The 72,089-nt window shown below is 41.5% G+C and overlaps 1 protein-coding gene across 1 annotated transcript; it reads right to left on the bottom strand.

Moving 5' to 3' along the window:
- Window positions 1–17,180: 17,180 nt before the first annotated feature.
- SLC30A8 (solute carrier family 30 member 8) lies at window positions 17,181–39,097 on the bottom strand. Its single transcript, XM_013956870.2, has 8 exons — window positions 39,018–39,097; window positions 29,796–30,019; window positions 26,350–26,496; window positions 21,988–22,141; window positions 21,238–21,427; window positions 20,725–20,830; window positions 18,352–18,486; window positions 17,181–17,326 (listed from the first exon to the last, which is right to left on the bottom strand). The coding sequence occupies exons 1-8, from the start codon at window positions 39,095–39,097 to the stop codon at window positions 17,181–17,183; spliced, it is 1,182 nt and encodes a 393-aa protein (XP_013812324.1).
- Between the last annotated feature and the right edge of the window lie 32,992 nt (window positions 39,098–72,089).

Genomic DNA, 72,089 nt, shown 5'->3' on the forward strand with positions numbered 1-72,089 from the left:
CAATGAGGAGAGGTTCCCTGCTAGACCTCATACTTACAAACAAGGAAGGGCTGGTTGGAGATGTTAAGGTTGGGGGCAATGTTGGCTGCAGTGACCTTGAGATGGTGGAGTTTGGGATCTTGAGAGGAGGGACCAGAGGGAAGGGTGGGATCACAACCCTGGACTTCAGTAGAGGAGACTTTGGCCTCTTCAGAGACCTGCTTGGAAGAATCCCATGGGATAGAGTCCTAGAAGGAACAAGGGTCCAAGATAGCTGGCTGATATTCAAGGATCACCTCCTCCAAGCTCAAGAATGGTCCATCCCAATGAGCAAGAAGTCAGGGCAGGAGGGCAAAGAGGGCAGGAGACCTGCATGGATTAACAAGGAGCTGCTGGCAAAACTCAAATACAAGAAGGAAGTATACAGAAGGTGGAAGCAGGGACAGGTAACCTGGGAGGAATATAGGGATGTTGTCTGAGTATGCAGGATGGGACTAGGTGGCCAAGGCCCATCTGGAGTTTAATCTGGTGAAGGATGTAAACAACAACAAGAGGGCTTCTATAAACACATCAGTAACAAAAGAAAGGCTGGGGAAAATGTGGGCCCGCTGCTGATTGCAGCAGGGGCCCTGGTGACAAAGGATACAGAAAAGGCTGAGGTACTGAATGCCTTCTTTGCCTCACTCTTCACTGCTAAGACTAGCCCTCAGGAATCGCAGGCCCTGGAGATCAGGGAGAAAGTCTGCAGAAAGGAGAACTTTCCCTTGGTAGAGGAGGATCGGGTTAGGGATAACTTAAGCAAACTGGACATACACAAGTCCATTGGCCCTGATGGAATATACCCACGAGTGCTGAGGGAGCCTGCAGATGTCATTGCTGGGCCACTCTCAATCATCTTTGAAAGGTCATGGCGAACAGGAGAGGTACCTGAGCAAATGTTACTCCAGCCTTCAAAAAGGGCAAGAAGGAGGACCCAGGGAACTACAGGCCAGTCAGCCTCACCTCGACCCCGGAGAAGTGATGGAACAGCTCATCCTGGATATCATTTCAAAGCATAAGAAGGGCAAGAAGGTGATCAGGAGTAGTCAACCTGTGGATTCACAAAGCGGAAATCATGCTTAACCAACCTTGATAACCTTCTATAATGGAATGATTTGCCTGGCAGGTGAGGACAGAGCAGTGGATGCTGTCTACCTTGACTTCAGTAAGGCTTTCAGCACCATCTTCCATGACATCCTCATAGGCAAGCTGATGAAGTACAAGCTAGAGAAGCAGACAGTGAGGCAGATTGAAAACTGGCTGAATGGCAGAGCTCAGAGGGGTGTGATCAGTGGGGAAAACTCTACTTGGAGACCTGTAGCTAGCGGTGTCCCCCAGGACTCAATATTGGGACCAATCCTGTTCAACTTCTTCATCAATGACCTGGATGAAGGGACAGAGTGCACCCTCAGCAAGTTTGCTGATGATACAAAACTGGGAGGAGTGGCCGATACACCAGAGGGCTGTGCTGCCATTCAGAGAGACCTGGACAGGCTGGAGAGGTGGGCGGAGAGGAACCTCATGAAGTTCAACAAAGGGAAGTGCAGGGTCCTGCACCTGGGGAGGAATAACCCCATGCACCAGCACAGGTTGGGGGCTGACCTGCTGGAAAGCAGCTCTGCGGAGAAGGACCTGGGAGTGCTGGTGGACACCAAGTTAAGCATGAGGCAGCAATGTGCCCTTGTGGCCAAGGCGGCCAATGGTATCCTGGGGTGCATCAGGAAGAGTGTTGCCAGCAGGTCGAGGGAGGTGATTCTCCCCCTCTACTCAGCCCTGCTGAGGCCACATCTGGAGTACTGCGTCCAGTTCTGGGCTCCCCAGTACAAGAGGGATGTGGCACTACTGGAGCAAGTCCAGCGCAGGGCTACAAAGATGATTAGGGGACTGGAACATCTCTCTTATGAGGAAAGGCTGAGAGAGCTGGGCCTGTTCAGCCAGGAGAAGAGAAGACTGAGGGGAGATCTTATCAATGTGTACAAGTATCTGAAGGGAGGGTGTAGAGAGGATGGGACCAGACTCTTCTCAGTGGTGCCCAGGAGTAGGACGAGAGATAACGGGCACAAACTGAAACACAGGCAGTTCCGTCTGAACGTGAGGAATAATTTTTTTACTGTGAGGGTGACTGAACACTGGAACAGGTTGCCCAGAGAGGTTGTAGAGCCTCCATCGTTGGAGATATTCAAAAGCTGCCTGGACACTATCCTGTGCAACATGCTCTAGGTGATCCTGCTTGAGCAGGGGGATTGGTGATCTCTAGGGGGTGTTGAGCAGGTGATCTCTAAAGGTCCCTTCCAGCCTCAACCATTCTGTGATTCTGTAAACACCTTTTCTCTCACTTTTGGTTGAGAGTTTCTTCTCCTCTCACAAACATAAAAAACAGATTCTACCTTGACTCAACTCATTTCAGAAGCTGAAAACTTCCTGGGTACCCAGCATTGCCACATAGCTAGTAGCAGAATGTCATTTAATCAGTGCCATACATCAGTCCCTTTCTTCCTCCATAGCTGGAAAACAGCTCATACACATTGCTTCTATTTACTTTCTGGATGAACATTTTCCAAGAGTCATTTGGACAGAATCAGCAAGATTTCTCCACGGTGCCAGGGTCCTAAACCCTCGCCATATGATAGGTCCACTGTACAAACCACAGCAAAGCCCTAGATTTGCTGTATGCCATTGCCTATCAGTGATGCCTAGATGCAGTGATAAAGCAAACAATATTATGCTAGCGTTCTGCATTTAAAGTTCCAGAAAGCACACAACACAGCAGTAAACATGCTGCTCTGATCCTAGGAACAAAGTAATTGCCATCTCCTCCTGATCACAAATGTCAAAACCACTCTGGTTACCCATTGGGTCATCTCTCACACTACCTGAGGTGCTAGCAATTAAAATCACCACCCTCTGAACTGAAGTAAAGTTGCCCTTCTCTTAATGCCAGGAAAAAAAAAGAAAAAAAAAGCAGAAGTCATGCTGAATCCTCAATCCAGCCTTTGAACGCAAGTACACTGAAAATTCCCAAGAGGCATGGGATCAGATCAGCGCACAGAGCAGCACTGGAATCACTGAATATAGCTGGCAAACTATAAAACAGGAAAATAGGAACCAGCCCTGTCTTTGTTATCTCAGATGAAACATCTTTTCTATTGGAGAAACAAGTCAGTTTAAAGTAGAAACAAAGATAAAAAAAGATATATTGGGGAAGAAATGTGCATCATTCTTTTAATTTCTGTCAAGCATACTTCATCCTGAAATAGGAACCATGATGGATAATTGTTTGTTACCTGCAGCTTTTAAATTAGAGTCAAAATCCTATTTTGTTGGATTCATAAAAGGAAGCAGAGTGCTTAGAGCTGTCCTGAGGCACTGCTCTATTCTACAGTGCCTCAGGGGAAGTCCTGAAAAAGCCCTTAAAATTAAAGAGAAAAATATTTCCACAGAGAGTTTTTCTCACGTAGAAGGGGACAAAGGGCATGTTGCAACTGTTCAAATTTACAGATTGCAGCGTAAGAGAAAAGGTCATGAAAACCAAATATTAACTAACAGGCACAGTTGATCAGTGATGAACAAGATGTTCCATCAGCTCTTGTGACAGGACTCTCAGAAAGGTAATCCCTACATCCTTTGAGTTTCTGAAGCTGGAACATATAAAAATGACTTTGTTACTTGCACATAAGCTGTGCATTGGTGAAATTACCAATAGTATTAATGAGAAAAGTAAGAACAGGTACCCTTCATAATTTGTCTTTGCCTTATAAAAGCAGAGACAGTATTGACTTAAATAGTGCAAGCATGCACGCTGCATCAGGCCCCTTCTAGTCCCTTCAGTAAATTTTTGGCTGGAAAAGGCTATGCCCTCATCTGTGCATAGGTTGTCTCAGTTAAGCTTGTAAGAGTAGAGATAATGAAGCTCTGAGTACATGCTGAGTCGCCTGAGGGAGGATGGCTGGTTCACATAAGAGGTTTAGAGTAACAATTGCAGTGAATTGATGTGGGTTACTATTCATCTGTATATTAAACTTTATACTAAGGACCTCACTTCAGCTCTCAGTGGGAATTCATGAGGAAGACTGGTGTTTTTTGGAAGTCTCTACTCCAGTGACATTCATCTTAACCTGTCAAGATCTAAGTGCTAAGATTGGTATTTCCTGATATAAGACTAAAGAAAATTGTGGTAAGGGCCCCAAAAGCCCCTGGGGAAATGACATTATTCTTTACTGATTGATTCCTTTAGTGAAGGATTTGTGATTGTGATTTTGGTCTCTGCAGTATAAGAAAGATATTGACTAACTGGAGTGAGTCCCACTGAAGCCACCAAGATGGTCGGGGACTGGAGTGCATGGCATAGGAGGACATGCTGAGGGAACTGGGTTTGGAGACAGCTCAGGGGATCTTATTGCTCTCTACAGCAGTCTGAGGGAAGGGTGCAGAGAAGACAGAGCCAGGCTCTTCTCAGAGGTGTGCAGGGACAGGACAAGAGGCAACAGACATGATATGAGAAATTCCTGTTCAATATAAGGAAAACTTTTCTTACCATGAGTGCAGTCAAATATCGAAATAATTTGCCTAGAGTTTGTGGAACTTCCATCCTTGAAGATATCTAAAAGTCAGCCAGACAAGAAACTGAGCAACCTGCTCTAGTTGGACCTGCTTTGAGCAGAAGTTTGGACTAGACTCCAGAAGTCCTGTCCAACCTAAATTATTCTGTGAGTCTATGAGTCTACATTGACAAGATACATTTTGATTGATTGATTCAAAGGCTTGTGGCTTCTACACTCTGAGATATTCTTCCCCCCAGTGGGGGAAGAAACAAAAATTGCTCCTAACTTCTACAGCTGGCATCAGCATGAGCTGTTTGGGACTTCATAGTCCTGAACAATACCTGAACCACACTGAGGTAGAAGGAAGGGACTGAATGACAGCACCATCTCCACCGGTGATGGCTAAATCCTCATAAGCTCTTTGGAGAGATATCGTGTCTTATTGTGTGTTACAGTGGCAGCTATTGGTTCAGGGGCTTAGAAGGAGCAGAGAACCTGACTAAGGCCATTTGGTGCTACCATAATAACATAAAAATTTATAACAAACTATGCTGCGATCAAGCCTACTTATGCTGAAGTCTGGGGGAAGTATATTAATGAGGTGAATGGAAGCAAATAAGGTTTGAGAACATTACACCTGGATTTTCCTTTAAGAACTAAGCACTAGTCTGTTTTCCAGGTTAATCTCAGCTCTTCATCTCATTCCACACTGACATACCTCACAGCTGAAGGAAATATTTATACAGAGGAATAATTCACAGAACTTTTTTTCCTCCTATATGAACCTACTTCTTATTTTATTCTTTTTCCCCACGCTCCCTATACAGATTCAACAGCATAAACTGTGTTTGTTACATAAGCTGTCAAGTTATCAGTATAATGTGGTGTTAGGGATTTAGCTAGAGAACCAAATTCCCTTGCTGTGTGAGTAAGATTAGAACAGCATGTATATGTGATGGATTTGTGGACTGAAAACTCATTCAATCGTATTTTGATTAGGAAGGCAAGGTTAAATGTGAACAATATTAGCAGAAGGATAGGCCCGACTCTTCAAGAACTGATGAACTTTAAAATCTCCACAAAACTGTGTTTGGTGCAGCAACATCCCTTTAAAATTGGCATGTCCTTCCTCTTTAGTTTCTGTTTCATCCATTAAACAATTAAAATCGCTAAATACTTCAGTAATCAGCTTTCATAGCCCCACTTATTTCTGTCAAAGCCAGCTCTTCTGGATTCACTGACAAGAACCGTGCTCCCAGGGCCATGTGTGCTTTTTGAATGACTTGAGAGAGCAAGACAAAACTGTCACTGATGATATGACTCAGTGTCAAGGGTCCCATTGTCACAGCCTCAGAGACGCAGTGAAATATCACCCAGAGCGCACTGTGCTATGCTGTCTAGTTGGGGCACAGTGAAAATGGAAGCTGGTGCAAGAGACTATATAGTAGCAGCGAGGAAGGTGAGGGGTAAGCATGGCAAAGAAACTTTGAAGACGAATGTTTAATTACATGAAACAAATCTGCGTAGAAGAGTTTAAGATGGATTCTGGCAGTTTTCCAAGGAATAGTCTTATGGAATCTCCAGATTATGTAAGTCTCTGCAAACTTTTAAAAACTGGTTGGATAGCCTGTTTCTATATTAAATTTTACCAGAGCCTAGAATAGCTCCCCAATTTGGAAAGAGCTCCCCAGTCAGTGCTTATCAGGTTCAGTCATAGACAGACACATCAGCATTTACATAAGATGTAAACTTCTACACCACTCACAGTGAAACCAGACTTCAGGATGAGCATTATTTCAAGAAGTTCAATATCACATAGTCCACAGGGGGACAGTGTAAGAAAAATTAAATCTTCTGAGTCTGAGGCTGTATGAAAATGCCCTTGAGCCACAGGCTCCTCCCTCTGCTATTGGAGTAGTCAGGAAACATAAGCCAGAGAGGACAGGCTTGATGTCACATTTCAGCCATAAGATTTTTTTACCCACAGAGGTCCCTAGGCTGAATACAACCTGAACATTGAGAGGCCACCAGGATCAGCTGTGAATAAGGCATGTAAGACTGGGTGAAACACACTTCTGATGCAAATGCCATATCTACTAAGAAAGGTGTCAGTGTAATCATTGAGGCTGCCACATTACATTTCACAGTGTTTTCAGAATCAGAAATAACTCAGCTAGGGTGGTCTCCTAAGCCCAACTTCCCCATGAGTCTGTTGGTGAACCTACTACAACTGGAGGAAGGTCTGAATTTGATTTCACTGTAAAAAAGAACTAGATATGGATAGGTCATTTTAAAGAGTCATTTCATATAGCCAGCAGCAAGGAATCCAGTCTGGTGACTGTTGCTACTTAAGTCACTCTGCTGGTTATTCATCTCCTTATAGCAGTATGCATTTCTCTTCAACAGAGAACAACACTACAATTTCAATGGACTTCAAACACCTTTCACATACTCCACTACAATAAAAGCAAACAAATTGGTGCTTATGACTTGTCTGTGGTCCATTTATCATCTTTTCTGTGTCCACTCTTGCTAATGATCAATAGAATGCTGAAAAAAAAAAAATTAGCAAGCAAACTAAATCTTGAAGACCTCCATCTGCAGACCTTCTCCCCTAGGTGTCTGTGGGAATTAGGCACATGAAGATTGCATTGAACTCTTTGACCATTGGAGTAAAAGTCTACATTGTTTGCCATTGTGCATCCAGCCATGCCAGTCAGAGGAGTCATTGAAGATGATAAGACTACAGTGAAAGATGAGATCTCTTGCAACTCTTTTTACCTCCTGCTCTTGTGGTGCAAGGAATTGTTTATAAGCTTGAATTGAACACCGGCAGCAGAAAAATTTCTGCCCAGCACGCTAACCGCTTTGCTTCATTATCTGTGTCCTGTGATGGCAGAGTTTTCAATTATTTGTCAGAAATTCAGTCTTCTGCGGAAAGATGGGTAAAGTGTAAGGTATACTTCAATGTGGCACACTGCTATTTCATGTCACGAAGCACTGTTTTGAAATACCACCTATTGTTCCTGGAAGATGGCATATTCAGACAGCTTCACATTATGGATTGAGTCTAGGTAAAGCAGGTTTGTTAAAGACACTAGTTTAGCAGAGCACATACGGTTTGTGACTACTACAGCTGTTCTACCAAGCGCGGTAAGCGCTAAGCATTAGAGTAGCAAAATTCAATGTGAGTTGCACTGAAACAACAACCTTTCACATAGCACCAGAGGGTGCAAGAGATTCAAGTTCCCTGAAATTCTGTTGCATGCCTGGCTGATGCTAAAAGGAAGAGAAAGCTCTGCCTGACTTCACAGGCACTGGCAAGTGCAAGAGAGGCAAAGCAGATTTTCCAGCTCCTTACATTGTAAGGTAGCTGCTTGTCACTCCAAGCTCGAAGCTCCAGCATCCTCAAAAGCAGAATCTACTGAAGCATCACTTTGAGCAGCCAAAGTTGCAAAAGCCACCCTTTCTCATCAGTATGATTAGCTATTGCTAGTCTCATCTTTAAGTGAGATACTTTTAGTGCTCCTGATTTTTCCTTGTTACTAGTAAGAAACAGAGCTGGTTCTTACTATCAACAGGTCAAAGTTTAAAAAATTTTTTAAATCTTAACAACCGTTTGAGATTTTTAGCATATAAACAACAGCAAAAAAATCACAACAAATTGACTATGACATTTTCACTCTCTTTAGATCAGCCTTACATTCCAGTAATAATATGAGATTTCAGGGACTCGTCATGAGTGCCTTTTAACAACACAGCATGATTTTTTAATGCTTGTATTTTTAAGCAGTATGACAGCATTCAAAGACAACAGCTTTTTTTTTTTTGTTTAAGAAATATGAGTGACATCACATTATGCTTTCTTGGTTTGTTAGAGATTCTGTAAAGCCACACCAAATTAAAGGCAGAAGTGTTCTTCCTGAAATGCGGAGGACTTTTCTTCTAATTGTTGTCTTCAACAAGAAGAAAACAAAACTACAATTTAAGCTAAAGCTGCAGGCAAAAAATATCTCCCCCTTAGTCAAACACTGGTGCCTCTACTGGTACTAACAATGTCATAATTCTGTTTATTCTCCAGTGAGTTTTTTCTATAGGTTCTTTCAGAAAAAAAATTAAAACTGAAGACTTAAATTTCTAATGTAAAAATAAAAATCAGAGGGGAAAATCCACCTTTTTATGCCATAAAGATACAAAACATAATGTTCCCCTTTTGCAAATCCTCTTTAGAATAACCCAGTGAATTCAGATGGTTTGGCAGTTCAAACTGAGAAAAAACATATACCCAGTTACCCTTTTGAATGAACACATGAAATATAAAGTTATAGCAATGAGGTAAGGTTGCTGAGACCCTTTTTACTCACCAGAGCTTTAGCCTCTATTCCTTCATGGACTCCTAACCAGCTTTGACTTTTTATTGACTTTCCCCACCTTTAATTTAAGACTGCATTGACTTTTCCTGTCACCTTAATCCATTTCTAGGATTAAATTGTTGCACAGCTAGCTATAATGTTACTCAATATTGATTATATTCTTTCCTCTCAATAATGTTTTGTTACATAAATTGGGGGGAAAAAAACAAAGAAACTTCCTAGTGCTTTGCTGCTCTTTAGTAGTTAATAATTCCACTGATTTTTTTAATTATGCTTTCTTTAGTGTTTTATTACTCACTTACACCAAGTCAATGTTTTGGAGAAGGGAAAGCTGTAAATTAGATTCTGCACAGTGGCCGTGCAGAGCGTATTTGATCCCTGGTGTTCACCGTGAGCAGCAAATGTGTGAGTGAAAATCCTTATCAAGCCCTGAAGATGGCTTTCCAAGGAGCCAAAATCTCATTCCACATCTAATGCCAAAGTTGTTTCCAAGCAGGCTTCACCATGAAAGGAAGGGGATGACAAGGAGAAATGAAAGCTATGGCTGCCTCTGTCTCAAGACTTCCCAACTGTACAACAGGGAGACACAATGCCCCTGAACATTTTGGGTTCAGGATCAAGATCTTTAGCAAACCTGATAGAAGAGGTTGACTGTCCGAGCCACATCAGCTAGCCAAGCAGTGATGGAGAAACTCCTCAGGGACCCACAGACTCCAGGGAGGCCTGTGCTATGTGCAAGGGTTTGTGCAGAGAGTGGTTGGAAAGCCAGGGCTACCCTCCTCTGTGCCCTTGCCCTAAAATGATGACAAAATTTCCTTTTGATACTGCTCTTCCTTGAAGAGAACGTAGGTTTTCATGCTGTGGTGTCCAATAGGGCATCACCTCAATTACAATAACCCAGGCCTGATTAAAAGGCATTTCTGTATTACAGAAGAGTTGAAATTACAGAAGTGAAAAGATGAAACAAAATCTGGTATTCTACAGGCAAATACTGGATGAAATAGACTCTGTTAGCTGAGGCTTAAAATACACTGGGGAAATTTAGAAGTTGCTTGAAAAATTACATGAGGAAGGATAAAATCTTTTCCCCAGCCTCAGGATTTAAGTTTGAATTTATTGTTCCATGACAGGGTGTCTCCTCTCACCATTTAGTGGATCATAAAATGAAAACTTCGTTTTTCTTTTTTCTACTCAAAAAGGTGACTCTAACTTGCAGACCAGGCTCGGAGTATGTGCATGGTTGGGTAGGTCTGCAATACCTTTTTTTGGCAGAGAAGGGAAAGGACATATCCGTGATAAATTTAAAATGTTTTTTATATTGTTTGGAGGGAAGACAGATACTATGTTTATTCCTGTTTGTCTCCTTGACTAACCATGTTGTCACTATACAGGCTCTCTCCTTGAACATTATATGAGAGATCTAATGCAGGACTCGTGGAAAGCAAATCTCTTCTCCTTTATATAAGTCTTTCCTCTCTCCCAAGCCAATAAGACACAGCTTTTATTGTCTTCAAAATCAGTCTGTTCAAGAGGCTATTCCACTAAAATATAAACTGTAGAGCTTAAAGATAGCTAAAGTGACATTGTCCAGTGCACACTCCCAGTAGCAGCTTTAAAAGAAGCTTTTGGTTCGGTTTTGTTATTCTTGTGTATTTTGGTTTGGTGTCCTTTTTATTAAGGATGGTTCCTCTCTGATCAGATGTGAACAACTGAGGCAGCTTTTCCTTCCATCCCTCCTGTGATATTAAAGTAGCTTTTTAATGCAATGCAGTTCATACAGACAAGGGCTAACTGGTGTGTTCCTGGGCAGGGCATCAGAGCACACACACAGAAGGCTGGTTTGTGGTCTAGCCTTTGCCACCAACTTCAGATATCACCTCAGAAACATCACTTTGATTTTGCAGATCTTGGTTGCTCTCCCATCCTTGATCTGCCTGCTCTAGTTAGATCACAGCATTCTGGGGGCTGAGACCATCTTTTTCCATATGAACTTAAGCTGTGCCTAGTACAAATTCTATGTGCCATGAGAATATGAATTAATAGCATTAAACTGCTACTGAAAGACCCTATTGACTCACATCTTTTATAGAATATTGAAGCCTATATAGCTCTTAAACCTCTCTGTCACAGTTAATATCAGCAATTGCAACTCAGCAGGACACTAATGGATGACCAACTATTTTCTGCTAATACTCAGTAGAAATGAGTGTGACTGATCAATTCTAAAAAAAAACACAGTGAAGAAAGTACTCTGGGAAAGTCCAGACACTATTCTTTTTAAAAGATCATTTTTTATGATCTCTGATTCTGCATTTAATTCTGTAAGTGTAGTTTAAACGGCACAGGGAGCTGTTAAATTTAATTTCACATTCACACTCTTCTCCTGTTGGCACTCCTGTGGAATTGTTACTGATGTTCATGCATACTGAGGGGGAATGCACCCCCTTTGCAGGCAGAGCACAGCTCTTCAGCTCATCCCAGGCATTTCCCACATGCTTAGCACTGGGATAGCACTGAAAACTACAGGATTTCCCATTTATCATTTTTTCTTGTTTCCTGCAAAGGATCTGCTTTTGCAAAAACAGTCTCTGTGGCAGAAAAGGGCTGGATGCGATGTCCTCATAAGCTCATCAGCAGTCTCTGCTGCTCCTTCAAAGCAAGCCACATCCTTCAAAGCACACTACATCCTTCAAAGCACTTCTATCACTTGCCTGTCAGCAGATGAGAAATCAGAATAGGAGCCAAAAGTTAAAGGTTCCAGATTGCACGGTGCTGCTGGGAAGCACATCAGTTCCAAGCTTTTTGACATCAGAATTACTGCATAGTCCAGGAACCAGCCCAGAGTGCCTTGTGTCCCTCTTTGCAGATGAGCAGGTTGTGCCATGATTAATGAATTCCTGCTCTTTCTCATTTAGGCAGAAGCTACATGGTCTGTTCCAGCCAGCTTCAGTCTCCAGGAAGAAAATCAGTACAGAATACAGACACGTGGCCAAAAAAAAAGTTGGTGCTCCACCAAAGTCAGAATGACCATTAGGCCAATGCAATTTAAGAGGAGGCTTTATAGCTGAGAAACTTGTGGCTGTAGTGTACAAGAAATAACACTGCATCTCTCACAGCTGGACACTTTTCACTTGCATGTGGTGGCAGTCATAGCTCAGGTGTTCTGTCCCCAAATCTCTAGTATAGTTAGGTTCTCATTTTCTGTGCTGTATGGTAAGAAGAGATGGCACACCATGGCAGAGCGTGCGGCAATGCAGTTTTGGAGATGAAGCTAGAGAACCCTGCCATTAGAGAAGCAGGCAAGCCACAGGGTAAAATGTCTCTGATGCCACCAAGGATATTTCAGAATCAAACCGTTTTAGCTTCTGTTCATTCATATCCTTTCATCTTTTCTTTAAATCAAAAGTCAAAAGGGGAAAGCTTAGTGAAAAACTGAAACATCCTTTTTTCCAGTCAGTATAACACCTAGGGTGGAAAATTCTGAATATTCATCAGTAACCATGTAAAAAAAAAATCTCTGTTGTGTTTTCCACACATTCCAGACACATTCTTGCTGGGCTGGTCTCCAAAACTTCCTCTTCCTGCAGCGCATACTTGCTAGACGCTGCCTGTCTGACACAAAGTCCAAGTAGTGAGAAGAGAAGTAGTACTGCATAACCTTTTCCTCCTCAAAAAAAGGTGATGATTCAGGAAGCAGTAAGGCAATGAATGTCTCTAATTTCTTTCTTGCTTAAACTGTTTACTCAGGTGGGAAAGGATTTTATTTTTCTTAGCAGAAAGAGATTATCATCAGGCTTGAGAACATGAAAGAGTAGCTACAGTCAGCTCATATGATTTATTGGTTGTAAAAGTTGGCATGGGCCAAGCACATATTATGTCTAGAATAGCTGTTGCTTTTTGTTTTTAGTAAGCCCGTGTTATTATCGTGCTTAATAGAGAATCAAATGTAAAAAAGATTGTTCATTATGTCATATTTTCAGCAAACATGGAGCAAAGGGCAGTTTCTTTCTGAGGGGCTTTTAATCTAATGGCATAGTGTGATGAAGTATGGCAAGGGCCATAAGCAGAGAAGCTATGTGATAAATATTATGTTGGTGTTGAAATTTGAATAGGCAGCCAGGTGAGGCATTGCTGGAAAAGGGCCAATGGAAAAAAAAAGAAAGGAGAGGGGACTAGAAAGGAACAATAGCCCAAGGGGATGAGAAGGGAAGGAAGGAAGAAAGCACACGTGGTAAGGCTGAGGTGGAGGCACTGAGAAGGGTGTTTAGGAGCATGCTAGCTTTTATGACAGAGGAATTCTCAGAGCCAAAATTGCTTGGCATAACCTCTTGACATCAGTAAGATTGATATCCCAGCCCTACACGATGCTTGTTGTTTAGACTACCATTTGCTGCCATTGGAGCAGTAGACATCTTGTTTGGCCTTCCTCTGGAGATGAGGAATTACTGTTGCGACGTCTCACACTATGTGGGCAATATAATCCAGCATTTCATATCCAATTCTGATATGCACTAGATATTTCAGACAGGAGGACACAGGACTATGACTATGGATAGTCACAGTATGGGACTATTCCAGTGATGCTAATGACAGATTTGTGCCTTAAATCTTTCCGGTTGAAATGGTTGTAAATATTTTTGTCATTGCTTGAAGGTCACCCTCGCGCAATAGTGGCACCTAGGCCCTTTGTCAGTGGTGAATGAGGAAAGTCTAACTTTGCATTTTTCAGTTTCATGGGTTCTACCCCCAAAAGTCTTGCACTTCTTATCCTCTGGCTCTGCTCAAAGTGTTAGATTTTGTTTGTAGTAAGTGAAGGACAGAGAGTGCTGTTTGAGGAATAGAGAACTATATAATTTACAAGCTGTAAAATGACTACACTAAAATTTAGTGGGAGATGAATATACTTATATACATAAAATTTCAGTGCTAGCCAGCAAAACCATGTTCTTGTCCATGTTAGCTGAACTCCGCCACAAATTGGTTAGTTAGATGTGGAATAGAGCACTTTCATGATAAATACTTTTGTGTTTCACGGTAGTTTCAGGAATGGATTTAGAGACATCAATATTCTAGCAATTTTCTTATAGTCATTCTGCAGAGGATCAATGGATTGTAAAGATAATAAAAGTAGAGAAGGCTAGAAATTGGCAGTGGATTTCTCAGCCCTGGCCTCTCTATATTGCAGTAGCATTTCTGCAGAAACTCTCACCAGCCACTCAGAAACTATTCTGAAAACAATCTTGTACCAAGATATTATTCAAGTGGATCAAGCTAGAATAGGATGAGGAATAAATCTATATTTTACAGTTCATAAACACAGTGGGGAGCACTAAATTGTCAGCTTCTCATAGCAATACTCATAACTACAGGTAAACACTTGCTGTAAATCGATCTTCAGTCTGCCATACTTAGGTAAAATTTCCTTAAGTTTTCATACTACTACTGTAGTGTACTAGAGTAAATCCAACAACACTAGATAGAGACATTTGTACTGTCTCTAGCACTTGTTGAAGATGCATGCTTAAATTCTTCTACCTGAAATACAAGGTCTACTGCTGCCAACGAACCAAAACTTCTCCTCTTCCTCGCTATACCTACCCTGACTTTTACTACTTACATACCCAGGCTACCATTCTGAGTCTCAGCCGGATTGCCAGGATTACTGTGGTCAACAGCAGGTACTTCATTTTCTTCTTAAACCTTCTTTTCTACAACTTTTCCCTACTTGCTTTTATTACGGATCAGCATTTTGGCTTAACCTCTTCTTTCCTCATGTCTGTATATTTCACTGCTTCTTTTCTTAAAACACAGTGAAAGTCTTCCCCATCTTTTCAGTTCATTTGGATCATAGCCTCACCAGTCCTTCTCCCAGCTGCTGAATGCTGTTTTTTCCAGGCTCTCCACATTGCTTCCATCCAGCTTTTCCACAGTACTGCTGCCCAGTGTAGCCTTCCTGGTGGATCATGTCACTTTTATATTTAAACCTTTTCCCAAGATGAACACTTGTTCTAAATTAGTCTTTATCTCCACCTCAGCCTAACTCTCAGAACCAAATTTACCTGTGTCCTATATAGATGCTTCTTTCTTCCACTAATTATCTTTTATACTGTCCTTGACCATAAGATTGCCCCTCCAATGTCCCATTATATCCATGTCTGTGCCCTATTCTCATTCAAAGACATTTTTTCCCTAAAAGCCACACAATTAAATTGCCTTCTCCAACTAATGAAAAGGATATTCAGGTTGCTTTACAAGCATGGGTGTTTTGCCATTGGTAGGAGGCAACTATGCTAAATTATACCAGCAAAGACACTGGCCAAAATACAAGTTAATTTCTTCAATTAGGGTTTCTTACTGTGCTTTGATTTATCTGTCTCTTATCTTCTGGAGTTTCAGCTGCTAAGGGCAAGAATTGTCTTTATCACTGTATTGAATACCACTGCTATGCTCTCAGCACTTACAAGCCAGTAAATAATGAGATACTCATGAAATTCTTAGCTGGTGTTGTGTTTGAAAATCTTATCTGATTTCTGTGGGAGATTTATCTGACTAAGATCTTCTGGGATGCCTCCACAAAGCCAAATAATTTCTTGTTCCCCCTACCAGGTAACAAATGGCAGCTTAACACATCAATCTATCATCACATGCTTATGTATTATCCACAGCCAAAAGCCCCTAATAATAAATTCTAATCTCTTTAGGATCATCAAGTGGAAAATTAATGTGAATCTATTGCATAAAACCTGAATTCCCTAAAAAGCAAGGCCTCATTATACCCTAATAACACAATACTCTTTTGAGCTGTCAGCCTAGAAACTCAATACCACTCGGTATCACATAGTTTATTCTCTTCTAACAAACCTGTTAATAAAATAAGCCCTGCAGCTGAGGGAGCAAGAGCTGTGGAGTGGGAAAACATTAAGTTTAGTTCTGCATGGAAGGTGAAGCTGCCCAGTTATGGCCAAGGGCAGAATTGGAGTTGTTTTATGGAGAAGCACTTGAGTATGCATTTTCAAATAGATCCCATGTTTTTGCTAAGGGGTGAGAGTTTAATTCAGTAGGTCGGAAAAATAGAGGCACTGCAGCAAGTCCTGACTCTCTGTTTTTCTGGTTTAATGCCCAGTTCTGGTAGTAACCATTGCCAGATATGTAGAAGAGGAAGATTTAAAACACCCTGTTGTCAGAAAATCTGGGAATTTGCTGCCCAAAGGAGAGGCATGCCCCGTTCCTGTTCAGCTAATGGCTGGGGGATAAGTTAAAAGGTTTTTTAATTATCTGATATAACATCAGGGGTGCAGTGTTACTGGGTAACACTCCACAGGCCATACTATGAAGGACATTAGACTAGATGTTCATGATGGCCCCTACTCATTCCCTGTCCTAGTTATTCCTTCTTTTTTAGGAGCACCCAGTCTTTTTCTTTGTCACAACCCAGTGGTACCTTGCGACAAGGAGTTCCAAAAGTCCATTACAAATGTCCCATCACAGCTTGTCTTAAAGCAGTGCAATATGAGTTATGGGTTGTCTCAGCGGTGGAGATATTGCCCATGTCTTGTAGAAAATGGTTTGGTTGAGCGCCAGCTGAAAAATAAAGAGGGCTATCTAAGAAATAAAAAATATATGTATTTGCCAAATGTGAATGGAATGAATCCTCTTGTGATCCATGTTACTGAGTATGGTGCATATCTAATACTTCCCTTAATTTGCAAGAGGAAGAGTATCCAACAGAAGGCAGGGAAAATGCATGTCATCATCTCTTTCTTTCCCAGGTCTCTTCTTACTCTTTCATCTCTCCTGCTAGCTTATTTTTTTCCCTTTATCTTGAGTAATGGAGTTGAGTTTTGCTAATATCAAACTTACATTTCAGCCACTCATTTTGTGGTAATTAGTCTGATGGCAATTTGAAGGTTGATATTTTTTTGTTATCTGTGATTACAAACGGGCACTCTTAACTGTTGCTTTAGTGCCAATCTGCCATAGCTAGTCAAGAATAATTTAGATGTCTTCTCTTGTAATTGAAGGCAACCATTGATAGACAGGTAATCTAGCAGATGAATGGACCTAATACTTGTTTTCCTATGGTAGATGGTACCAACAAACAAAAGTGCACAGACTGCTCTCAGTGTCAGGGCTTTTTAAGTTCAGTTAATTACTCTTTGTTTTTAATCAATTACATGCAACTAGCACATATAGATTCCATTGACCTGAAAGAAGGATGATCAATATTTTACATAGCATACTGCTTCCTTTAATCCCTGGGCTCTTGACAGAAGACACAGTCTGGTTTCTGATCCTCTCCTGATTCAATCTGAATGGTGATGGAGTGGAAGCTGTAATGCTCATGCAGGGTTTGGGTAATATCTTTCAAAATCTTCTGTCTGTCCGCTATGTCTGCTGTAGATAGCAAGCAGAAAATAATCAAGTTGCATAACACATAATACTTCAAAGAAGGGTAAGTGAATATTGAGAGAAATTATTTGCAAACAGCCTGGCAACTTCTAAACAGAAGCTTGTTTGGAGAAGTGTTCCTGTCCCTTTTATCCTCGTTTCAGGAACTTGCATGTCAGCAAAGGTTTATTCATTTAAATGTGGTGAGAATATTCAATTTTGGCAAGAACTGAGCTAAATTTAATCACCAAAGAAATTCAGTTTGGCAGAAAATATTTTCCGGAGGAAAGCAGAAATACTTAATAGAGATTAATTCATACAGTCAGAGAGTAGCAACAGTGCCAAGTGATTTGGGTGACCAATAGACCAACTCTGTTTGGAAAACTAGGACTACATGGAGGACTTTGCCCATGAAACCCTTCTTGGCCGAACACATGTGGAGTTTTTTTCTCACATAAACCATAACATGTTTGAGTTTCAAAAAGTAAACAGATAAACAAGAAGATTGCTCTAGTAGTGGATCATTTGTTAACAGGGATAAGGACAAGATTTAAAAAAAAATTTTAAGATGAACTGTTCCCTTGGAGTTACTTCTGTGGTCCAAGCTATGTTTTAAAGATTGTTTTACAGCTGGCAAGGCATCAGGAATACAGATTTGCCGTGTCAGTTATTATTATAGTGATCAACAGTTTTCACAATTGACAAATCCACTCCAAAATCTATTTGCTATTGTTTGCATAAGAAAAATCCAGCCTGGGTCTAATTCTTCTAGTTTATTTAAAATATCCTGCAGTTTAGCTCCTTGTTCCACAGCCTCTGCAGTTTTCCAGTTATGTAACAGGTCCCTGTTGTCCTGGCAAGATTTCTGGGAGGAGGATCTAAAAGCCTTTTTTTATTATTTTTCAAACAAAATCATGGCATTTGTTTTAACAAGCAACAGATATACAGTCAGTTGTATCTCGATTGGAAGAGACTGACCTTTACCAGGCAGCAGCTGAATACTTACTCCCTGCTTACAGAAATTTACTGACCTGCAGCAACATGAGCAGATAGAATAGTTTGATTCATTGTCAGAGACCAAAGATGAAGGTTGTGAATAGACTCCACTTTCTCAACTGCTAAAATTCTTGCTTTCACTGAATCATAAGTAAGTCCTTTTGTTGTTCCTTAAAAAGGAGAGATTGAAAAAAGAAAAAAAAACACATTTTGAAGAGATAAGAATTATGATCATTGGAGGAAAAGCATCATTAACCTTTATTCAGTTGGATGTACTTTTTTCTTATTAAAATATTCTACACTCTGGACAGCAGTTCTATTTCGGAGTTCAGTATGAAATTTAATTTTATCCCTGGTTTTACAGTGCCTCATGAAAGAATGATATTCAAGTATGTCTTAGAGAGATATTCTGAGGGTCCAGTTTACGTATGGAAGTAAATTGTTTAGCCAGATCATTTCATAGTTTTGCATCAACATCTTTTATGAGTGCAGATACTATGACATCACCTGAGCACCTCTGAGGGACTTTGTCCTCAATACATACACATGATAGAGAAGCAGCTGTTTGAAAGAGAGGGAAAGGCAAAAATGAAGATTAAAATGGCTGGACCCAGAAATCTTACATGAGATGAGATTAGATCCCAGGCTTAGTTAATTAGTAAATCAGTGGTTGTTTTCCCAGGTGAGTCTTCTTACAAAAGATGATGGTGGTGAGAACACTTGTGGCAGGGTTAGTTGCAATATGAAATTTAGAGTTGAACCTAGGTCCAAATTTGACCAAGGAATTTAACTATGGATCTTCCCTAGAGTGAGAACATGGGAGTTCAGAAGTGAACCTCCATGTCCACTTGAACAGCTATGCCCATCCTGCTTCACTTGCTTCAGTTAACCAAAAAATATTTTTAATGTCACCAGTTGCCAAGCGCAATGAACTCAGTATTGGTTAATTGGGCCTTTCATACCATAGCTGCTATTTATTTGAACTATTTGCGTTAATGACTTCAGTATTGTATGTATGCTTTGCCCTATCAATTTACTACAAGAATGATATGCACATGGTCTTTAGAGAAATCCCTGGACAGTGGGTGCCTGTATGACACAGTCAGTCACAGACACGAGCTCCTGCACTGCTCCAATAACCAACTTTCCTTTAGAAAATTAGGGGCAGAAATATGCTATATAGGAGCTAGGAGACTAGCTTCAGATGCCTCCCCAGAAAGACAGCATAAAGGGGCTTGTGGCAGAGGGGAACAGAGCTTTGCCAATTTTTGCATGTGATCACCGGTTAGAGAAACTGGGAATCACTGCTCCAGGAAAGAGATCTCTATGACTCAGGGACTGCCAGGCTTTCCTGGTAGTTTTGTCTTTTGAGGAACCAAGAGACCCTCAAGATACAGCCAGTTGCTACATTCTAGGTCTACATGTCTAGTTGCTACATGTCTATGTACATTTCTACACAAGTGCATTTCTATCTCACGATAAGTGAAAACAAAACAGTCCTAGAATAAAGCTTTACTGTAAAACAATATTGGACATTTTCTTCCCTGAAAGAGAAATATGTGCAAAGTGAAAGAGAGAAGTAAATAGCCATGCAGACAGTCATGCTGGGTAACTCATACTGATTCAAAATCTACATCGTTACACTTACTTTTCCCTTTAAGGCCTATGTCTTCATAGCTGAAACAAAAGTTGCATTGTAATATTCAGCCTAAGGAAGGCAAAAACATGCATCTATAACTGCTTAGATCATTCAGCCTTGCAAATCAGATGTTCAAGCCCATAGCTGACAATATTAAATATTGCTAAATCCAGTCATACTTGCTGCCTTAATGCTAATGTGCTTAGAATTGCTTATTACCTTGCACCTGAATGTGACTGCTTGCTTTTCTGGACTAATACAACTAAAAGTCTTTTAGATGCCTGCCTCTTGCATTCAGCCTATTTCATAGATACAGCTCAAATCATAATCTTTTTCTTTTCTTTGGTCTTTTTTGCCAAGACTTTTATTTCACATGGGTAAAGGAATTGCACAATGAACAAAGCAAGTAGATGTATAATATATGCCAAATGAATGATAAGAAGCAGTGTTATGCATATGACAAACAAAAGCAACTTAGTTTTAGGAATACATTGGGGTTTCATTAGCAAAACACCAGCACACAGATTTTATGAAAACTGGAATATGTATATAAGGCTTCCCGTGAAATGATAGAAAATAGTTTTGATTAAAAGTGTGATTAGGATTGAAGTATGATCAGAATTATGAGAATATTGGAAACTGATATAGAAGTGCACTATTATACTTTTGTCCGTGAATGTAAGTGTTATGGAGAGAGAGCAAGAGTGAGAGAGAAAGCGAGCGCGCGAGAACAAAATATAATTGTATTGATTCTGGAATCAGGTCCTACCTTCCATTAACACAATCAAAATATCCCTTAAAATGGTGATGGTGGTTGCCAAAACAAAGATGGAAAACACAAATGTGCAGATTGGATCAGCTATTTTGTACTCTGGCTAAAAAAATACAAACACATCACTTTGTTAATTTCATTATTTTTCGTTACTGTCATTTATAATTAGTTAATCTCAAAGAAAAATATATTTCATTCATCTAGCACAGATTCAACAATGACCTTCTCTGCCAGTTAGGGAAACTTAGCATAAGGAATGAAGGCTGAAGATGAAGATGGAGAAGGAGAGACACACAAAAGTATCCTACTTGTAGTTTAAACACTAAGAAGCAAGTATTAAACTCTCAACAGTCATTTAAATTCCCAGGAATGAGCATAATTGTCTTTGACTAAATTACAATGTATATCATTACACAGAGAAAGTATTTGCATAGTACCTAGTGTCACAGTGCTATGAAAATAACTGTTATCCTTAATTGCAAGGAAGGCAAGTGAACTAATAAAACTAACCTTAAAGAAGATGATAAGTGAGCTAATTAGCACACTAATACTCTGGAATAGATCTCCAACAGCATGCACAAAGGCTGCCCTCAGACTGGCGTTACTCAGAGCTGGCTTTTCTGGAGGAGCTGATGCATGTTTGTTGGCTGTTGCCCCATGACTGTGCCCATGTCCAGTCTGGTGCAGAATCAGACTTAGCCTGCAAGAGATGAAATGATGCAAGTATCAGGGAGGTTATTGCATTGCCAAAAGCAATGGTGTCACACACATCATCATCTTTCTTACTTCTGAATGCAGAATATTAAAATCTGGCACATTAGGTAAAAATATAGACTGACTAAACAGAGAATTCCTAGGTGTTTCCATGTTTTGCACACAAAGAAGAAATTCTGTGAGCAGGGGAATTAATGAGGCCTCATTTTTATGGAGTTCTTGGATTTTCTGATGTCTAATAAAAGTGAGATGGAGATTAATCTTTTCCTAGGGTTTGTGCTTTCATAATTACCCTTTCCAGAGTGGCATCTAACAGAAAGGAGGACAGTAACTGCAAGGGTTGGTGGGAAGTAGGCTCTCTCTTCTGTATCCTGTGCCATATTCTCATAAAACTTATAAAGGCTTAATATTTGAGGCCAATTTCTCTCCATCACTGTTATAGGTTCAAGGTTCAAAAGGTATTTGGAGAGTTTACAGAGACTGACAGACAGACTGAAACACCATGAGTGCATAAATCTCAGCTCCTCAGGAAGCAAGGCAACTTACAGGATGTTGGCCAGCACGGCGCAAGCAGAGGTAATGAGCATCACTGTAGCATCAATATCGTAATCTGGGTGTAGCAGCCTCATGCTAGCCAAATATGTTAACACACCAGTCACCATCCAAACGATTATCATGGACATCAAAGCTCCCAGAATTTCTAGGCATTAAAAAAATCTGATTTTAACAGGAGTCATAATAGAAGTGTAAGGAATTGTAAGGGATTGATGCAAATGCTTCTAGTTTTATGAGTTTTGTGAGCCAGAAGAATTATTCTTGTGTGCTGTCAGCCTTGATGTTCACAAAGAATGGGTCAAAACCCTTTCTAGTCATAGGTAAATCCAGTGGCTGCATGTTTTAGGGTGACCCCATTCTACCTGCTCCTGCTCTTGTCCCCTTTACAGTTTTGAGTTCCTGGGGCATTTGGAGAAAAGGGAGAGATGAAAAGATAATTTGGGGAGTTTGGTGAGGAGCAAAAGGAGCAGAAATGGGAAGGAGAAACCTGGAGAAGGCTAGGATGCAAGAGTAATTTCTTTATGTCTTACCTACTTGCTCTGCCAGTGTGGTGTGAAGGACCCCAGGAACTAGCCCTCCTCCCACAGCGAGATTACCTTTGTCACAGGGACAGGGGTTGGAGGGAAGGAGAGAGATGCCGCTCACTCAGACACACTGGAAGACACAATCCCCCTCCATAACCTCCCTTACTTCTGCACACGTCTCCTCACTTCACATTTCAGAAAGTTTCTGACAACTCCTGACAAGGCCCTGCCAGCAAAATCTTCCCCTCCTCTCTCCTGGGACTCATCCTGCCAGTGCCACAAAATCATTTTTTGCCCCTAGCAGTGATGAGAACAAAAGAAGGGTTTTTTTCTTGTCCCTGGGGCAACAAAATTCAATTTTGTCTCTATTGGCTCAGAGTTGAGCTCAAATAAATCCACTGCCCCCAAGGCCACCTTTTATTGCACTACCATAGGTGAGGTCTGGGGATGTTCATATGAACTTACAGAATGTTTTTAATAATATGTAGGACTAATAATTGCCATGTGACTTGAATGGGTAAATGTGGCACTTTATGAGCACAACTGAGACAATATAAATGAAAATGAAAGTTCACAGTAGAGTGAAAGACAGTAGATAGCTGGGAAGACCAAAGCACTTGCAGAAATCTCCACTGTCAATTCATGAAAGCAGCTGAAACTCAACTTATTATTTTGAATATATTTTTGTGAGGGTCATATATTTTGCAGACATCCAGGCTCCCGATGTTTATCAAAATAAACATTTTTATCTATAACTAAAAAGTAATGGGTTGAACAGAACTTAACTGACAGGGAAATCAAGTTTTGCTTAAAAACACAGAGAGAGAAACTAACGTAAAGCATACCTAGTATTTATACTTTCCGCAAGTTACAGGATGAAAGCCTGCAATCTTTGCCCCACTGAAGGTGTTGAAGGATGTTGAAGGATGGAAAGAACCAACAGTTTTTATGAATTTCTGTGTATGTATGTGTGCATATGTGCATGCGTGTGTGTGTGTGTGTGTGTGTGTGTGTGTGTGTAGGTACTCCATCACTGGATGAGTTAGAGGTCATCTTTAACTCACCTAGGTGAAAATACAGATTTTTCAGTGTAGCATCTTAGCAAAACTTTATCTAAGCTGACAGACCAGTTCAACAGTAATAAATGTTGTACTTAAAATGTTCTCAGTCAAATTTCTTCAGAAATACTAGCTCTAATAGAGCACAGCATGCTGTAGTATAAGATTACTTGGGGAACTTCCGATCCTAATAGAGATAAAAAACTAAAGTTGAAGAGAACTGTCCAACTTGGAAGTAGGTCTGGCTCATACTATCAGTCTGATTCAATACTGATTCTAACGATGTTGCTGAAAGTAGCTACAAAGCCAAAGGATTGTGTTGAATTACTGTCTTGACTTCTACACAGTCTGCTTCCTTGGTTCTGGCTTGAAAGATGGGAGGTGTTCAGATAGCTCCAGCTAAACCTGAGCCCTGTCATGCCAAATCTTTGCCTGACAAACACTACACATCAGTCTGAGAAAAGCAGGGAAAATGTGTCTTCCTCTGTCATGGACAGCTGCAGCTGCAAGACCTTGGTAGTCAATTCACAGTGAACCTGCCACCCATCTGACTGCTCTCAGCTACTCTCTTAGGGCACCTGCATTTTAAACCGGAGATATAGCTGAAGAAATAAGCAAGAAACACGATAACTATCACAGAATGAAATTAAATAACCACTGACATTTGATTTTTTGATGCAGTGCTGTCTTTGCCAGCAGGATAAAAAAACAATAAATGATGGGTTTTAAAGTTCTGCATTTCAATCACATACACAAAAAAAAGAAAAAATTAACACAGCTGAGAGTCTGAGGGGGAGATGAGATGACATGGAGGGGAAGATGAGATGACATGAGATGGCTGAATCAGTCTGGCATCTCATTGCCACCAAGAGAGAGGTTTCTCCTTCCCTTCCAGGCTAAAAGAGCATAAACATAAATAGTTACTACAGATCAACTGATGGTAAGTAATTTGCTAGGTCTGCATTATTCAGGCATGTGTTGAAACATAATACCAGCCATGCTTCAATCACACTAAACACCCACCTCATCCAGTAGCCTGTTTCCAGCAGTGCCAATAGAATATACGTAGGAAGCAGTATAAAGACAGGATGAGTATGGCATGCATCTTCCCTGGTACATTCTGCAGCTACTAGCAACCTTGGTTTGCAGATGTCCTGAGCCACAATCTGCTTCTGGACTATAATATTTAATAGTCTTGAAGCATTTTTCATCTATGAGTCCTCAGTTCAGGTGCATAAGTGTTTAGAGACATTTGAGAGACCCCAGCACCTCCCTGTGTGGCTCAGTGCAATACCTATAGATGTCCCATTGCATTCTGGAGTGGGACCTGGAGACAGTGTGGGATACACTAGGGCATTTCAAGTAGCACTAATCACTTATGCGTGGGCAACTAAACTGAGCCCTAAGACACTCTGCATGGGATTCGTTTCAAGACTGAGACACCTAAATTAAAATATAGGTGTGAGCTAGGTTTCTAAGCTCCCACTGTGGGCAACGGAGTTGTAATTAATAGGGTCAACAGAGCTTAGAAAAGGATCCAGCTGAGCAGCTGCTTGGGACGTGATTCAGTGAAGGTGCCATTTGAGACGATCAGCATTCAAGACATCCGCATGGCACTGTCAGGTATGAGAATAGACCCGTAAAGATCCTTATCCTTTTGGAATAGCAGCTGAAGAATAGAAAGACTTCTCAACTGATACCAGATGATTATATTTAGATAACTGTATTGAGCTTTGAGTATCTAACTCATGTAAGCTGAATCACCCTCCACATTTCATTGACTGGCTAGGAACAAATCCTAGTCTCTTTACCATGAGTGTCTGATGCCACTTTAGACACCGTTGTTTCGTGCTTGGCACCCTGCTGCAATCTCTTATAGAGTCTGTGCCATAGCTGCTGTTCCCATGCAGAAGTCTCAGATACCCTAGAGATGTCCAAGTAACACTAGACCTCTAGGTTTAGGCAATTGAATTGAGCCTAGTTCTCTACTAAATGTATCAGAAATTTAGACACCTAGCTTACATGCAAACACCTACATATAGACATCTACATTTAGGCGTCTAAATCTCAAACAGAATCATATTCCCAGCAAATTTTTCTTCATGTTAGTATTTTGCTGGTGCCTTGCATTATGTAAAAAGACAGTTGTATTAGATTGTCAGGCTCCTGATATTAAGGGGTCACCTGTAAATACACTGATACTTTAGTTGAGGAGGGAGAACGTTCAAAACCAACCAACCACCCTCTGATTAAAAACAGATGTGATAAAGAGATATGGAAGGAGAGGATTTAGAAAATGGCAAATGTTAAAGGATCTTCTCACTCTTCAAGGAACTGAGCGTGGTCGGCTTGTCTAAATAATTCAGCAGTTTGCTTTATCATTCAATAAATGGAGTAGAACCGCATTTTTATGACTATTATTCCTTTTATAGAAGCTTTTGTTTCACAGTAGATTGAGGACTCAGTCCTGTGCACACTCAGGTCACTGAGGAAAGTTGCTATTATCGCAGCCAAAGCTAGCACCAGCCCAAAACTGTATTAAATAATGAACTGAAAACCATGTTTGTGGATAAATGAGGCCTGTGCTCTTTTCTTCTTTGAAGCTCACTGGCTTACTATGTCTGTGATGTGTCCTGGGAGCTTTGAGAACATTAGTGAACTCTCTTTCCATTTCTGCAGACCAGTGTTGGACATCAGCATATTTTCCAGTGCCTGGCTATGATGGATTGCCTTTCAGATTTCGCATGTCCATACTATAATGTGTTTGCTACCTGCTCTGTGCCATCCAAAAGTTAACTGCTTTGTAGGAGGTTTAGATGCTAGCCAGAGCGAGAAAAGGCTGATCAGGAAGCTTGTCAAGTCAACCAGAATGTGTGCTGCGTCGGTGATCACAGCCAGACTTCCGGCAATCTGTCCACCTGTGTAAAACAAATGTGCTTATAAAGACTCCTTTCAGAGGTTTGACTTGACTAGATCAAACTCAAGACCTGATTTGCTGTAAATCAAAGGAAACATTTAATTTTCAGTTATTATTTACATGACTCAAAACTTTTCATACAATGTTTCATTTTGCACCTTATTCATGTAGTCAAATATATGAATTATTAAAAAGAAACATGATACATATCTTTGTCCAAGATACATACCTGGGAGGATGTCCTAAGGATGATAAGAGTTGTGACTCATTAGTGTTGTTGTTACAGTACTATTAGAGCAGGGAAGGAAAATTTCAATATCAGATTTCTTGATGAAAACCAGTGTTAGGGATCATATTTCCAGTATCCTCCCACTATCCCTTCACAGATTGATGATATTAATGTGTATGCATGAAAACTCAGAGCCTTAGCTTATGGGGTTCACTATTTGTGACATGAAAATATGCATGTTCTTCTTGATTTTTGGAAGGCTGGAAGCCAGACTGTTTATTTGGCACAGACAACATTAAAATAGGACTAAAAGGAAAGGTTCCAACAGAAGAGCTCTGATACACAAGCAGCCACTTTGGTGAGGGAGTGGAGAAAAATGTTCGGTTTGCAGGACTATATCTGTCATTTTGCATCTGTAATGTGTGATTTAATTTTGCTGTTAGAGCTGGAAAAATGTGGCTGAATGCCACTTAACTTCTGGGGGATTTGATTTCATGAGAATTCTGAAAGAAAAAAGAAAATATTTTAGGCTATCTGAAATGACATTTCTTTTAACTAGTAATCCAAAAATCATTTATTTGCCAAATTTTTCTAACCATGTCTCAGGCCTGATGGCAAATCCAAAGAAATTAAAGGTTGCTCTAAACTACCACAGCTGCCACTGCCTGCAAGGGGAGACAAGGATCACAGGCAGGAAGCTGTCCTGCCAATTTTTTATAGCAAAGGAATCTTTTCATCACAATGTAAAGCACAAGATTGTGTGAAATGATAGAGCTAAAATATTCTGTTTCTGCATTCTTCAATATATTTCAATATATTTCTGTCCTTCTTCAATCATCTGATTAATTTCTGCTCACCTTTTTCTCTTGACCACAACCCATGTGAGAATCAATAAATCATGAAAAACATTGTAAAAAACAAAATGCCTCTTTCAAACCCTTTGGCAAGATAGCACTGCCAGGGAAACATATAGATACATCTCTTGTTTCTTATAGATGGAAAGTCTTCATGCCAGCAGGATGAAGTGTCTTAGTTTATTTCCTCCCATATGCAGTTTTTAGATTAGAATTCCTAATATTGTGTGATTTGCAGCCCCGATGGAATGTATATTGCACATACAAGGCACTTTTTTTTTTTTTTTTTTCTATTACATCCCTGTACATTCCATTTTCTACTGCTTGAAAGGGAGCAGTCAGGACTGCAAAATTTTGTGGCATCTCATTCCTTGTGGTAAAATGAAAAATTCAACAGAATGGGGATTACTCAAAACACGAGCAGGACCCACAGCATTTACAGGAAGGTCACTACACAAGTCCTAGAGTTTCACTGCTTGCAGGGTAGGTGTTTCCCATATAGGAACCTATTTTATGTAGCAGTGGGCTTGTCTGACATGGCCCAGATGTTAACCAAGGCACCAGCTATATTTCAGCAAACAAATATGTAGAGCACAAGTTATCTGCAAAGCCCTATTGCATTTTAGATACTGTATTACCATGCTCTTTGAGACACAATAACAAAAGCTTGCTTCTAGCCTGCTGTCTTTGAAAGGTGTTAACAAATGATTATTTCATGTACTTCTGGCATTACTGATGCCTTGGGTGAGTATCTGAGATCTCAGTGTGCTTATCCTAGCAGCCTGGTCAAGCCTTTGCATTCCTTTTTGACATGATGACACATGCTGGATGTGTCTCTTATTCTAGTGCTTTTATATCTGGGATGTATATAGGGTGTCATCAGTTTGACTGATATCTCCAAATTTATGGAGTTTGTCATGGATCCACATTAGAAGACCAGCAGATAAATGTCTTTCAGAGGCATTGGTGTATCAGACTCAGCCAACAGTGTCCCTTTTGGGAGAGCAATGAGGGCCAGCACAGATGGTTTGAGCAAAAATCACATCAAAGACCAAGGGATTCAAAGAAGTGCAACCTCTCAACCTCTCTGAGCATCATGCAGTCTTGTTTCTTCTGTTTAGCATAATAATGCCAACAGAAGCTGTTTGCCCTTAAGAGCAGGATGGAAGGAGAACACGTTCTTTGCTTTCAAGAATAAAGCTTGTGTCATAGTTATATGCGTTATTGCTTTGTATCAGCACTCCCAACAAGTGGCCTTTATGACTTATTATTACTCACGATGGCTGTTTATAGCTTTGTATATCACAAAGCAGTAGAAATTGTCAGTCACTCAGTGGTCAATCATCAGGCTGTCTAGCCTAATGATTAAAAAAATTAAATGTATGGTTCATAATTACAAAAAATCTCCATAGACTGCTGTCTGTAACTGCAGTTAATAACTGGTTTGTCAAAGTTTAATGGTCTGAAGCAAAATGGTCTTCAAGCCTGTTACTTAAGCTGTCACTGCAAAAAAACCTGTATGATTCATTAAGCAAAATGAAACATTTAGTTAACATATCATCTGTCCTTCCAATTATCCTCTAGCATTGCTGCATTCACCAAACTTAAGCCTAGTGATTATATGGTTTTGTTAATAATGCATTACTTCTGGCACTGGAAATTACTGCACGGAGACTAGAAGCATGCACCAGTTTTCATGGGCAAGACGCACGTGACCTACAAACAACTGGGCTTTACGCAGATGAAGCGTGTGGGAGGGAAGAGTTGGAAAGAGATATTCCTGCTCAGCTTGGCAGCCTGGAGGGAAGATAGAAATGCAGTGACTCTTTCAGTGCCTGCACTTCTCACCTGTGGATAAGACAAAGCCTCTCTATTTCATTTTCATGGGGCTCCATGGGCACCGAATATAGGTTTCAGAGCCCTTCCTGGCTGATTTTTGTTACATCCCAGGGGCACATGTGGCAAAATCCCACGTGTTCCTCATTCTTTACATTACCTGAGGATGGGGAAGGGAAAATTAAAGTACCAAGAACTATTGGGTGGGTATAAATATCATGGAAGCCAAGGTGAGATCAGATCAATGGAACAAAACAAAACATAATGTTCTAAGAGAGAGCCCCCCAAATACCCTGGATGTTGTAGGATAGGTGTGGGTGCAAAGACTGTGACTACAGCCATGCTTGAGAACAAAATGAGCTATCCCTGGCCACGAAACACTGGGTCTGTTCAAGCATAAATACTCCCCTGTAATCTCAGCGATCATGAAGAAAATGCAAATTACTGATGCTGCACAGAGCTTCTGCCTGGCTTGATGCTGTTCCCTTTTCCCGTTCTCACAGGCCTGTGAGTAGCCATGACAGTGATATGCTGGATTAGCTTCAGTATCTTCTGTTTCCTGCTGCTGCCTCTCTTCATTTAAATTCTTCTGATGCCAGTTCATCCTGTGGGATTGAAAGAAACAAGAATTTAAAAGAGAAAAAAAAATACATGGTTATTTGGGTGTCTAACCCTGTAGCCCCTGAAACTATATAATTAATGCTTTTGTAGGATAAAAGCAGTGTTGGGAACAGCAGAACATTTCATTGAAGAGTTTTTCTTACACTGGCAGGACTCTGCAGCCAGAGGCCCCAAGGACTCTGAGCTGCACATGAAATGATCATTCTGGCTGTATTTCCCAATTCCTCGGTCTGTCCTGCATCATATACCAATTTCCTTAGGCTAGTTTACGCACATAATGAAAAAAAGAGTCAAAAAAGAAAAGAATCCAACTACACAGCATATGATTTTCAGAAAGTCATACTTCAGGCAAATTCACACTATTTTCAGTGTATCAGGAAGACAATTCCATAGGAACTTTTAGTTTTTTATTCCCACCAGCTTTGTCAGGAAGACTATTCAAAAAAAAAGATCTTATTCTCAAATATAATTCACCTAAGAGATTTCTCTCCTCTCTTTGTATGCAGAACTGTTTTATCTCAGATTTCCACTTGCATGCAAATCTATCTATCTCCCAGCAGAGCCATTTTCCATAGAAAATGCTAGCTCAAAAGTTTCAAAGAGATCTGTTTTATAAAATCAAGGAAATCAGTTCCCAATGGTATGCTGATCCCTTTGTGCCACTGATTTCATAAAAAGGACAGAAGTTCAGCAGAACTGGCTCTTTGAGCATCTCTGCACCACGAGGTGATTTCCCAGATGAATCTGATCTGCCACAAAACCTCAGTGCTGTCCTTCTCAGAACTCCTGCATAGGGAATATGGGATGGGGAAAGAGGGGTCCAGGGCTGAGCACATTGCATTTTAGCTGCCTGAGCTGCTGAATGACCATTACATCTGATGGTCTCACTGAAGCATCCTAGAGACTCCTCCAGTTTATTCCAGGAGGCCCCAGGATGGCTTGGCAAGCAGTGGTGGTCCTCCTTATCTCTGAACAAGGAGCTCACCTGGAAAAAAAAAACAAAACCCTGGCCCAGGAGGCTTGAATGAAAACCATTATGTCATTCTAGCTACAATATTTGTTATTGCAGCTGCTCCTAATGTAATAACCCCCATTGGTAAAACATACCTTCCCATGCATCAAGACTTGTGGGAGTGCTCTGTGGTAGCAAAAGGCAAATTCTGCCCAAATGCGCATATGTAATGCTCATATAATCACGTTATAGCTATTTGTGGTCTGTGTGTGCAGGGTCGTAATCCACAAGTCTATTTGGGAATGTAACAAATGCCATTGCTGTTTCAAAGTCTGAAATTAGCCTGGAGGCATGATGTGCTCTGGGTTTAGCTGCACCCTGTAATAACAGCCTCTTTCCCCAGTCAGTGTACTGAGAACTTTTCTTTGGGACCGGGAAGAGCCAGTTCTGCAGTTGCGTTAAGGAGACCTGTGCTCTGAGGAAATTTTAGTGACTTTCTGAGTTGTTTCTGCACAGCTTATGAAAAAGTAAAGTTCTTGCCAGAAAGAAACCATGCCAGTGGCTGCCAGTCTGCATCGTTCATGTTAAAAACAAAAATTGCATGGAAGTCACCAGCCTTTCCAGCTGCCCTTTCTGGGTAGCCTGAGTGATCTTCAGCTGCCCCATGGAAAGAAAGCGAAGCCTGTGCGTGGAGCGTGAGAGGAGGAAGAAGAGCCCCATGTTGCTCACGACCGGGCTTTGCCCTGAACCCCACTGATGGGCAGGATGCAAAGGCACCCTAAAGATGTGGACGCCTGGTTCCCTTTTCTGCTCCCCTTTTCCTTCATTAGCATTGAGGAGGCACTGGTGCAAGGAGAAGAGCTGGCCACCTCATTACCAGAATTTTCTCCGTTTCCTTGGCAGCCAAGCCCTGCAACCGTACATAATCCATGTGGATTTGGTTTTGTAAATATTTTTGAGATGTTCCAAGGATTCAACATGTTCCCCTGAGTCAGCTTGTTTTCCTAGCAACTTAGCATGTCGTCTCTGTTTACTTAACTGAGACAACTGATTCCCTATACATGCTTCTGTAGAGCTTGCATGAAAGAGCAACTGGTCAGATTTAATGCTCAATGCCTGGAGACACAGAGTTTTCTTATTTTTTTTTTCAGTATTTTGCTTTATTTTCCCCATGACGACAAATAAATTGGTGCTGAGCTGCCTGGGGAATGGGCCGCCCATCTGGCAGCCTGGATCCCTGTTAGACAGCCCCTCTCCGGGATTCCTCCAGTTAAGCTATTTTTATATTCATTGGGCTTCTCATGTGCACTGTGTCACTTACATACAATATTTTGCTGATGTATTAGACTCAGAAGGTACCACAAATTGATTCCTTCCAGATGGCTGAATTAAATACTGTAGTTTTCTCACTGTCCCTTGGAGATTAGGGCACGCAAGTTTTTCCTTCTCATGATCCCTCTCTGGAGTTAAGTTCCAGTGCTCTTCTGTACTTTGCATGTAAAATTAATTTCCCTTTAACACAATTTTCATCAGCTGGCATTGAATGTTAAAATCATCTTAAAGACATGAGTTATGATCAGCTCAATATCCTCTCAGGCCAGGAATGCCAAATTTACCCCTGCAGATTTCTGAGCCACCCATATCCTTTTCTTGCTGTTAACAAAATAGGTCACTTTCTGATTCCCCCCTGCCTTTTTTTAATTTTCAAGGCTATCCATCAGCTAACAAAACCTCTGAATATCACTGAGGGGAAGGAAAGCACATTTCCACAGACCTCATTGAACAGATGCAGATGCAAACACAGACATCATAAAGCCACAAATGTCACATTTTTCTATCTAACAGGTGCCTCAATAGAAGTGGCCCAGTCATCAGAGGTGGCAAGCATTTGCTACTCCTTTTGAACTCAACAGGGTAAGAAAGAGCAGCATCTGGCCCATTGAGTTAGGAAGACTCCTGCTAGCTCCTGTGCATAACCACTTTTTTTCTTGCAGGAGCAGCCTGCCACTAATTAAAAGAATCTGAGAGACAGTTTTAAAAATGTGCGGAATCAAAAGCTCAAGGTGCAGAGATCAGCTCTGTCAAACCATAAACCCCTCCTGTGTGTGTCAGAGCAAGACGTAGACTTTGAGCCTCAGATCTCTGCTCCAGCACGTTGCAAACAGAGTAGCAGATTAAAAAATACTCTTTCCACCATTTCGGATTCTCTTTCCTTTGCAAAAAAGACAGTCAGGTGGAACGTCACAGAAAGGCACCTACCGAGTCATGCCTGGAAGGGGGAAAGGAGAAAATGTGAATACTTATTACAGATTCCACACAAATCATTAATGGGAGCTTTTGATTACAACTTCCTTTTGTTTGCTTTCACTGATCTGTGGAGTGTCTTGATCTGCAAGCTGATGGGAAGAATCACATTCCTCCTAGACCATTATGAGAGCCACAGTAAAAGAGAGCAAAATGTAGAATCACTCCACTTCCCACAGGAGAGCACCTCCTTCACAAAGGAGAACAGTAACTTTTTGGTGCCTGAAAGGATAACAAAAATGCCATCAGAGAAAATTTATCACAGCCATGGTCACCTCCCTTATACTGGCACCACTCTGATTTCAGACGATGTTGTTCTAATCTTAAATACATCCAAGTCATTTAGGACCCCATTTATAGCCTGGCTGTCCAAATCCTCCTTTTTTCTTTCATGGTATTGTGGGCACAAAAAAAAAGGTAAATATTTATATATGGTTATTTTATTAAGTCTCATTTTGTGTATGTGACCATGTATGCATTGTAATCATAAATCCATTGTGAATAAATTTCTTTCTGCGTAACAGTATAAGAGCAGTTGTATTGAGTCAGACCAAAGATCCAAGTAGCTAAGCGTCCAAACTCTGGTGTGAGCACCAGGGGATACATAAGGAAAAAGTACAAGAAAGGAACATGTATGGAGTGGTATTTCCCTTTGTACATTCTCCCAGGTTGCACAAATCCATAGGTTAGGAACTTGCTGAATCAGAGCTCGTGTCTAGGAGCCCTTTACGAATCTTTCTTCCATGAATCTGGTTAACTTGGAATTGGTAAATTCCACAGTTTAAATATGTCTTGTGTAAAAATAATGCATCCTTTGTTAATCTTAAGCCGACTGCCTGATATTTTAATTAGTTCTTGTACTGTTAGAAATCATGAGTGACCATTTCCTGTTTACCTTCATGACATCATCCATGATTTTATGTATCACTGTAATATCCCCTCAACCATCAATTTCCTGAGCTAGAGCCCTAGTTATTTACTTTCTCTGCATGTAGAGCCTGCTTCTTAACTCTTACCACCTTTGTTCTCATTTTCTTTCTGAGATGAGGTGGGCATAACTGTACTTTGGAGATGGCATACGGCCAATACTGAGCAAAGTCCTTTCTACAGGGTACTATGTCACCTAACACAAGGGCAGAAGTAATCCATCAATATGATGAACTTAGGGGATGATAGGATGGATGTGATGTGCTGAGTCTTGGAGTCTCGGAAGGTACAGCGCACTCCCAGGACCAGCCAGCAAGCAAGCAAGGAGACATAACCAGAGAGCCCACAACTAAACCCATTCAGTAGTCACAAGAACTACCAAAAGTTTTCCTAAGCATTGACTTCTGCAATGCAGAAGTGGTGGAAACCCTTCATTTGATGAGCTCTGATCCCATAAGAGTTTTCATATCTGTAGCAAGGAGATAGAGAAGGAAGAAAAATATTCCCCGCACTCTTGTTAGAGAAAATTAATCTGCATCTGAAGAAATCACCTCCCAGGCTCTCTTTGAATTTTTTGCTCACTAGTATGAGCCTGGTGACAGGGATGAATTACAAGCCTAAGGCTTCACTGATAGGCAGAAATAACTACAAGTCACATTAATAGCCTGTGCTAGCAACTTTTAGACAACTGTTTTTATATGAAGACATTTCTCTTTCAACAGTGTCCCTTCTTTATCTCTTGATTTTTGTCTCAGAGACTTACTCAGCTGCACTGGATGTGGTAAGATTCAGTTCTTCTGTAAGTTACAGTTTCTCTGCAGTAATGTAGGACAGATATCAGAATGACTTAGCAGATGGTCAGAAAAATTGATGTCTATAATGTACGTTCAACACTAGAAGTAGAAGAAGGGGTAGATTTGCCATTGTAACTCTAAATTTTAGACTTTTGGGTGATTAAAGCTTTGAGTCCTTCTGTCTCTTTATACCCTGATCTCTGTATTTTAGTTACAATAAAATAAAAACAAAAATCTTGGTTCAAGAAGCCTTGACTTTCACCACTATGATGGTATTCAAAATCCCACTGTAATACCATACAAAGCACACATAATCATAAGTCCAGAAATCAGTGATGGATCAAGCCAAAATGTAGCTCAAAGTGTACTTAGTACACAGATTATGCAAATATGCAGTGGGATGTTAAATACTTCTGGTCAATCTTATACTGATCTACTGTCAGCAAGAAATGAAATCATCTGGCCCATCTTCATCCATGTAAACTTCAGGAATTTGGTCAAAGAAGTTTTCTAGGCTTTGATAGGTGATTAGCTAGATCACTAGATAGGCAACCAACATAATGAATGATGAATTTTCTGAAGAGTTTATCTCCCTCCTCCACCATTGACTGTAAAAAGAACATAGAAAACTATCTTAGACACCTAAATTTAGACATAATTTAACTACAGCTGATATGAATCCCTTTTGATATGTTACAGACAACATTGTTTGAATAAGACGAGGCTCCGAGTGCTCAGCTTCAGACCCTGTTACCACTATGGTTCATAAACTTCCTGGAGGCTGGTTACAAGTGGACTCCTCTCTATCTATCTATGATGGGACCAGTCCTGCTCAGTATCTTTCTCAGTGACCTAGAGGAGGGAAAGAAGTGCACTTCAAGCATGCAGATGACACCAAATGGGGAATGCAGCTGATGCACTCAAGGGCAGGGCTGCCTTTTGTAGGGACGAAGGCAGCCAGGAGGAATGGGCTAGCAGGAACCTTTTGAAATTCAACAAGGACAAAAGCAAAATCCTACGGCTGGGAGAGAATAACCACCACCCCCACCACCCCATGTCAGTACAGGCTGGGAACTGACTGGGAAACGGTTCTGCAGAAAGGGCTCTGGGGGTCCTGGCAGACAGGGAAATGAGTATGTGCCAGCAGCGGGCCACAGCAACAAGGGAGGCCACAGCATCCTAGGCTGCATTAACAGAAGTGTAGCCAGTAGGTCAAGGGAAGAGGTTATTCCCCTTTAATCATACTTTTGAGACCACATCTAGATTATTGTGTCCAGTTTTGGAGCATCCAACACAGGAAAGATAAATAAACAGGTTCAAGTTCAGCAAAAGACCAACAGATGGGGCTGGAGCACTTGCCCTGAGGGAACAGGACTTGTTCAGCCTAGAGAAGAGGCAGCTTCAGACACACCTAATAACAACCTGCCAGTACCCATGGGGAGGTTATTGAGAAAATGGAACTTTACTGATGTGCACAGAGAGAGGATGAGAACAATGGTCATGAACTTGATCAAGCAAGGTTCAGGCTGAAAATAAAGAGGAAAAAAAGTGAGTATTGGAACAGGTTGCCTGGAGAGGCTGTGCAGTCTCCATTCTTGGAGGCTTTCAAGATCCAACTGAATAAAACTCTGAGCAACCTTGTCCAATCTCACAGCTGCAGAGACCTCCTGAGGTCCCTTCCAGCCTGAATTATCCTACGAGCCTATGACTGACCTGATTTTCAGAGGGCTCAGTTAAAGCCAGGACCCCTTTTAAGCATTTCAAATTTGGCGTGGGAAACCTCAATGCATCCAAACCCACTAGTGACTACAGACAGTTTTGGCATGTAAATAATGTTCTCCCTGTATTCATATTTCCTACTTACATGATTAAGATAAAAACAATTTTGTTCCCTGTGCATCATAAGAATGGCATTTATTAAAAAGGAAGAGGTTGGGGGATGGCAAAGAAATAAGTAATCTGTGCACAAAATAAATTCTGTTGAAAGCATTAGAGCTGTTCATTAAAGCTATACACAGAGAATGGAAAAATGTGGTAATTTATACCAAAGGCTAAGATGAGCTTATTGCAACTGATTGGCTTATGACACCTGAAGCTGTGCACGCAGCTGGTCTATGTGACCATAACATTGTGTTCCCAGCCCTGTGCTTGCTCCCTGGTTTCTCGTGGGGCAGGCTGGCTCCGTCCCCCAGGCTGGCTGACCTCGCACCACTGGCAGCACCCGCTGAGCCCCGGGCAGGACTGCATGGGGGGAGCGGGATGAGGGCTTCCTGTGAACTGCTAACACTTAACAGCAGAATGGAGACCCAAGATTTCTGGTTGTTGCTGACAGAGAGTAATTAGATCTTGCACTGAATAAAACTTCACCTGGCAAAAAAACAAGAGGAGGTGCAGCACAAATGTCACATGCCTGGAGGAAGAGTCTTCCTCCTCCTGGGGAGCTCTGTTACCACTGGCATAACTCAGCCATCTCAAGGACATTTGTTATGGAGCCCTCCTGGTACTGGCCTTCAAGCTTTGGGGCTGTTACAAATATCTGCAACAACAGGTCTGTATGTACCCACCCCAACTAACTTTAATCCTAAACTAGAACATACACTCCTCCAGAAGGTGAGTCAGATATCAGATAGGGGGATCAGCTACCTGTGGGACGGGGTTACAGGCTTCAGTCCTGCCCCTGGAGCTGCATCCCACCTGTATTCTCACTGGAGATATTCCTTCTTCCCAAGGTTCCTGGGAAGCAGAGGGGTTCCTTGTGAGGCAGCCTAATGTTTATCCTTGGTAGTTTCTGTCCCAGGGCACCCTTCCCCACACTGTGCAAAGGCCTTGTCCAGAGAGGTGGCAAGGCGCCAAAGGATCTCACTCGCTGAAGCTGTGCCACACAATTGCAGACTATCTAAAAAGCTCTGAGATTCTTCAGTAACAAAAATGAATTGCAGAATCATATGGTATCTTTTTAAAATCTAAATATTACCACAAAAGCCATTTTAGACAGTGCCATGTATATTTATGGAGCCATGTAATAATATTAGAATAATAACCCAGACACTCAAATGACTAAAATACGATGGCAGTGACCCCAGTATAAGAATGTGGAGAGATGGATTTCCATTAGAACTGACAGTGTTTATGCCAAGTTTCTGTTCCATGCATTTTAAGAGAGCCAAGCAATAAATAACCTGAAAACCAATGAGATAATGGAAATGTCAAAGGGTGCTAAGCTATATTTTAGCAGCTATTTTCTTTAAAAAATGCTTGCTGGTCTGAGACAAGAGGAAGAATGAAAAAAAAGTCCAACTGTAAAACTAATTCCTGATAGAAATTTATACTTTTAAAACTCAAACTACAACATATTGCCATTTAATTGACATCTTTAATAGCACTAAGAATATGTGCCTTCAGGTTCTCACATGGTTCGCTACACTGTGGCCTGCCCTTTGAGAGGGTCTTTCCTCGCTCAAGGAAGCCTTTACTCACAGGACCTCTGGCACACAAAGGGTACATCAACTTCAGGTCCAAGAGACTATCCACGTGAATAAAGTTTTGCAGGACCAAGTCCTTAACACCATCACATTTCTTTCACACCAAATAGATTATTTAGACATTCAGGCATGAAAGAGCCTTGAATCAAACATGGTGTCGATAGTACTGTTATAATTCAGGCTAAAATTGCAGTATAATCCATGAGGTTTTGCATCCTACAATAAATCTACTAAGCTTATAAAATACATAGCAGGAGACACTTGCTTCAACAGTAGATTGGTTCAATCCATCACAGATGCACATACATCAGGTTACTGTCTATTAAATGCATCAAACATTTAATAAGAAAGTTTGGAAAGGGAGAAATCAAACAATACATTTTGAAAGTAGTGGGAGATATTCCCTGTACACACTGTGAGACTACAAGTACTTTGAATTCAACAGCACACCTGCAGATCAGTGGTCTCGTAGTGCTCTCAAAGGCAAAGCAAGGGAAGCGAAGTAAACACAGAGTTGTGTTACCTGTCTAGGGCTAAGGAGTACTTCTTGGTGTCCCTCTCACTCACAAGGCAAGCTCTTTCAAGTCCTTTTTTGGCAGCCATGAGGAAAGTCGGTGGGTTTTTGCTTGGTTTTGTTTTTTCCCCCTTAAATGCTCCTTCCTCCTTTGGAAACGGATGCGGGCAAAAATGTCCTCACGACTTATGGAGAAATCTCTGCCAAAAGTTTCTAAAAGAAAAGGTTTCAATAATCTGTTCCATAAACCTGCTCCAAGAGAAAGCCGCTTTCCTATTGCTAGTGGCGTCACTAACTTGCCAAACAGTAACTTGCTGAGTGTGCGAGATCGGAGGTTTGGGGCCTCCCTCTTTTTTTATTTTCTCTCCATTTTTGATGCTCTGATATGATCTTTTCTCAAAGATCACATGACAAGTGAGTGCTCTCACACTTGCTGACTCAGGGTCAAGCACAGCTGTGCACACACCAACTTACACATACACGCACACGTGTGGGCACATTGAAATGCAGAAGGAAGGTGATTAAACCAGCCTGAAACAGTCAAACCACTGTTCGCCTTTCTGCTTCCTCAGCTTGGAAGGAAAGTACACCTCCCTCAGCCCAGTTCAGCCCAAGCCTCTTCAGTCTGAGTTATCAGTCTAAAGATTTATTTCTAGCCCTGGCGCGTTTGTTCCAAATGGTTCAAAGCAGAAGGGACTGCTTATTATTGCCATTTGTGGCACAGTTTATTGAAATCTTCATTTCACCAGAAAGGACTGTGGGTTGTTATTTCTACTTTATTCAGTTTGTTAGTTTTATCAACAGATATCCACAGATGCAATCCCTGGAGGGCAGGAGAACGCCTACGGCCTCACCTTACTCACAGGCTGGGCTCTTACACACTATCTGCAGATCAAAGGAAATTTTTCACCAGTGATATCCTACTGTATTCTCTGAATAAATAGATTTAGATCCCTCCACATGCTCTGCCTTCACAGACAGAGATTAGAAATAGGCAATGAGTGAATTTTGGGTGCTGAATTTAAATTCTGCAACCTTTTTTATCATCTGTAGCCTAATATGTATATGACAGGCTGGGATCTCCCCTCCTTTCCTCCAGCTCACAGAACACTCTGTGAGATTCACTTTTTTTTTTTTTTTTGGGGGGGGGGGTTGTTTTGTATGGCATACAAATGTGAAAATGTGTTTTTATGCCATCAGGGATCCACATGTTGCCTCCCACATGTCAGACATGCCAATGCTTCCCCAGAGCCTGTGGGCAAAGGAGATGATGGTAGCTCAATCACGTTTCTGAACAGCTACTGGCAAATGGCAGGAATACGTGATTTTTCCACAGTGCTTAGCCCCTACCCTTCTAATGTCCTTTTATTCAAGAGTCTTTTCCCAGGTGCTTATACCCACCTACACACCCTTATGAACTCCTTTGTTGGAAGAGATCGATTTTCTGACTCATTCCTGTGCTTCCTAGCACAGCACGCTCATTCTGGACTTGAACGAGTTTCTCTTACTCTGTTTCACCATTCTCGCAGACTCCGGATACAGTGCCAATCAGTGTTTTCCCTTTTTGTTGCTCTTCCCGTAAATGTTTTGTAAGCGTGTTTGCTTATACCCTGTCTCACAGGTAGCCTGTGTGGTCACTTATGGCTACAGTCCAAAGTCCTACAGGTGATCCCCTTGGTGGCTCTGGCTGCACCATGGAATGGAGATAGCACTTGCCTACAGAGGGTCACCCCGGACGCACATCTCTCTGCCCCCGTTCTTGCCTCTGCCTGGGAAAAGCTTGAGCTCAAAGTGTCCCTCTGGGCTGAGGATGAGTCAAGCCCAAGATGTCCATCAATGGGCAGGGCTGGGGTCCGTTCATGCCGTGCTTGATCTCAGCTGGCTTCCTGAAGAAGAGATCTCCATTTCCTTCCCACTTGCAAGGTGCAAGTATGCCCTGGCTCTGGCGCTTTGGCCAAGGCAGCCACTTACTGGTGGCCCAACACTTAATGTGAATGGCTGGCAAGACTGGTTTTGAGAAGAGACTCAGGCGCCTGAATGAACACTATGGACATCACCTCGGGCATTTGCAGGAATCTTGCAAAACAAAAGCACCACATTACTTACCATTCTGAAAATATCATTAAATAACAATTTTATTCGGCAGCCAAGAGGGAGTAACACTGACAAGGAAGGAAGCCTTTCCAGTTGTGGACCGTAGAAGCTGACACAATCTTATAAGTCATATCCAACAAGGGCTTCTGCTGGTTCCCCCTCACATAAATACCACCATTATTGCAGAGTCCCAGTGTGCTTTTCAACTCATCTTTCCCTTTAGAAATTACCAAACACCAACATACTGTCATAGATCAGGGATATCTGGAAAATAAGCCTGGATTGGGACCTGATTTACAACGAATCTCAGTCTTTCTGAGGTGCTAAGCCAAAGTATCAGGTTTAAGCACCCTCAATTTAAGGAAGATTTAAAATCCACTTCAGAGATTACAGATAAAGCCTGTTTCTGTTTCAAATCACTGGAAGCGTGTAACTTTTGTTAGTGAGATAGATGAGTTTCCATGATTTTGCAAAAAGGTCTTGAGCCTCAGGTGCATACCAGCAAAACAAAGCCGTAGATCGTTCCCAGCATTTAATAGAGACTTTTTCTTTGTGTGTATTGTTGTCAGTGGCAATGGCTGTGCTTCTCAGGAGACAGGCTGTAAGGCAAGCTAGAAAGAAATCTCCTCAGAGCTTTTCACAAAGACTTGGGTTTTCTACTTTATACAGAATCTGAAACTCATTAAGAGACAGACAGAAGCTGTCTGTGGAATTCTGCTTCAGAGAAATTATTCAGACCATCTCAATAAATTCATCTTCTGCTTTTAATAATAATGCAGTTTATTTCTGAGTCTACATTAAAAATGTTCACATATCCAATCACGCTGGTTCTAATGACCCTAGTCAAGGACATTTCTCCAAATTTGCATCCAGTGCAGACATGTGAGGCATCACATTGCCTTTGGCAAATGAAAGTCCCTTATCATTATTATCCAAAATCTCCATCAGTAAAAAAATCATATCCTTGATCCCATTTCAGCTCTCATCAGCCACACTTTAAAAATGAAAAAATAAAAACTCTCATCCTGTCATTATGGGAGTAGATACTGACAGCTTAAATGTACAGAAGGAAATTTAGTACATCTATTAATTGAAAATGCCTGTGAAGTCAGTCAATTTTACCAGACATGAGACATCTTGGAGATCATCTGCAAAGTTTTTCTTCACCTTTCTCTGGCATCAACTCAAGTAGCTCTGTACTGCATTGTCTGCAGCATGGGAATCCATGTATTTGTGATTTCTGGGGCTTCATTATTCCAATTTTTGCGTTTATAGCTAGAATACATTTTTTTACCCACATGGAGCTCCAGTGCCAGAACCTCTCCAGCTATCTGTCATTTCGAGATCCGAGGCTGGAGGCAAGACAAATTGATAGGAAAACCACTTCCTTTTTTTGTGAAACTGGTAATGCAGGACTCTTTTATAAGTGACCATCACAAGGAAAATATCTACCCTGATTTAGAGCCAATTTAAAAATCATTGAAAGGTTGTTAAATCATTGAAAGGATCCTAATGTTCAGTATTTTAAAATACTGAATTTTTAAACATCAATATTTTTCTCTTGGGTTGGAAGCCAACATTCCAGAAGAATGGAGACTTTTGATAGCCACAAACTGTCTCTGCTGAGTGGTAGATGTGCTCTGCAAAGTCTTAGGTGAGTGTATTTGAAATTACATAAAGTCATTGGGGAGAAAAAGACTTTTTACCTTTCAGGCCCTAGTCAAAGAGATTAGAGTTTGCATCGGTAGCTGTGATCTAACAGGAGCATAGCATGGTACCATTTTGTAGTGCACACAGTCACCTCCAACACTAAAAGTATATGCTGCTACCAAAATAAATGGGAATTCTTCTACTGTGGCTGGAGCCTGAAGTTCAGGAGTGTCAGATGTCTGCTTCCCATGCTGGGATGCTGCAACATTCAGCAGTCCCAGCCTGTGGGAGGGTGGATCAGGTAGTGCCTCAAGCACCTGCCCTTCATCCCTGAGGGTCTGAAGCTCAGAGTTTGTCCGAGGTGCCTTGTAAAGCCGACGGAGTGAGGCAGCACCTCCAGAGAGTGCCCGGGAGCTGCCAGACCTCTCCGGAGGTGCCCAAGACTGGTGCCAGCGGTGACACCCTGGGAAGTCCATAAGGAGACGTGGGATGAATCTAGGCTGCAGCACATGAATCCTGGAGGACCACCACTGATATGAGCCGTGCACAGCTGCAAACTTCTTATGGCCCCAACCAGGCCTCTTAAAGCTCTTCTCCCTCCCAGGTGTGAGATAAATATGAATCCAATTGCTATGGTCACAGAAAGGATAAGTTTTAGCACTTTTTATCCTTTTTTATTTATTTAAACCTTTAATTTTATCTTATTTACTTGGGGTCAACATTTCAGAAGCCCTCAGGACAGATTCTCAGGGTCTCAGCACTCACAGTTGTATCCACATTTTCCAAATAATCCAGCTCTCATTAGGCTACTTGGGCAGACCAGACCTTCAGAAGTAAGTGATGCCACAAAATGTAATTCTGATACAGCTGCTTTGCTTTTCCGGCTAGTTACTTTGATGTCTTAGTGTACCGAAAGTCCTGTTCAGGAGTAGCACTGAGCCCACCTTTAGAAAAGATTTTGTATTCCAGGCTGTAGCTTAGAAGGAAAAGACAGTACAGCAGAAAAACAAATGCTAATGACTTTTCAAATGTTATTGTCAAAGAGTGTGTCAGCTTTTGTTATAAAAATATATTATCTTTCTGTGAACACTTAGTGTTTTTCTCTCCCTCTTTTCCATTGCTATTGCAAAGGGCTTCTGCTTGTTTTTGTTTTTATGATGGCTGAAGTTGGTTGGGGAATTAAGCCTGTAATTGCATTACTAACAAGTATTTCTTAGATACATTTATTTTTCCTTGGGGAAAGAGACTGTTAGGAAGATAGTACACATATTTTGGCAGCAAAAGAGACAGCTATGACATTTGGTTCCTAAGTTACTACCTGGATATCATTTTAATTGTTTTCTCCTACTAATAAAATATAGGAGCTTTACTGCCTTAGTTCCTTTAGTACACTTGCAGCATACATTCTGTTGTCGCACTCCTCCTAAGCATATTTGGGCCACAAAGATGCATTTTACAACATATATTGAGAGCCAGTCTGTTAAAGACACAAGGAGTTCTGCATTATTTCTCACCAGTGCAAAACTAATTGACTAGTCTCAGCTATTGCATATATATATATTTTCCGTTTTATCATCCTTAGAATTGCAGTTTGAATTAGGAAAAGGACAGAGCAACCGGATAAAGTATTTGCAGAGACATCATACTTAAAGGCTTCCCAGTAACCAGGATTTCTTAAGTCTGTCAAATTGCTGCTGATGTTTAAACAGTGCCTGCATCCTACCTGTCTGTACCATGCAGGCACTGGCCATTTGCTCAAACACTTTTTCTTTCATGTAGAACTTCTAAACTTTTCTTCACAATAGCATGTAACATGAAGAGCCAGAGATTGCTCTCGTCTTACTTGTCTTGGTGTAATTTGAAGGCTACTATCAACAGTGAAATCAATAGGGTTTACAAGGATGTAACTATATAGATGACATATGGCCTGGTTGGGATTGACAGCCAGACTGGCTGTAAACCAAGCCAACAAGAGCACAGCTAACAGAGGCAGTGAACAGACGCAGCAGTTTGCGCAGCTGTGTTTGGGCTCTGACTAGAACTTGAGGATCTTGTTGGAAATTGTGGGCTTTCTGAGGACCCCCGAGGAACTAGAAGGTGATTGCTGTGAACAGGAAAGGGGAAGCTAGGCAAGGACAACTGCAGGAGGCCTTGACTTCTCCTGGGAAAAGCTCCTGGGAGAAGCTCTAGCTAGCAGTGGCTGCTGCTAACGAGCTCTCGTGGTTGCCCCTGACCAGAGGGAGTTGGGGCCTTTGATCCCGGTGGCCCTTGATTAGGGCGGTCAAGCACCCTCTTAGCCAGTGCTAGGGAGAGGCCTGTATAAGAGCCAGGCCCAGAGTGCAGGGAGTTACAGGAGGAGGTCAGTAAGCTGCGCAGCATCCGAGAAGCGGAGCAAGAGATAGACAGGGTATTCTCGGAGACCGTGTGACGGGCGAGTGAAGAGTTAACAGGACTGAAGTTTGTCAATTGATATGCAGAAGAACTGATAGCACAAGAGCTGACGTGCACAAAGCTGTTGAACAGAGGACTTAACAGGACTAAAGTCGTCTACCAACCGATCTGTGCAAGGACTGATATGCGCAAGGCTGCGGAATGATTAACAAGACTGGAGAAGTGAAGTCTGCCACCTGGGATCTGCACGGACCCCCGGGGAGGGAAGAAGCGATACGGAGGTGCTGTGGTCTTGCCTCGCTAGCAGGGTCTTCCCAAGCAGACAAACAGACAGTCCTGTGATTGTGAAACTCGCAAAAGTCAGCAAAAGCAGTGTTTGCCCAGAGCCCCAGCCCTATAAAAAGAGACTTGGGAGCTAGGAGAGTTTGAGCAGGGACGGGAACGTGACCTGACCATCCTCTCCGGCTGGACCGTGAGTATCCCCCCCCTCCCCTTTTCCTGGGACGCTGGGGTAAGGTTACTCCTCGAGGTTGAGAGCCCTCTCACTAGGAGAGTGAACAAGAAAGCTTTCAAGTAGGGATAAGCACTGCTTCCAATTAATGACGCAGTAATAGACGGTTTGGGGTTATCCTTTCTAAATTAGTAACTGATGGTTTTGTGTTATCCTTTCTAAATTAGTAATCGCATTATTTTAATGGATGTTACTAATACAAGAACTTGTGTGAGGAAATAAACATCTTTTTTATTATCATTATATTACTGTCTCAGTCATTGCTATCGAACCTTCATAGCATGACAGTGTGACACTGTGCAGCTTCGGGAGTCCCAACCCCCCACAGCAGTGGAGTTGCCGGAGGACTCTGTGCTGTGTGAAATGGTACATCATAACATCGTAGAAGAAGGCTGGAAACTGGTCACTGCTCGTGGGAGGAGAAAGGCTCCTACTCCTCCCGAAGACTTGCAGCTGAAGAACAGGTTTAGTGCCCTCCAGGATGAGGAGGAGATGGGCATGGCTGCAAGGGGAATAACTGGGACAACAGAACCTGTGCCCTGCTGGAACGCCCGGAAGAAGCAGCGGGTGATTGTTGTGGGGGACTCCCTGCTGCAGGGGACGGAGGCATCTATCTGCCGACCAGACCTCTTGTCTAGAAAGGTTTGTGGCCTGCCGGGGGCTCGTGTGAGAGATGTCATGGAAAGACTGCCAAGGCTTGTCCACGCTTCGGACTATTACCCACTGCTGCTCTTCCATGTGGGCTCCAATGACACCAAGGGCAAACTGGAGACCATCAAGCAGGATTTCAGAGCTCTGGGGATGGTGGTCAAGGGTCTGGGAGCCCAGGTCATCTTCTCCTCAATCCTGCCAGTGAGGGGGATGGATGAGAGGAGGAGGAGACGGACTTCCCAAGTTAACGACTGGCTGCGCCGCTGGTGTTGGCAACAGGGTTTTGGTTTCTATGACCATGGGACCCTGTTTGAAGATCGACAACTGATGGCGAGAGATGGGATCCACCTCACGAGGCGGGGCACGCGGGTCTTTGCCAACAGGTTGCCCAACCTGGTAAGGAGGGCTTTAAACTAGGAAAGATGGGGGAAGGGGAGAGTTATAGTGACAGGGTAGCTGGCAAAAGACTGCTCAAGTCAGGACGCCTCCAGCAGGTGAATGCAGCCAGGGAAGTGCGCATGGGATGTGGCTATGGAGGATCCTCTTGTATCCCTCCTGGGAAACCTGCATGCTCGATCACCTCCCTGAAATGCCTGTACACCAATGCACGCAGCTTGGGGAACAAACAGGAAGAACTAGAGATCTGTGTGCGGTCGCAGGGCCATGATCTCATTGCCATTACAGAGACATGGTGGGATAGCTCGCATGACTGGAGTGCTGTCAGGGATGGCTACGTGCTTTTTAGGAAAGACAGGCCAGGAAAGCGAGGTGGTGGAGTTGCTCTTTCCGTGAGAGAGCAACTGGAATGTATTGAGCTGTGCCTAGGGGTGGATGAAGAGCGAGTCGAGAGCTTACGGGTAAGGATCAAAGGGCAGGCTAGCATGGGTGACACTGCTGTGGGTGTTTACTACAGGCCACCTGATCAGGAAGAGGAAGTCGATGAGGCCTTCTACAGACAGCTGGAAGTAGCCTCACGATCCCAGGCCCTGGTTCTCATGGGGGACTTCAACCACCCTGATATCTTCTGGAAAGACAACACAGCTAGGCACAAACAGTCCTGGAGGTTCCTGCAGAGCATTGGTGACAACTTCTTGACACAGGTGGTGGAGGAGCCAACAAGGAGAGGTGTGCTGCTGGACCTTGTACTAACAAAGAAGGACTGGTGGAAGATGTGAAGGTCGGGGGCAGCCTTGGCTGCAGTGACCATGAGATGGTGGAGTTCAGGATTCTGCGAGGAGGAGGCAGGGCACTAAGTAGGATCGCCACCCTGGACTTCAGGAGAGCAAATTTTGGCCTCTTCAGGGACCTACTTGGAGGAATCCCTAGAAGGAAGGAGTGTTCAAGAGAGCTGGTTAATATTCAAACATCACTTCCTCTAGGCTCAAGAGTGGTGCATCCCTGTGAGTAGGAAGTCAAGCAAAGGAGGCAGGAGACCTGCATGGATGAGCAAGGAGCTCCTGGCAAAATTCAACCAGAAGAAGGAAGTATACAGAAAGTGGAAAGGGGGACAGGCCACTTGGGAGGAATATAGGAATGTTGTCAGAGTATGCAGGGATGCGACGAGGAAGGCTAAGGCCCGTTTGGAATTAAATCTGGCAAGAGATGTCAAAGACAACAAGAAGGGCTTCTTCAAATACATCAGTAGCAAGAGGAAGACTAGGGAAAATGTGGGCCCTTTGCTGAATGGGGTGGGTGCCCTGGTGACGAAGGATGCAGAGAAGGCAGAGTTACTGAATGCCTTCTTTGCTTCAGTCTTTACTGCTAAGGCAGTAAAGATTCCCTCAGGAACCCTAGACCCTGGAGACAAAAGAGAAAGTCTGGAGAAAGGAAGACTTTCCCTTGGTCAAGGAGGAACGGGTTAGAGATCATTTAAGCAAACCTGACACCCACAAATCCATGGGCCCTGATGGGATGCACCCATGAGTGCTGAGGGAGCTGGCGGACGTTATTGGTAAGCCACTCTCCATCATCTTTGAAAGGTCATGGAGAACAGCAGAGGTGCCTGAGGACTGGAAGAAAGCCAGTGTCACCCCAGTCTTCAAAAAGGGCAAGAAGGAGGACCCAGGGAACTACAGGCCAGTCAGCCTCACCTGCATCCCTGGAAAGGTGATGGAGCAGCTCATCCTGGAGGCCATCTCCAAGCATGTGGAGGACAAGAAGGTGATCAGGAGTTGTCAACATGGCTTCACCAAGGGGAAATCATGCTTAACCAATCTGATAGCCTCCTATGATGGAATGACTGGCTGGGTAGATGAGGGGAGAGCAGTGGATGTTGTCTCCCTTGACTTCAGCAAGGCTTTTAACACTCTCTCCCATAACATCCTCATAGACAAGCTCAGGAAGTGTGGGTTAGATGAGTGGACAGTGAGGTGTATTGAGAACTGGCTGAATGGCAGAGCTCAGAGAGTTGTGATCAGTGGCACAGTGTCTAGTTGGAGGCCTGTAGCTAGCGGTGTCCCCCAGGGGTCAGTACTGGGTCCAGTCTTGTTCAACTTCTTCATCAATGACCTGGATGAAGGCACAGAGTGCACCCTCAGCAAGTTTGCTGATGATACAAAACTGGGAGGAGTGGCTGATACGCCAGAGGGCTGTGCTGCCATTCAGAGGGACCTGGACAGGCTGGAGAGGTGGGCGGAGAGGAACCTCAAGAAGTTCAACAAAGGCAAGTGCAGGGTCCTGCACCTGGGGAGGAATAACCCCATGCACCAGTACAGGCTGGGGGCTGACCTGCTGGAAAGCAGCTCTGCCGAGAAGGACCTGGGAGTGCTGGTGGACACCAAGTTAAGCATGAGGCAGCAATGTGCCCTTGTGGCCAAGAAGGCCAATGGTATCCTGGGGTGCATGAGGAAGAGTGTTGCCAGCAGGTCGAGGGAGGTGATTCTCCCCCTCTACTCAGCCCTGCTGAGGCCACATCTGGAGTACTGCGTCCAGTTCTGGGCTCCCCAGTACAAGAGGGATGTGGCACTACTGGAGAGAGTCCAGTGAAGGGCTACAAAGATGATTAGGGGACTGGAGCATCTCTCTTATGAGGAAAGGCTGAGAGAGCTGGGCCTGTTTAGCCTGGAGAAGAGAAGACTGAGAGGGGATCTTATTAATGTGTACAAGTATCTGAAGGGAGGGTGTCGAGAGGATGGGACCAGACTCTTTTCAGTGGTGCCCAGCGACAGGACACGAGGCAACGGGCACAAACTGAAACACAGGCAGTTCCATCTGAACATGAGAAAAAACTTCTTCACTGTGAGGGTGACAGAGCACTGGCACAGGTTGCCCAGAGAGGTTGTGGAGTCTCCTTCTCTGGAGATATTCAAAACCTGCCTGGACACGATCCTGTGCAGCGTGCTCTAGGTGACCCTGCTTGAGCAGGGGGGGTTGGACTAGATGATCTCCAGAGGTCCCTTCCAACCTCACCCATTCTGTGATTCTGTGAAGAGCCTGCCATGTTTTCTTCAAGGAGCTTGCAGATAGCTGTGTCCACAGACTGAAAGACAATTTCCAAAGCAGTCCTGCAAGCTTTGAACTTGATTATGGCACTTTGGAGAGCAAGTGGAGTACCTAGATGCAGTGCTCCTCCTGTCCCTGATGGAGGATGAAAGACTGAGAGTGGCACCCGAGCTTGGAGCAGGAAACCACCGCTGGCAATTCCAATGTTCAAAAACAGCAGGACTTGGAAAAAATCAGTTGCTTTTGTTTACTCCCTTTCCAGTTTCTGAGTATGTGCAAACTACTCAGACAACAACCCCAACCAAAAAGTGAGGGGTCCCCAGTCACATGAGTGTGTCTGCATCATTCCATGGACATGATGGATAATGCTTGTTGGTGAAATACAGCCCATGTAGCTCTGTCCCCTGCAAAGTGTTACCTGGGTAAGATTTTCTCTGCCATCACGGATTTTCTCTCCCTTATCTACTAAAGGAAAGCTGGAGATACCAACATGAGTCCACATCTGGGACTTCACAAATTGCCATACTAATATCTACTGCTCTTGCCCTGTATTCTGGCATGCAGTGGTGTACCCATGTCAGCATCTTATAAAATGTGATCCAAAGGTGTTAACTGCTTATGCTTCAAGGTAGACAACACAATGGGATCTTGGATCCGACGTCTCAGAGGTGCAGCTCATCTGTGCTCCTCTAGTGCCATGCTGGCTCAGACAGCGGTGCTCACCTGGCTTCCCTGCCACCTGGCTGAGATGAAAGGACTTAGACCTGTAGGCTGAAGCTGTCGTCCTGTGAAAATAGTTAAAAGGAATCTAGTTTAGAAAAGCAAAACAAACTAGAGAAGCTATAATTTTAATGGCATTTTCCACACATGCATACCTCAGGGCTGCCTACCACAAGCTTGTTTCCTTCCTGGGTTCTCTGGATACCTTTTCTAGGTTGCATATACAGCATCTGGAAATTAAATGAAGAGTTAAATAATGGCTCTCTTGTGTACAGAGCACAGTAAAAATTATGCAGTGAGTTTTTATAACTTTTTAATATAATAAAGTTAGAGACTGAATGCTGGTTTTATGATACGAGATTTCCAGATTGCTCCCAAGTCAGCAACAAGCAATTCATAATCCTTTATTACAGCGTTGTCATGATGACTGTAATCAAGTCCCTGAGCTACCTGATGATACCAGGGATAGCATGAAGCTGGTAAATACTGGTAAGTTTGCATTTAATATGGCATTTAAAGAGTTTGCCTCTTGACTTTTCTAATATTAAAAGTCTGTTGATAAATTTGGATCCAGTATTTTCTCTTCAAAGTATCTGGGTTCTGCAGATATCCTTCACATACCAACATACAGGCTGATTTAGTAAAACATGAATTAGTATTCCTGCTACAAAAAAACTCCCTTCACCAGCCTCTCTCCCCCACTGCCCAGAGTTTTCAAACATTGATTAAAAAATTCATTCAAGCAAAATTTGGTGGGAAGGTATCTAGGTAAGAACATGATGCTTATTGCAAAAATTGGTCACACTCTCCCTGCAGATCAAAGCTTCATCCTGCTTATAAATACTGATATACTGGAGCTTCATTGGCCTTAATTCCTGCCTGCAGTCGGGCTAGCCTTATACCAAGGGATGAATCAGAGGGTTTAATTTGATGCCCTGTCCATGCACTCCTAATGTTTTGAGGGCCCATCTACCAAAATAGGCCTTCTATTGGGGTTTACACATCAATAAGTGAAGTACTTGCTCTAGGTCATCTATGTGCTAAGGCTACACAGATAACATATCACTGCCATGAGGTCTGTATTGAGAAAAATTAAATCCTGTCCACTTACTAGCGCCAAAGTCAGAACAGCTCTTTTCTCTTTCCTAGTCCTATGGCTGGACTGTCTATTCCTGTGCACCTTACAGATACTTTTTTAACCTCTTCTTAAAAAACCTCCAATGATGGATATTCCTTGTGCAGTTTATTTCTGTGCTCAATTACTCTTGCCTTTACAAAGCTTTCCCTAATGCTTAACTTAAATCTCACTGTAATATATACCTCTATTTCATATTGTAGAATTAATTCCTTCTCTCTCTACATCTACTTGTTACATATTAGAAGCCATAATTGTCTCTGTTTTCTTTTTCTATTAGTAAATAGCTTAAATACCTTCAGCTTTTCCTTGGAGGCTGCGGCTTTGGACCCTTGACTATTCGCACTGCTCTTCTCTGGACACTCACCAGTGGCTCTGCATCACTCCTGAATTGCAGTGCCTGGGTGCCCAGCTCCAGCTGAGGTCACACCGAAGTTGAAAGCAGAAGAAAGATTTGAGTTATGTGTCTTATGGACAAAATCCTGCTTATCTATGTCATGGTGTTATATCTCATGGTGCTTCTCTAGAAGCAGTATAGTGTTACTGACTCAGGTTCACCTTTTGGTTCATTAGCACTCCCCACAAACCAAATCTTTTCCTGTTGTACTGGTGCTTATTAGGTGTTAGCTACCCTGCATATGAGCAGATGCTTATCACTACCTGTGTATAAAACCTTCCACTTTATCTGATTGAATTGCATCTTCTTTTTTTTATTTTAATCATTTATCCAATTTGTCAAAAGTACTCTAAATTCTAATCCTATTTTCCAATCCTCCAGGTAACGCTTCCCAAACTGGGGTCACCTGAAAAATTAATAAACATACTCTGTATACACTATCCATAGCAATAATGAAAATCCTGAATAATGCTAGTACAGGACAGACCACAATGAAACTCTGACTTAACAATGAATTAAACAGCACTGAAGTATAGTTTTGTAATTGATTTAGCATTGAACTCACAGATGTGGACACCTACCCCTGTTTCCCGTGATTGTTATGACAATACTCCAGTATGAAAACATCTGACACTGTAAGGCAGCATCTAAAACTTGCTAAAGCTAAGATCACAGAATCACAGAATGGGTGAGGCTGGAAGGGACCTCTGGAGATCATCTAGTCCAACCCCCCCTGCTCAAGCAGGGTCACCTAGAGCACGCTGCACAGGATCGTGTCCAGGCAGGTTTTGAATATCTCCAGAGAAGGAGACTCCACAACCTCTCTGGGCAACCTGTGCCAGTGCTCTGTCACCCTCACAGTGAAGAAGTTTTTTCTCATGTTCAGATGGAACTGCCTGTGTTTCAGTTTGTGCCCGTTGCCTCGTGTCCTGTCGCTGGGCACCACTGAAAAGAGTCTGGTCCCATCCTCTCGACACCCTCCCTTCAGATACTTGTACACGTTGATAAGATCCCCCCTCAGCCTTCTCTTCTCCAGGCTAAACAGGCCCAGCTCTCTCAATCTTTCCTCATAAGAGAGATGCTCCAGTCCCCTAATCATCTTTGTGGCCCTTCGCTGGACTCTCTCCAGTAGTGCCACATCCCTCTTGTACTGGGGAGCCCAGAACTGGACGCAGTACTCCAGATGTGGCCTCAGCAGGGCTGAGTAGAGGGGGAGGATCACCTCCCTCGACCTGCTGGCAACACTCTTCCTGATGCACCCCAGCATACCATTGGCCTTCTTGGCCACAAGGGCACATTGCTGCCTTATGCTTAACTTGGTGTCCACCAGCACTCCCAGGTCCTTCTCCACAGAGCTGCTTTCCAGCAGGTCAGGATGCCACAAGTCTGGCAGCAGCAGTGATAGCTGAACGTTCGACATGGTGAAAACCTTTAGAAATTATCCTGAAAAATTAGATTTTATTTTCTATCAGGAATATAACTGCTTTCTCAGAGATGTACACTCTGACTAGGATAATAGATAGCATCGTAGAAAGAGCCCTCAGGATTTTCTTTAACAACTGTGCCCAGGAACATGGGGAAATTTCTAGTCTATATCTGATGGCTTTCTGAAACCTTGCCCTTCACACTTCCCATGTGGAGGGGAGCTCTGCCGATGCCTTGAGAGCAGATTTGTTGAGGGATTTTGGTGGCTGCAGCTCCTCACCAGTAACACTGCCTGGTATGAAAACACATTCCTCCTCTTGTGGCTGTGCAGATTCCCCATTTTTATCAGGCTTCCTTCTGCCCTGAAGCTCACAGAGTCCTTAACCTTTTCTACAAGGTTTGCAGTGAGGTTTATTTGTTTCAAAAGAATCATACCTTAAACTGTCATAAAAAAAAAAAATATTTATCTTTACATCTTGTGAATTAGAGAAAATGAGGGGGAAAAAACTCCCATGCATATTTAAGAACTTTTGCTGTTGGAAAAAGTGAAATAAAAAAAGGAACCAAATGAAAAAATGCTATGAAAACCACATCTGTTTTTCTTGCAAGTTTTTTTTCTTTGGAAAAAAAATGTTCCAGAAAAAAATTTCAGTTAGTTCTGTTCAATGTCGTGTCATCTGCCACTGAAATTCTTGCAATCACTATTGCTGTGGCAGTTCTTGATCAGCCTACAGTATATAATGGTTTAATACATGAACTGAAGCCTTCTCAAAATCAAAGAGCGATCATCTTAGGAAGGCAAAATGTCACAAGAAAGGTGTCAATCGACTGGAGCGAGGAGCGAGTTCAGTTGAGGGCCCCTGAGATGGTTGGAGCAGGAGCACTTGCCCTGTGAGGAGGGATTGAGGAAGCTGGGCTGGTTCAGCCTGGAGAAGAGACAGCTTCAGGGGGGCTAACAGCAGCCCCCTGTGCCTATGAGGTGGTTACCAAGATGGGAGTCAGGCTCTCCACGGTGGTGCCTGGTGGGAGGACGAGAGACAGTGGCCATAAACTGGAACAGGTGAGGTTCAGGCTGCATGTAGGCAGGAGCTTTTTCCCCATGAGGACAGTCTCACAGGGGTTCAGGTTGCCCAGGGAGGTTGTGCAGTCTCCATCCCAAAGTGGGTTTCAAGCCACAACTGGATAAAGACCTGAGCAACCTGCTCTGATCTCAGAGATAACCCTGCTTGAGCAGGAGGTTGGATCAGAGACCTCCTGAGGCCTCTTCCAACCTGAATTTTCCCAGGAACTTATGATTCTTACAGTGACTAGAACAGGTCATGGTAGTGATTGCAACCACTTTGAATGTACTCATCCCGTTAGTTCTGGGTGACACATTATTTACATACATTCTTGAGTGTTTCTAAAAATGTAAATAAGATGAACAGGACCTATGTCATCCAGTGAGAAGATACTGGTTAAAACACAGAAGTAAATAGCCTACTTTAAGAGAGAGAAATATGTAATGCAGTCTAAGGAAAATCTACAATTAAAATAATTGTTGTTCTGGAACATGACTGTTATTCAGGAAGAGTCACGCATAGATAGGAACAGTCATAATGTCATTTTCTTAACACCAAATATGCAGTAGTTTTATACTACAGGTTTGCAGTTTTATAACTTTCAAGTGCAGTGAAAGATGATTTATCTGATCTATGTGATACAGTTAGAATGCTCTGTGATAAAAATGAGCTATTGATCTCAGGAGATTCTAATTTAGATTGGTTCACTTAAAAAGAGTAATAAACTGAAACAGTCTGAGGAGCATATGTTTCGAATGACTTATCAAGGAGTTAAAAAATTTAGTAACCTGAGCCAGTAATAACTGTTAACAGTAGCCAGAGCCCCATATATTACTGAGCCAAACTTTTTAACACTATTCACAAAAGTGTGCAGATAACAGCTATTTCTATTACACTGATGCCCAGGGAGATGCTAATTTGTATTGCAAAAATAAATACAAAATAAATGGCATTCTGGACAGCTCAGAACATAATCTTAGCAATGATTCTGAGTAATGGCTGTTTGGACACGAAGACTGGAAGTAAAGAATGAGAGGTTAGCCCTATTTTCCCATAAGTTTTCCATCACTGAAACTTGAGGTTTTGCCATAGATTTAGGGAGATTCCTAGGAAAATTTTGATTAATGTTTTATTGCTAAAAATCTGACTAAATGGGTACTTTGGCAGTTCAATTCCTTGTGACCACAGTTCAGTTTCAACTGCCTAGCCTACGTAGGTCTTTGTTTTCAACAAAGTTTATGAAATAAGCATGAATTGAATAGATAAGAACACTATAAATGTGAAAGCACAACTTACTGTGAAAGTGCACTAAATTATCAATAATTCAGTTGATATTCAATTGAATTCAACTGAATTCAAAACAGGCCGTGTCCTGCAGGATTTGGTCTACTCTTCAATATCCCCATTAATGACCTAGATGGCAGAATAGAATGAACGTTCTAAAATGTGAAAATAACAAGAAGAGGGGGACTGAAGGCACTTCAGAAGGTTAGAATTTAAAAGAATAAATTGGAGAAATGATTTGAAGTCAGGAAGATGAAATGAAGCATAGACAAGTGCAAAAAGTGCTATACTTGGAAAGAAGAACAAATAAAAAAAATGGAAAAGGAACTAACTGGGCAGCAGAACAGCAGAAAAAATGGTTATAGGGAATTATAATCCAAATATAATATAACTGATGGCATGCTGTTGCCAGAAAGGTTGCTCTCATTTTGGAATACCCATATTTAGAGATATGGGCGATAGTTCTTTTCTCATCAGCACTTCTGAAACTTGACAAGGAACATCACATCCTGTTTTAGATGGATCCACAGAGATGCAGACCCTTTGCTTGATATTAAGTGTGGCACATAGAAAGTATTTCTTGCAGGATATGATTGAAATAAAATGGGTTTGACCTAGCTTAGCAGACCGGGGGGAAGGCAGAAGAAAAGTAATGTCACAGCGGTTGTACAAAGAGGAGAAGGACAAGAAGCAGATTGGCATCATTTGCAACAAAGGAGAAAGCTGAGCAGAAAAACTGTCTAGTTATAAGAACAGTTAATCAATGGAACAAATAACCTAAGGCACAGAGCCTCTGTCACTAAGGGTTTTGAGAGCTGTTTAAAATAGACATGAATTGCTCCTTCAAAATTCTTTTTTCTTTTCTTTTTTTTTCTGCTCTATTGCCTATAAGGTGAGGGGAGCCCCAAGCAAGATGACAGAGGAGGTTCCTGGAGGTTTCACTCTAAGTAGTGATAGTACAACAGGCCCCTGGGATATGGAAGACCTATGTTTAATTATTCACGAAAATATTTGATTCACTTCTCCCTGCCAGGACCTGTCTATTCACCAGATTGTAACTATAAGAACGCAAAAGATCTTTTGTTAAAGACATCCCACTTTCAGTAAAATAATAAAATATGCCTTAGTACAAGAGCTGTAATCCAAAACAGGAATTTCAAGAATAAGAAATTGGCTACACTTGCTTTCTACGCTAAAGGAGAGTTGCTCCAAAGGAGGAAAAACCATGTTGCTCTCTTCTGTGTGTCAAGGGTATTGGTGGCTGCTGCTGTGCACGTTCCTGGTGCCCCAGGAACACTGCATTAATAGTACACTTGTTGCACAGACACTCACTGACTGAGTATTTGTTAAAAACAAACTAATTTGGGGGATCTCTGGGTAAGATAATACTCGCAGAGGGAATCAAATCCCTCCAACAGGACAGCTGGTCACTGTCGGGATGGTGATGGGAGTCTCTGCTGTGAAGGTCCATGCAACAGCACCTTCAGCTGGTTCTGGCGAGACTCCCCAAACCACTGATCTGCTCAGTTCTTACATCCAGCTTGGCCATGGTCCTACATGACTGCTCCAGCACATGCATGAATCCATTTCTACTGATTATCTTAAACCACATAGAAAACACCTCCTAAATATCTTACCTATGTATGAAAGACTGTCCTATGTGGCTGTTTCTGCATCTGCAAGAACAGTTTCAACTGACTGTTTGCAAATATCTATGTACAGTTTGGTCAATTCTGCAGCAGGAACTGCCTAGGGGAGTCCATGGGATGTCCTGATTCTTCACCCAGGGGTTTAATCAACACATCTAACATACATATAGTGCCTGTCCCTCCGTCATCTGTCCAGGCACAGCAGGAGCTGCCTGGGGGAATCTCTAGGACTGTCTGGAACTCCACCTGCAGGAGAGCTCCTGCAACAGTTACTCAAAAACTTTGTTGTAAAGGGGGCTGGGAGTTCAGGCATTCGCCTTGTCTCAAACCAGTCCCTTGTCTCTAAGCCAGTCCCATGTCTCACCTATGCAGACACTAGCTGGGGAGCTCTGGGACCATCCAGGGAATTAATGACTAAGTGTATTGGGTGTGCACCCAAGGACTGCAGTGGCACCCAATGACACCACACTATAATTGTAGGGCAAACTTGAATTTCAACCTCAGATCTCACTAATAACTTCAACTCCATAGCTCTTGCCCCACACTATTACACACACTTACACAAAGAGCAAAGGGTTCATGCTAAACTCCAGAGTGGAGCCCTGCATTAGTTGAGCACTTTCAGTAACAGTTACGGCCTTATTACTTTCCATGGCACTGCTTTTACTCTGTCCCAGAAGAATCCATCCTCTCTGCTTTCACTACGTGTCATCATAGAACAGAAAATCTTTGTTAAAAATTTAGCCTACCTGGACAAATTTAGAAGCACGTAAGCCTGATAGCAAATTAATATTGGTCTGCCTGCATCAGGCAATAATAGAGATGTTATAGTTTAAAAGACTGTTTCAAGGTTAGTAGATAAGACTCTACTTCTCATATACGTTAACTAAAATTCCTGACCCAAAGAGAATGATGGCTGTCTCCAATAAATACAAAACCCTGCTTGTATTTAATCCTTGTATGCATTTCCCAGACTGAGGGAACTGCTTTGCTACATCTCTGAAGGTTCTTTCCCCGAGGTTTTTCCTATGTATTTAGTGTAGAGAACTTAATAATGGTACAAAGTTCACTTTGAAGTGTTGTAGCTCCCACTTTGCAACTCTCATAAGCCCTCATAAGACCTTTAATACTTCTCCTAACATTAACTGTGCAATTAAGTTAAGTGACTTTATTTGCGTATACATGAAATGGTTACACATTGGGACTCCCCTCCACTACAGTGTGAACAGATTAAGAGTTTGAGGACAGATATTGCAACACCTGGGACATCAGCCACAGTTCATCTGAAGAGAAAAAAGACACCTAAAGGAATGTATTTCACATACATCCACTTGGAAAAGGCAAGGGTGTAAGGATAAGAACATTTCAAAATGAAATATTGTTGGGCCAGGGACAGCTTATGGAGATGAAGTTCTGAGGATTTCAGTTTCTTTCTGCATAAAAGCAGAATAATAACACTGGTCTTCTCTGAAAAACATTTCCAGATAAAAAGAACTTGATAGTATTGCAGAAGAAATACCAGTTGGGACTCATGAAGTTGCCGTATTCGAGTGGATAATCTGTCAATATAAATATTCATTGACTGCTGAGAAATTCAGTTTTAAAGTAAATGAAAAAATAATGCATCTTTGCAGCATTTTCAGGAAAAAAAATCCCATTTACCAAACAGCCTCACTCTTTATGTGCCTAGGGGATTTATACAGCTTTCAACATCACAACATCTGAATTAAGGATTATGTTTCTAGTCATAACCGCAAAGATCCTCACAAATGCTGCTCTACTACCCACCCAAGACTTCACAGATACAACCAGAAGAGAGCTCCAAAGTCCACTGAAAAGGACTGAAATGAAGTCACCCCAGCTACTTCAGTGGCCTCCAAATCAGACCACAAGGGCACAGACTGCTTGAGCTGAAGCAGATCCCTCTTTTGCTATATGATTATCTGACCCTCACATTTAGTCCTGGCAAACAATGAATCTATAGTGCTTCAGGCCTCACTTGATGCTATTAATAAAAAATGCCATATGTAGTACTTGTTTAATGCGATAGTCGCAGTGCATGGCTGATTGATAGATGTTTACAGTTCCAGCGAGGATGGGCAGAGTGACTGGCTAATGCCCTGCATGAAAGCGCTTGAAGGTAATGATGTGCCTCCAGCCACACAAGGCATCCACCTTGCAACCCACCAGAGGTGGTTACAGCACAAGGACTCTGGACTAAACAGACACAGAGGCTAAAATGTTAGACTTTTTCAGCTATATTCATTAGCAGTCACGTTTGTGGATTTTCAGAGTATTTTGGACTCCAGGTTTAGGAATCCAGCATCTTTTGTGCACATACTCCTAGATTTTTTTATGAGAATAAATGCAAAAATACTAGTGTTGATATTTACATAGCAGAAGAAAAAAGCCATTTTGTTTTCCCCAGCTGTCAGATTGTCTGAGGGGAAATAAGTCTTTCACAGATAGCAACCAGCTTTCCAGTTTTAATTTCCTGTTTTGGCCACTTCATGCATGGAGGATATGTGCACTCATGGCTGAGCATCTGAACCAGCCTGAATTCTTGCAAATGGTTCCTGAAATGAAGGTACCCAAATTCTGTATAGCCACTATTTGAACTTCGTTATGCTGGAGTAGACAGGCTGTCCCATTCCCCCACAGCTTTCACGTGCTTGCATTTGTGAGCCATATCAAAACTACTCTCTGTTACTTCTTCTCCTACATTTGTCAAACAGCTTTTCCTCTGTGCCTTGCTTTCTTATTATAGACCAAATTTTAACCTTTCTAACAAAGTTCTACTTGCTTGAAGTCAGTGCAGTTACACAGGCAAACGGGGAGGAACTGGCTTTATTTACACTCTCTCTATTGCTGATTATTTAGATCTAGTAAAGGAGCTCAGAAAAGATTAGGTAGCATATCAGCTATTAACTTATACACTGTTCCATGCTTCATGTGCCTTTTTTCCTACTCTCAGAACTGTGTTCTTCCAAAAAGTCTTGTCAAAGTTTAGTGACTTTTATAACTTTTGTTTAAGCTGCCTGCACTAGTTCACTGGACTATGGATTTCCAATATCTCTTCTTGCAGTTTTTACAGTTATGCTTATCTGTTATCAGTATCTGAAATAGCAAGACGTCACTTTTATTTTGTCCTAATTGCTGCTGACGACTTCTTAATGCAGGCAGTTGCTTTCTGTCTCTTATTATCTTGGAGGTGTTTAAGCATGGATCTTTCATGCAGTACCGTGAGAAATACTTCTTGGTTCAGATAGTTTCTGATGCCATTTTCTCAATTCTACTTCAGTTCAGATCTACTGAATACCTCATAAGATGGTGGGGATCAAAATCAAACACTAAGATCAAGCTTGTAAAGGTACAGAAGCATCTGAAAATGTACACAGCTGACTAATGATATTAAAAAAATGTTCAGGCATCTAAGCCCAAATGAAATCAGTGAGAATGATCTGTGAAATGCATAGCAAATGAAAACAGAAAGTGCCAGAACACAAACAAGATACATGTTTACTGCAGGCTTTCAATTCTAATGCTTACATGTTCGAATAACAAAAATGGGAATTACTGTCCCAAGGGATACCAAAATAAGGACTCTTTTTAAATAGGAGATTTCAGAAGAATGATAGCAATTGGATTTGTACAGGAAACAATTTTCCCATCCTGCAAAAACTGAGATTTCAGACATTTTTCATATTCTGTAAAATGACAATAGGAAGACTGAAACATTTTTTCCTGAATGACCAGAGAGGTCCATTCACTCCTGCAGAATGAGGCAAATGTAGTGTCCTTGTGTTCATAACAAGTAAGCCTGTCAAGAGTGAATGTGCTATAAGCATGTTTCATATGCGAAATATCTGCTACTCATCTATGTGCCATACTTATGACATGTTCACTGTTGACGGTCCTATTCAATGTTTATAAGCCCATTAGAAATGAGACAAGCGTAAAATGGGACCCAATTTCATGACCACACATAGCTCCTGTTATGCTGAGCAGCCCCACTGACTTTACAGAAATCTCCATCCAATCAGTTAAGGCAAGAATGGGACCTGCAATGTCTAAAGCCACTTCTGCTGAGGTCACTGACTTGCTGATTTGGAGAAGCCTGTTGTTTTTCACAGAAATGAGTTCCTCAGTATCAGCTTGAGAGAAATTTCCAAAGCTTCTCGCTACTCACCCGCAGTCTCGCTGCTGTTGCAATTAGGTGCGTGGGAGGTCCCGACTGTAGGATGATGTCTTGGAAAACTATGATCAGTCTCCTGTAGGACCTGACACAGAAGCTCTCATTTAGGCTATCATAGGAGGAATGAATGTAGAAAGTAAAGCAAGAATCTGAGGCACCCAGAATAACCCTTGTCTAAGCACATGTATCACTGAACATTTGGGGTTCTTGTTTTAGCATGCAGAATAATTTGTGATAATTATCTTGATGAATACAAAGATGACAGGTCTGATTGGGTGGTGTACAATCTTCTGCTCTTTAGAAAGAGTGTGTGACTTCTGTTTCCATGACTGTGGTACTTAGCAAGGAGTTATTTAATGATATTTCATGTTATTGGTATGGCACTGGCTTGGAAAGCTGCTTCTAAATAATTATCCATTTCTTCTAAAGAACAGTGCTAATAACTAGTCATTAAACAAGCTAAACTCAGTGAGTGGTTAAGAAGAAAACTGCGATTTTGGCATACACATTCAGAACTTCTTAAATTGCTTTTGTAAATTATTTAATCTTACACCTGTTTGGATCAGTCTCTAGTAATCCAACATTGAATGCAACACATACATTTAATTCAGAATTTGTATTTTAGTCAATTCCAGCTTCAGTTTTAGTTTCTGGATGCTTTTTTCACTTTCATATTTATTAAATATGAATTCAGATAACAGCTGCTTTTTCATGTTGTGTTTAATGTTCTAATGCTGGTTTACACAAGGACAGTTGTGGCATCTGTCAAAGAGATGTTGCCAATAAAAACCTGCATACTTTGTGCAATAGAGACTGTAAAGAACATCTTTTACTATAATACTGTTCAGAAACATGGTTGCAAGAGAGGTTCATATCTTCCTGTTTGCTCTCAGCTTGAGATTTATAATAATGGAAGTTAGTGTCATAAGACAATTCAAAGTTGTTTTGTTCTAAGTATCTCATGCAAATTACATTGAGTGGTGAGAGAGGATTGTTTTTTAATAGTGTAAGAAACTGGAAGGTAAATTTTGGAAGCATTTCAAATATTCTACCATTCAGTACTGTCCCTTTCTGTCAAGCATATGGAAGATATTCCTGACTGAAACAGAAGGGCACAATCAAGTTCATATTATTTTTAATGTAGTGATTGGTGCTTAAGCCAGTTGTGTTAATAAAAGAACAGGACAGCTCCAAAAAAATGTAATTATTTCTGGACTACAGCTGCTCACAGATATGAGTGGGCATTTCAGTAGGAGAGGCACTGTTTAATCGCAGCTAGCAGAAGGTAAAAAGAGAAAGTCACCCTTTCATAGTCACCTTTGTTGTAGACATAATATCCACTGAAACATTCTGGATGAGGCTAGTAATAGCTAGTAATTATCTGCATCAGTCGTTGGGTTGCCTGACAAAGACAAACGCACAGACGTTCCTCACCCCCTCCACCCTGCCATGCTTTGTCTTCCATTTCTGAATTCATCCATTGTTATAGTAAAGACTCCATGGGTCAGACTCAATTTGGGATAAAGACACCTAAAATTAGATGTCTGCAAGTAAATGTCTATATGTGTGCTTGGTGCCTAAACAGCTGCTATAATCAGTGCCCTCCATGGAGCTTAGGGTGATCCAGCTGACAACTCAGTAAGTGCTGTATCTCTCTACTGACTGTAATGACTAGATTCTCCTTAACTGCAATAGTAATTAGAGTGCTGTTCAGTTACCTAAACACAGGTGTCTGGTGCCATTTGAGATAAACTAAGGTGTTCAAGATATCTACATGGAGTTGACAGATACAGCACAGGACCTGCAGGAGACCCATGCTCTTCTGGACTGGCAGCTGAAACCAAATGAGCATCTCAATAGCATCAAAAGAGCATCTCAAAAAGCACTAGACACCTATGTTTAGGCACCTGAATCAAGCTCTCATATTAGACACCTTAATTTAGATGTCTTACTCTTAAGTTCAATTCCCCTACTGCATACATAAGGACTTATGAATCTGAGTTATCTTTAATCGCCAAAGAACACTACAGGAATCGTATGTTCCCTGGAGGGAGGTATGGACTCCCCCCGTAGCACCACAGATTATGGGGAGATCTTTATGGGTACTAAATCTTTCCATGTGGAAAGCATTGCTGTTAAGCTTAAGCGGATAAAGAAATCCAGTTACAGAATTAAGGAATTAGAGTGGCAATATAGAGTTTCATGGGCTCATGCAAAGAGAGGTTATTGACTGTTTCTGTTAAAACAAAAATTAGATACGATATCAATGTCACAGTTATTTTAAACAGGCTTAATAAAATTTTTAAAGAATACATGAGTCAATAAGTGGGAAAACATGTTTCCCATATACCTTTAGCAGAATACTGTTAGAGTAATAATTAGCAGCTAACAACCCATGTATTCTTGGTGAATAAAGGCTTACTGGAGCAAGACAAATGGAAGTATGAAATATCTATTCAGATACCCAACAGCCATGGGCTTCCTTTTCCCTTAGGAACTGAGAGACAATCAGCATCTCTGAAAAATAGGTCAGTTACTGTGATGGCTGCATATGGATTCAGGTAACTCTCTTCATTTCAACCTAGTTTGAGTATTTTTGTTACCTTTAGTAGTTTCCATTATATGTGCCATCATTGATATAGAAGAGAGCCATGTCCAGAATTCCTGAAAGTGGCAAGTAACTCTGATTAATAAATATTTTGGCAGTACAATTCAGTACTTAACCTATCCTGGGTCATGACTTATATAAGGAAAGAAATGTGCTGGATATGTCAAATCATTCTCACTGGCTTAACACTTTCTACTTCTCATCTTCAGATCAATTTCTACTTTCGAGCTCTGTGTGCAAGTCTTAGTAACTCCAGTCCCAAAGGCAGTGGAGTCCCCAGTCTCAGTCTCAACGTGATGATACAAACTTTATGCAGGCACTTTTCTCCTCCCGAGCCAAGTCACCGTCTGCCAGGCATATTGCTGCCCTCTGCTGCTCTTCATTGACATGGGTTGTTGAGGTTGTCTTGTCCCACCTCAGAGATCGTATTAGTGGCTTCAGCCTTCTCAATCAGGAAAAAACGAAAGGAAAGGAAAGGAAAGGAAAGGAAAGGAAAGGAAAGGAAAGGAAAGGAAAGGAAAGGAAAGGAAAAGGAAAGGAAAGGAAAGGAAAGGAAAGGAAAGGAAAGGAAAGGAAAGGAAAGGAAAGGAAAGGAAAGGAAAGGAAAGGAAAGGAAAGGAAAGGAAAGGAAAGGAAAGGAAAGGAAAGGAAAGGAAAGGAAAGGAAAGGAAAGGAAAGGAAAGGAAAGGAAAGGAAAGGAAAGGAAAGGAAAGGAAAGGAAAGGAGCAACTGTGCTTTCTTTAATTTGTTAACTTGCTGCTTGATTTTTTTCCCAAGAGCAGCCACAGACACAAGGAAGAGGTCACTGTGCCCATTTCTCCATACACCTGGTGCAGGAAAACCAGCTGAAGGAAAGGCTTCCCCACCTTTTCTTTCCACATGAAGGTTTTTGTAGTGGTAGATTTGAAGCCAGTTTCTCAGCAACTATCTGCCTTAGGATATGAATGAATTTCTAAAGGAAATAGCCCCTATCCTCTGAGCCTTTCACATAAGCATATTTATCCTTACTTTAGAAGCGAGCCATCATGTGCATTTATTGTATAAAGGGACATCTGTAGGAAAGAAACCTTAAAGCACTACTGTGTTTGGTAAGTAGCAAATCTCTAGTGGAAGACGTGGTGGCTCTATGAAAGAGGAAAAACAAGATAGTGAAAAGCTCGCTGCCTTCTCTTCCGTTCTCCAGAGGACAGAAAGTAGACAAAGAGATGGGAAACATACCATGCAGATGTGTGCAGCGTGTTTCCAGGCAATGTTCACAGGTTTTGTGGCAGTGACATGACTGATGCAAGCCTCATGCTCACACATTGCTGAATTCTTCTGTAGTCTGAGGAGCACTGTTCACACTCCATCTTAAGATGCCAGCTTATCTATCCATGGGGACCTTGTGAACCTACTGCATGCTCCTGGTTAGCTCAGATCCTTTCAATAGCAGGGATCTGAAACATCAGTCATTTTCACAGATTCAGAGGACAGACAGGACTGGTGCAATTTTGACATCAGACCTGAGGAGGAGGGTTGCTTCTGGTGGGTTAGGGGGTGGTGAGCCATTTTAGGTAAGTAGTCAGATGTATTCCTGTCTTGAACCTTCACATTGATATTAGAAGAAAGAGTGCGTTGGAAATATACTTGAAAGGGAAAGACAAGTTTTAAAGAACCATCACAGAAAACAGTCCTTAAAGAATTTAGGAAGCTAAAAAGAATTCAGAGGAAAACTATAGGAAGGATTTGTGACCTGGAGAGAAGAAATCAAAGGAAATGAAGATATTTAGCCTTTGAAAGCCAAAGAATATTGCAGAATGATTTAAAAATGACTGCAAGAAAAAGATATCAGATAATAGCAAGCTTTCTAGACAAATAGCAGGTCATTCCATAACAACAGTATCTAATGGCTGGAGGCTGAAGTTTGAAAATAAATTGAAGAATTAATTAAACTGCCAGTTAAAATAATTGAAAATAGAGTAATTCCATTTGTTTCCTAAATAAATGATTTTGAAAAAAAAAAAAAAAGAAGAAGAAAAAGCTGTGGAAATTGTAGTGTTTCCTATCAAAAAGCCTATAATACTTCAAAATCTAGAAATCCTTGATTTTGAGCCAAAGGCAAAGGCTATTTCCAGTGCAAATATGCTGTTCAATGGCTACTGCTGTCAATGTCAGTGTTCAATGTTCTACTTGTTTTCATGTCACATACAGGCAAGATTACATCTCTCCTTATGCTCATTTGCAAATAGGTCTCATGACTTCTTCTCAATAAAATGGGAAACAATAGTATAACAAGGAAGACATAAGCTAATCACATTTGATTATGGCAAGTTTGATTAAAAGATGTTTAAATCACAAATCCCATGTACTGCAGAAGCATTCTGAAAAGAAATACTTACTTTAGGGAGGGAAACATTTTCTAAACATTTCTATTGGGTACATGCTATAATTAAGTATTTGTTACTCAGACTCTTTTTAATCAAGACTGGTTATCTTTCTTAGAATGTGTATTTCAGTTAAGAAACAAACTGTTGTGTTTCTTGTATACATGAAATTGTGGATGAAACTATAACCATGATCTTGAAAATTAAGTCTGTAGTCCATTTGACATTTCTTTAATTAAACTACAAAAATATTGGAAAATTGTGGAGCCTAAGAAGTAGAAAACTATGGCAGAATCAATTGGATCTTTAATCTACTTATCCATGTCAACTTTTCTGTCAAATGTATTTCAGTGAATATATAAAAGAAGATGATATGTTTGATGATATTTTAGAAAGCCAGAAACAAAAAGAATGTGCAGATGGGTCAGCTGAACTTTATGGAGTACAGGGCAATTTGCAAAATGAAAAAAAAAATGGAAAAGAGGAAAGAAATTGCCAAAGACAGAGATACCAGTTACATGGGAAACTGGTTAGATATTACTTTGTACTCTGCTGAAATTCCTTCCTTTGCACTATTTAGGTGCCTTCTTTGACTTAGTTTCTAGTAACGCTCTAGGGAAAAGTTATACAGATGGCAGAAATTCACTACAAGAAGAATTTACTGTCATTCCTCCCATTAATAGATGGGAATGTAATATTCATTAAAAAGATTCCAAACTTCAGTCATCCCCTAATGATCATGCAAATTCCCTCATCAATGCATAATAGAACAAAAGAGAGATGTGCATTAAGAATTATTTCTTCCATTTTCTATTGCATTTCATTAAAATATCTTATTTCAAACAACCTTTTGCAGAAGCTACTTATCAGATTTACTTATGTGAGACATCAGAATCTCGGGAAAATTGCAGATGCTTCCCTACAGTTCTGTTTTCTTTTGCTTTATTTTACCAGACTTGGATATGCCATAAGTAAAATGCAAAGTAAAAGCATTGTGCTTGATATTGATTTTTATTGCTACCGTACAAATGAAATATCAGGATCATTTCTCCCTCCCTAGTGTGGGTGGATTTTATCAAGATCTTTGCAGAACCAGCAACAAGAAACAAGCAATAAAAAACTGTGGTGCTGATGTTCAGGTGCTTCTATCCTGAGTAGTGATGGGAAGGTATCTTTGGCTGGGGTGCTGGCTGGTAGTGCTTTCTCTCTCTTTAGATCGCTTTACATAATATTTTCACTTAAATAGTGCAACTCCCCTCAAAAAATCAGTAATTATTTGCATCACAAACCCTCTCATCTGACCAGCCTTGTGGGCAAAGGTGAGGAAAAACTGCTGTGACTGATCCTCATGAAGCAAATGTTAATGGGAAGATTTTCAAGTCGGAGTTAGGGCTTTCCACTTTAAGTGATTTCAACTGAGAAACTGAGCTGCCAGTAGGAGGTATGGGTAAGAAGGATGGACATCCTAAATTTAGTCCAATTTCGGTTCCTGCTCTGAATGGCTCTCAGGATGTTCTTATGTCTTTCCTTTCATTACCTGGGGAGTCCACAGACTAACCTTTAACTTAGGTAAGGTGCCTTAGAAGTCCCCCTTCATTGACTGAGTTCTCTTCTTCCAAGCACATTTCAGCTATTACATGCCCAGAATAGCTGTTAGAAGATCAGATATGATTGCTGCTTCCCTTTTGCTAGAAAAACCTAAGATTTAATTCACCATGAAATAAGACCATGTGCTTAAATGATAGCTAAAATGCCTGTGAAGCTGTTCAAGCTTTGTGAGCTCTGTAAAAGCTGTGAAATGCCTGAGGGGATTAGCAAAACCTCAGGCCGACAATGAATCCTTCTGGGCAGTGTAGCATCCTGAGGGGTTAGGAGGGCATTACTCGGGCTGCCTAGCATTGGAAACAGCCTGCCACTTAGACAGGGCAGATCTGGTCACTGTAAGAAGGTGTCTAGAGGAGTTCAGTGAACAGCAAAAATAGTTTCTAGATGAGGAATGTGAGGTAAACCCCTTGACCTCGGTATGTTTATTCACCTTTGAGGGTATGAATTTCATTTTCCCTTTATCTATAATATCATGCTGGAGAAAAACAAGGCAAGGAATCTGGATCCTCTCAGGTGAGGTTCATTTATCAGGCTCCAAGTTTCTGTAAGAACAGGTCAGCTACTATCTAACAGAGAGTCAGTAAGCATTAGCTTTTCTGCTGACTTTCTGCTGGAGTCTGTGAGTAAGAGAACATTTAGGTATTGGGATTTTTCTTTATCTGATGATGACACTATTCAAAAAGGACTGAGGTGGAAGGGAGGAATACATAGCCATGCTTGAGTAACTTTAATCATTAATAACTTGCTCATTTATAATTGGCTAAAAAGCCTCCTGGGTTTCAGATGTTAGTTCAGTGGATTAACAGCACAAGGACACTGACCTACTGTGTCTTTGCAGAAGGAACTTGCCAAGTGGAAATGTAGGAGCAACGAGCTCCTTATGCATCCTGGACAGGAGAGAATCAATCCTACTTCAGAGAGGGAAGATGGAGAGCAGTGATTGTAGTGGAATTCATGGAAAAGCTTTTCTTTTCTATGCTTTCTCTAAAATGTGAAAGTAGAGGCCTCTGTGTTATGTTTGAAATGTAAGCAGGACTCTGCAAAAACAGCTTGTACCCTTTACAGAAAAAAACAGCTCTCTCTGAGGCTTTTCTTTGGCTTGTCAAAAATGTCGGGCAGGAAAGAAGGCACAAGTGAGCAAACAATGGATTAAATCGTATCAGATTTTGGGAAAGCAAAGATCACTGCAAGAGTTCTCCAAGAAAGAGATGCTTTGCTGAGAAAATTATTTATTTCCATTCCTGGATTCACCAAGTAATAAGAGAAATCTGATTTATTTTTTTTTCTACAGTTTAGATCAGTGACAGATTGTGGCAAGGTGCTTGCTGTGGGGTACCAACACAGTTCCTGTGGATCAGCAAACACTCCTCTGAGTCTCAGGACCACGAGGTAGGGATGAGCAAATAGATTGCACTAATCCCGACGTTACCACTGCAGAGCTCCACCAAATCTAGCCGGTTACTAACTTCCACCACCCAGGGCCCTGGCCCGGAGATTGATGAGCCTACAAAAATTTAAGCTAGAGAAAGAGTTTGATCAAAGCTCTGCAACTCTAACCCAGTTAGATTGCTGTCATTTTTACTATTTCTATTGGCAGGATCAGACTCCTTAAGCTAGAACCAGCTGATGGATCAGTTCTCCAATTGGAAAATGCAGTTGTATTAAATTTTGAGAGTACAATTTGATTGCTTTTTTTCAGCAGGGAAAAGTCCAGCTGGCTTGTTCTGACAGTGTCAAAATGCTTTTTGTATTTATGTTTCAATTTTATTCAATAAAGGAGATATTGTGCATTGTAGGCAGCATTTTTTTCTAATATATGACATTATCATAATGAAAAGATTTTTTTGTTTTGAAACAAACTATCTGAACTTTTACTCAGTGGGAATTTTCATCATCCTGGTTCTGTTTTGTTTAGAATTGAGAAAAATGCCAGGAAAGTCACAATTTTCTGGAGAACAACAGCAACAACAAAGCTATTTTCTGATCAGATCTACCAGTGACAATGATCAGAGAGAAACTGGGGAGAGAATGGAAAAGATTCGGAAAAAGTAGGCTATATTCTCAAAGCAACAATATTTATGACATATTTCTATTAGCAAGATAGCTCATTCTGCTCTGCTCTGTCAGATGTTAGGTTGATAACTCACTAGTAAGTTGCTGCTTAGTAAAGAATAAATTTTCTTATCAGGCACATACAGATGTTTTCATCCCCATTGCCTATTTTAGGGTTTATACCTTGGCCTATTCGCATATCTGAGCAATGACCACACAAATCTATCCTCCAAGCGAATTCCCTGCTGGAATTCAAATTTGATACTTTGCCCATCAAGCTTTCTGGTGTAAAGAGTTTGGTATTGTTTTGCCCTAACTTAGTCATCCAAAAGTTACATGGCCAAGTCTAAGCTAGTCAGCGTAAGCATTATTGTCAATATAAACAGGAGCCTCTACCAAAGGTAGACATTTACCATTGATTTCCACTTCATCATGAAGATGAAGAGGCTAAATTCCAATCCATGATAAAAATAAATCCTCAAATACACAATTTTCTTGAGGAAAGTGCAAACAACTTGGATTTTAAGCAAATTAAAAACTCTTTCCAGGGTGATGTTGAAGGTTTTGGAGCCTTTGGTTGAAGGCTCCCAAACAGTGTCACCGATTGTCAGTCCAAAGATAGGTTTTATCTGAGTACACAGCAAAGTTCCTGCTCTAGAGAAGGAAGTTATGTCCACTTCCAAAAGATTGGAATTTTGTGCAACAGAGATAGTATAATTCCATCACTTAAAGGTCGTTACTATAGAGGACTGAAGAATTTATTGTTTGATATGCAAAAATGCTATCTACTGGACTCGACTTCCCTAGACTAGACCTCCAAATTACAGTGTCAAAGCTGTTCAACACTTGTAGCTTTTTTACTAGATACAACACTATTACAGAGCTTTGGCCTCTGGCAGTGAGTCACAGACTTTGCTGAAGAGATTTCCATTAGTACAGATTGGTTGCACTTTTCTGCCATATATGGATTTCTTCTGCTTTCTGTATCACTTATTATAATGCACCTTATACAACACTTGCAGCTTATACTAGTTTGATGCAAAGGCATGATTTTGTACCTGTTCATGCACAACCTATAGTTTAACCACAACCCACAATTTAGCTGAAACTTGCATTTCACCCATTTACATCGCTAGACCTCAAAACATTTAGTTGAGGAAGTAACCGCTTTTGAGGAAACAGAAGCATCTAAACATCAGTGACACATGCAAGATCACCCTGCCCAGAAGAGGCAGAGGCTGTCCCGGGCCTGTGTTCAGCTGTCTAAGCAGTGCTGCATCCAGTATTAATTCTGCTGCTATTCAGGGTTTTTCAGAAAGATTAAAAATTAAAAATAAAAAAGAGAGGGTGAAGTGTAAGGCTGCTGACGATGTTCAGAATTGCCAGTAATTTTCTACGGCACAAGAGGGGCCTATGTCACTTCCGTGAGACAATGGCTAAAAAAAGCTGAATGGAGGCCAATGAACTTTCTCTCCAATACATTGTGCCATGTTAGCATTTTAACAGGGCCTTGCACCTAGCACATCTCTTGCAGCTGCTTTTTCTCACTATAATTTGCTGCCAATTCGTTTTTTGCTTGTATAAAATCAGCAGAGTGATGAATATTTCAGTGTATCACATCAGAAGGGAAGAAATGTATATTTATATCCATTTGCCATTGTATTTATGGCTAAAAGCCCTAGGGACCCTTCTCTGTAAGCACTACCTGCAGGTATACACAAGAAGCTGATAGAAAAGATAATGTTTTCCTAACTTCAGGAGGGATGGTATAACAGCATCTGTTTCATTGCACGTCAGTGACTCTTTGATAACGAGTTTGTCCCACAGGTATGCAGTGCAAGAGATACTC

The sequence above is a fragment of the Apteryx mantelli genome, chromosome 2 (genome assembly GCF_036417845.1).
Source record: "Apteryx mantelli isolate bAptMan1 chromosome 2, bAptMan1.hap1, whole genome shotgun sequence".
In the NCBI taxonomy this organism is placed as follows: domain Eukaryota; kingdom Metazoa; phylum Chordata; class Aves; order Apterygiformes; family Apterygidae; genus Apteryx; species Apteryx mantelli.

What these genes read in the sequence shown, in the direction of transcription:
- SLC30A8 (XM_013956870.2), bottom strand. Translation starts at nt 39,097, where the DNA reads ATGGCTGCCAAAAAAGGACTTGAAAGAGCTTGCCTTGTGAGTGAGAGG. An exon ending in TTTATGCTTGAACAGACCCA is followed by an intron (nt 26,497 to 29,795) that starts GTGTTTCGTGGC and finishes TGTTTTACACAG; the next exon opens with GTGGACAGATTGCCGGAAGT. An exon ending in GCCGTGCTGGCCAACATCCT is followed by an intron (nt 21,428 to 21,987) that starts GTAAGTTGCCTT and finishes CATCTCTTGCAG; the next exon opens with GCTAAGTCTGATTCTGCACC.